The sequence below is a fragment of the Pyrus communis genome, chromosome 4 (assembly GCF_041283825.1).
Source record: "Pyrus communis isolate YQ-2024b chromosome 4, ASM4128382v1, whole genome shotgun sequence".
NCBI classification, from domain to species: domain Eukaryota; kingdom Viridiplantae; phylum Streptophyta; class Magnoliopsida; order Rosales; family Rosaceae; genus Pyrus; species Pyrus communis.
Window position 1 is genome coordinate 18,413,446 of NC_142568.1, and position 71,092 is coordinate 18,484,537.

General features: G+C 36.5%; 6 protein-coding genes and 2 pseudogenes across 7 annotated transcripts; 2 read left to right on the forward strand and 6 right to left on the reverse strand.

The window, feature by feature from the left end:
* Positions 1–1,264: 1,264 nt before the first annotated feature.
* LOC137723283 (uncharacterized) lies at positions 1,265–3,223 on the reverse strand. The gene is made up of 2 exons (XM_068462439.2): positions 2,045–3,223; positions 1,265–1,818 (listed from the first exon to the last, which is right to left on the reverse strand). The coding sequence occupies exons 1-2, from the start codon at positions 2,940–2,942 to the stop codon at positions 1,460–1,462; spliced, it is 1,257 nt and encodes a 418-aa protein (XP_068318540.1). The 5' UTR covers positions 2,943–3,223; the 3' UTR covers positions 1,265–1,459.
* A 15,878-nt stretch (positions 3,224–19,101) lies between these two features.
* LOC137722372 (omega-3 fatty acid desaturase, chloroplastic) lies at positions 19,102–22,132 on the reverse strand. The gene is made up of 8 exons (XM_068461357.2): positions 21,025–22,132; positions 20,748–20,837; positions 20,568–20,634; positions 20,372–20,464; positions 20,093–20,278; positions 19,929–20,009; positions 19,638–19,775; positions 19,102–19,520 (listed from the first exon to the last, which is right to left on the reverse strand). Exons 1-8 carry the CDS (start codon positions 21,543–21,545, stop codon positions 19,335–19,337), a joined length of 1,362 nt encoding a protein of 453 aa, XP_068317458.1. The 5' UTR covers positions 21,546–22,132; the 3' UTR covers positions 19,102–19,334.
* Positions 22,133–26,015: 3,883 nt separating this feature from the next.
* LOC137722083 (selT-like protein) lies at positions 26,016–27,098 on the forward strand (annotated as a pseudogene).
* A 28-nt stretch (positions 27,099–27,126) lies between these two features.
* On the reverse strand, positions 27,127–35,960 carry LOC137722628 (uncharacterized). The gene is made up of 24 exons (XM_068461675.2): positions 35,596–35,960; positions 35,155–35,285; positions 34,772–34,856; positions 34,461–34,514; positions 33,951–34,042; positions 33,745–33,848; positions 33,140–33,215; positions 32,010–32,469; positions 31,369–31,689; positions 30,991–31,197; positions 30,810–30,908; positions 30,657–30,729; positions 30,357–30,484; positions 29,934–30,228; positions 29,594–29,835; positions 29,392–29,516; positions 29,082–29,196; positions 28,926–28,981; positions 28,722–28,815; positions 28,455–28,641; positions 28,298–28,372; positions 28,105–28,208; positions 27,955–28,017; positions 27,127–27,551 (listed from the first exon to the last, which is right to left on the reverse strand). Exons 1-24 carry the CDS (start codon positions 35,638–35,640, stop codon positions 27,444–27,446), a joined length of 3,339 nt encoding a protein of 1,112 aa, XP_068317776.1. The 5' UTR covers positions 35,641–35,960; the 3' UTR covers positions 27,127–27,443.
* Positions 35,961–37,926: 1,966 nt separating this feature from the next.
* On the forward strand, positions 37,927–43,049 carry LOC137722553 (acyl-coenzyme A oxidase 4, peroxisomal). The gene is made up of 13 exons (XM_068461583.2): positions 37,927–38,165; positions 38,566–38,670; positions 39,004–39,110; positions 39,221–39,298; positions 39,396–39,519; positions 39,646–39,719; positions 39,803–39,862; positions 40,889–40,998; positions 41,236–41,395; positions 41,859–41,935; positions 42,069–42,240; positions 42,330–42,422; positions 42,595–43,049. The coding sequence occupies exons 1-13, from the start codon at positions 38,144–38,146 to the stop codon at positions 42,724–42,726; spliced, it is 1,314 nt and encodes a 437-aa protein (XP_068317684.1). The 5' UTR covers positions 37,927–38,143; the 3' UTR covers positions 42,727–43,049.
* Positions 43,050–43,542: 493 nt separating this feature from the next.
* LOC137722084 (protein ZW2 pseudogene) lies at positions 43,543–44,998 on the reverse strand (annotated as a pseudogene).
* Positions 44,999–47,666: 2,668 nt separating this feature from the next.
* Positions 47,667–49,572, reverse strand: LOC137722448 (PHD finger-like domain-containing protein 5A). The gene is made up of 2 exons (XM_068461453.2): positions 49,437–49,572; positions 47,667–48,329 (listed from the first exon to the last, which is right to left on the reverse strand). Exon 2 carries the CDS (start codon positions 48,323–48,325, stop codon positions 47,993–47,995), a length of 333 nt encoding a protein of 110 aa, XP_068317554.1. The 5' UTR covers positions 48,326–48,329; positions 49,437–49,572; the 3' UTR covers positions 47,667–47,992.
* Positions 49,573–53,067: 3,495 nt separating this feature from the next.
* On the reverse strand, positions 53,068–70,902 carry LOC137746069 (LRR receptor-like serine/threonine-protein kinase EFR). 2 transcript variants are annotated; one of them, XM_088692737.1, is made up of 3 exons: positions 70,762–70,902; positions 54,058–56,780; positions 53,068–53,847 (listed from the first exon to the last, which is right to left on the reverse strand). In XM_088692737.1, exons 2-3 carry the CDS (start codon positions 56,774–56,776, stop codon positions 53,435–53,437), a joined length of 3,132 nt encoding a protein of 1,043 aa, XP_088548863.1. In that variant the 5' UTR covers positions 56,777–56,780; positions 70,762–70,902; the 3' UTR covers positions 53,068–53,434. The 2 variants fall into 2 exon arrangements, with proteins under 2 accessions (XP_088548863.1, XP_088548864.1); XM_088692738.1 differs by lacking the exon at positions 70,762–70,902 and adding an exon at positions 66,649–67,048.
* Positions 70,903–71,092: the final 190 nt, after the last annotated feature.

Sequence of the window (71,092 nt, forward strand, 5' to 3'; positions counted from 1 at the left end):
AAGGTTGGTGAATATTAGGAGCCTAAGGGGCTTTCCATTTCAATGAATGTTCTTTTTCTTGGTTGTTTATTTTCTTTTCCATTTCTCTTTCATGTTCGTGGCTGTGTTCTTGGGTTTATTGGAAAGTGGAAGCGCTCTGTTCTATAAGATAAAAAATGTCAAAAGAGTTAACATTTATGATCCATATGATTCTCTTCATAGTTTATACAGTTCTCATTTCTTATTTACAATCGAGCACTTGTCATGCATGATTTGATGTCAATTTGCCGAACACATGTGGAGACACGCTCGTCGTGTCTAGATGAATGCTGCATGTGTTTTTGAGGGGAAAAATTTGAGTCTGTCAGCTTAATCCGTTGCATGGTTAAATATTTTTATAAGACAATAATTTATATTGTATTGGATATTATCAGTCTTATGTAGGAGAGATTCTTTATCGTAACTAGAACATAGTTTTAGTGGCACCACCTGCCACATAAATGTTTGACATGTGTTTAAAAAAATAAATCATTTGTCTAATGACCATTTGCCACTTGATGAGAAGAGAGTATCGCTCCTTGTATAAGTACAACTTCCAGTACTCACAGTCCTACACGTTTGTGAGAGTGGCTAGTCAAGCTACTATATGGATAGTTTTCTTGTTATTAGAATTACCAAAGTGCTAATGTGGCTTACGGGTAGGACTTCAGCTTCCGGTAATCCTTTCACGTTATGTGAGAAATAGAGAGAATTATCACATATCTCTAGTAAATAACTGCTACCATTGATCGTTTACAATTATAACTCACAATCTTACATACCGTAAAACCGATGCTATCATAATTCGATTCTCATTATAATTATGAGTGACGACTTATATCGATCGGACGTTAGCTTTCATAATCTCATGATGGAATTTGCAATAAGTGTACAGATTAATCACATGCAAGATGGCCAAGGTTTCTCTAGGATTGTTGACTTCTTGGACCTATGAAATACGACTACAAAAGTCATCAAAATTTCCACAAAAGATTCTTATGCATAAAGCTTTGTTTGTACTAGGGTGATTGTAATAGTTTGCTGTGATTTACTAGTGTAGACGTGACATAATATTGTAGCATTAACATTCTTTATCGTCAACATTATTTTTTGGGACCGGTTAGAAGTTTCGTCACGACAATCTACTCTTTTAAAGTTACCTACAATCTTATTACAGTGTGTTCATAGGTATATTTTAATTGACTTCGACTAAATTGGATGATCAACATTTCACAAGACAAGCATATAAAATTATTGAAATTAAATTAAATTTTCGTTGCTGATATACTTGCAGGCAATGCCTCAGTTGTCGCTAAAAGTCTCAAACTCTTTTCACACCAAAATAGAAGAGTTGAAGCTTCAACCAAAAGTCTAGGGTTTCAAAGTTCTGGACGGAGAAACTTGAAGAATATTTACAACATTTCAGAAGTTTCTTAGTTCTTCAACTAGCAGCATTGCAAGTCCACAGATTTCCCCACATATTTTCATAAGAAATCTCAATAAATTCATCAATGGCCTGGTGCAATAGCGTGTCAAGGATCCGCCCTTCAAATTCCTCGCAGATTTCATCGAAACCTTCGAACCCGACCACATTCTTGGCCACCCAGTTTGATTCTTTCAAATCCTCCTCCGTCCAATTTTGGATTTTGGAAGCCAGCAGCTTTGCGTAGTCTCTGGTTTCCTCTTCGTTAATCGGCTCAAAATCTTTCCTTTTTGCTGCCTTCACTTCTGAGCTGTCACTAAAAGGAGCTTTTGGTGACGGTTTCACAGTGGAGTTCAAATCCATGGGAATTGAATATCCTATAAGAAAAATTAACACACAAAAATGAATTTAGAATGAATTGATTAGACAATGTGCTAAATGAAATTACTTAGCATTTTGCAATGAAAACTGAGGAAACAAAAGCAGACATGCGCTTACTCAAGTTGATCAGCAACCAGTATCGAATCCATTTTTAGCAATTTCGATTAGAGTGATTAGAATATTTGTAATCAGAAATAAAAATTTGTTGGAAACAGAACAAACCTGATAACCAAGCTTCATGCTCGATCAACATGTCATCAATGTCAAGAACTGAAACAGGGCTTGCATCGTTCTCTGAGGAGCCATGAAATTCAGCAGCCTCTTTTCCCTTCTCAGCTTCATTTTTATGGTTTCTCTTCTTGATTTTTGGTTCCACCACAACTTTCTTCTTCTCGGTTGCTTTCTTCAATGCAAGATTTCCGCTCTCCCCCTTCAAATTCGCACCAGCATTTTTGTAACCCTTTGAAGATTTTGCACCAATTTCCCTTCTGGGCTCATCTTTTAACCTAGAAATCTTCTTGCTTTGCTTTATCATTACAGTTTTTTCCTTCTTCTCCTTCATAATCTCATCATTCTTCACCTTGTTCTTCTTACTACTCTGTTCCTTCTTCCCCTGCCCCAGTTCCCCAAACCCCACCTCAGATTTCTTCACCATCGACCCAACTCCCTTCGATTTCTCACCCACATTGTCCAAACACACAACCAGAAAATCATGGCTGTTCTTCTGACGATGCATAACCTCCGGAACTTCACGAAAAGAAACCGAGGTTCGAACCCTACGATGCGGATGATCCTGCTGATCATTCGAGTCAAAACCCATCAAGTAATCTGCAAAACTCAACGACCTACTTCGACTGACCAACTCCGGGGCTCTTGAAACCCAATTTGTTTCCGGGAACGAGTCCAAACCCATCAGCCTTGCCACGATTCCAGGCGTGACAGAAGCTGAAGATTGAATTTTGGGATCAGGGTTTTGTTTTCTGGAGGATTTTGCGAGTTGGGTAGTGTTAGATTCTGGAATTTGATCTGATGGGTGTGTTGGAACGCTTCCATTGCACAAAAGCCGGCGCAGGATGCCATTGAAACAGCCAGAGGTCTGATGAGCTGAGTTACCACTCATGACTGTAACTTTTTAGAGAGAGAGAGAGAGACTGAGAGATTTGAAGTCGTGTTTTTGGAGTGAGAGAGGGGTTTTTTTTGGGTGATTCGAATATGGTGGTGTTGTTAGTGGTTTATCAAGGAAGGATTGAAGACTTTGGTTTATCAAGGAAGGATTGAAGACTTTGGTCGTTGAGTTCACATTAGGGAAGTAGAAATTTATAAAAATATGGGAAAATTGGTGATCAGACGCGCACTTTGGTCGCGTAAAGAATGTATAGTTAAACACAAAATGGTCTGTCACCGTGTTGCTGTTGTCAGTCATGTTAAATAATATTTATAATTCATAATTTTTTAGTCACTGTACCTTGTCATTGTATGTATTCTTCTGTAATTTTCAAGTCTCGCTAACTTGGTATCGATGGGCTTTTAATAAAAACTGTTTTTGTTGTGCTTTTTATAAAAACTGTTTCTGTTGTAATGTAGAAATAAACAATTGTAAAATAAAAATAAATTTGTTAAGTATTTGGTAAACTATTTTTTTTAAAGTGTTTTTAATAAATAAAAAAATGTGTTCCAGTGTTTGGTAAATTTTTATATAAATTGTTTTGAATATGTTAAATGACTAAAAATGATATAGTATTTAATGTGATATAATAATTGTCAAAAACAATAATGCAGGGGAAAAATTATAATTTTGTAAAACATGTGGGGATATACTTGTTATTTGAAAAATTCATTAAATGAGCATTGATTACTATGCTTTGAAAAAAACATGGTAGACCATGCTTCTGCCTTTCTATACTTTTCCAGTTTTTTTTTTTTTTTTGCTTTACCAAACAAATTTAGGGCTGGTTTGGTATTGTTGTGCTTTGAAAAAAAAAAAAAGTGTTTCTACTGTGCTGTGAGAATAAGCAGCTGTGAAATAAAACAGCAGAGTGTTTGGTAAACTTTTTTGTAAAAGTGCTTTTGGAAAAAAAGCAGCATTATAGTGTTTGGTAAACTTTTATATAAAACAGTTGTGCCTATGTGAAATAACCAAAAAAGGTATAATACTAGATGTGTGACATCCCACATCGCCCAGGGGTGTGATCCTTATATGTATATTCTCATCCCTACCTAACACGAGGCCTTTTGGGAGCTCACTGGCTTCGTGTTCCATCGGAACTCCGAAGTTAAACGAGAAGGGGGCTAGAGCAATCCCATGATGGGTGACCTACTGGGAAGTTGCTCATGAGTTCCCAAAAACAAAACCGTGAGGGAATGAAAAGCCCAAAACGGACAATATCGTGCTACGGTGAAATCGGGCCCTGGAAGTGGTCCCGCCTGGACCGAGATGTGACAAGATGTGCCATTAATTTAATTTTCTTAAGAAATAAAGGTGAATTACTAAATATACTTTATTTTTAAAAGAAAAATATTTATAAACTTTATCTTAAACGTATAATCCAACGTTTAACAAGAAATCATAATCCAACATTCAACATATAATCCAAAATTTATGCAACTTCACGTTTTCAGTTTTCTTTTACCAAAAACTGTGAAAATAAGCTGTTTTAAGTGTTTACCAAACACTTTTTTGAGCTCAGTTTTTTTTTATACCCATTTTTTTTTATAAAAACACCTCAGTACCAAACTAGTACTTAATGTTCTAGATTTTTTAATAAACAGTTTTTTTATAAGCACCACAATCCCAAACCAACCCAAAAAGACATTGTACGTCTTTACATTGTAGTAAAAAGATTGTACTCTTTACACAAATGAAATCTTGGAAAGCCAATTCTACAGGGTACCAGCCTTCTTAAATCCTTGGGTTTCAATTTTCTTACCTGTGATCGTGTTCTTCTTCTTGTTCTTTGTCCTCCTTCTGTTCATCATGGCCTCTTTCTCTTAGTCCTCTAGTCTAAATCCCAACTTCACAAACTTCGTCAAACTATTTGATTCAAACTATCTCATATGGTTTTGTCAAATTACCTATTTTCTTGATGAACATGAATTTTGGTCTCATATTGATGGCTCGTCTCCCCCACCATCCACAATCATAACCGATCCCAACCCCACGGACACCAACACAACTTCTATTGAAATTGACAACCCATAATACGCCACTTAGGAAGATCAACTTTCATCTCCTACCTCACACAAGCACCATCTCCGGAGCCATTCTCCCGGTCACCATTGCCTGTCCCATCGCATTTGAAATTTGGACCGCTCTGCCACACTCCATTTTCTTATTTATTAATGTGTGTCACACTATAATTTACCTCTTAAATATTATAACCTATTTGATTGGTTTTTTTATTTTTTTTAAACAAACGATAGTATCTACATTAAGGGAGTGGGGAAGTAGACTAAGTCTTACAATGAGCTTGCCATAATAATGTGGTTCAAGTTTGCTTTTGACAAAAATCGAACCTAAAACCTCTCACTTACAAGTGAAGAGGAAGATCACTATATCGTAGTATTAAGTAACATTTGATTGGTTTATTATGTGCCTTATAACAGGAGAAATTTATAGGCAATCATGATGCTAAGGCATCTCAAGCGTATCACGCAATGACATATTTTTTCACATAGCATCACAAAATTGATTTGAAGTATTGTTATCCTTTTTCTTCTCTTTTCTTTTTTTAATAAATGTTAGACAATATTTACACCAATTCATCTAAATTAAGAAGAAATGTGAAGGTTACAAAATGAGTTAAAAAAAAGAAAAAAAAAAGGACGATATCTATCAAAACAATTGACGAAATTATGCTATCTTGAAGTCCAATTGCATGTAGGAGATTGCCTTTAGTATCAACTAGCCAGCAAGCATGAAGAATAATTAAAACATGGAGTTGAAAAATGGAAGAAACGCGTGGGTGGCATTTGGGTCCTTCACCTCAGTTTGTTTTGCCATTTCGGGGATATTCTTTTCTTTTTTCCACGAGGAGAGAAGGAGAACAGATGCCGAAGTTCTTGACCATTTTTCCCTCTGAAATTTGAGACACCGTGGTACGAATTCCCACTCACCGACTTTGCTGACTCTTTAGACCATCTTTGAGGGTTAGATAGATCGTTTTAACCCTCTAGTCTTTTAAGATATTAATATTTTAATAAACAATACAGAGTCTTATTTGCCTCAATCTCCAATCGAGGGCCAAAGGGCTCGTTTTAGCCCTGTCACAAAAGACTATCTCCAACTGAGGGCGAAAATGCTATAGTATGAAATGTGAAGAATTGAAATAAAATAAGGTAAGACAGTATGGAGAGTGAAAAATATGTAAGAAAAAAGTGGGCTATTAAAAAAAAAAAAAAAAAAAAAAAAGTGGGCTGGGACCAAAAAAATTCATAAACCCTAAACCTAAAGTGGCCTGAAAAAAAAAAAAAAAAAAAAAAAAAAAAACTGAGCTAAGTAAGTGGAAAAGAAAAAAAAAACAAAACACTAGCGGGCTGGTTGGCTGGCTGGCTGAAGATGGCCCGCCGGTTAGCCCTTTGGCTCTTTTTTTGTCTCGTGAGGTCCACGAGCCAGTTGGCGTAGCCCTCGGTTAGAGACGGTTTTCGGACTATTTTCGACTCTCTGACCATCTTGACTTTTCGGTTGGAGATGATCTTATGTAGGAGCTTATCGGGCTCAATCGGGTCAAAGCTTTGATGGGTTTATAGAATGAGTCTTAAGAAAACAATTATTTTTTCTTTTCAATATCGTCCTTCGTCTTGGGACAACCAAGCCATCTCCAACAGCGGCACTCTATCCAGTCAACAACAACAACTAAGCAACGTAACCATTAGCCGCCACCACCACCCTCCGGCACAGAAAACTCCATCACCGCCTCCATTATGAACCCCACCGCCAAAACCAATTGCCTATTCATCCTCTAGATCTTCATCAATGTCCTACTTTTTGTTTCTTATTGTTTTTTTTTTTTTGTCAAATGATAGATTTTGTTAGATTAGATGTCAGGTTAGCGACTGACGGAGTTTAGTTACCGACGAATTTTGACCCATGTCTTCATGTAAGGGTTCAACACATTTCCACCATTATGATAAATGACCACTTTACCCTTTTTCTTCCTCATTTAATTGATTGGTTTTCATATATTAGATAATTAAGAGACGGAGTGAAATCTAAATGATAAGCGCAGTTGTAAAATTTCAGTTTGACATAACATAACCTTGTCTCCAACCAATCCATAAGCAGCGCTTTATATTAATACAAGAAAACTAGGTGTTCAGAGAAAAATAAATTCACGAAAAGTAAAGGATATTTTTGGAAGTTTAGTAAATTATTTTGGGTGTCCAAAGACATGTGTGAAAGTAAATCAGGTGTCCACAAAAACAAGGATGTGGAGCCAAAAATAATCACAAGGCGATACGTGGATTTTTGGTAAAAATGACAAAGTCACCCGGGAGAGACACTGGTTGTCCTACGCGCGAGCAATGAACAATTAGCCAAGAGTGTCCAAAATAGGTAACAAATTCCAAATTATCTCATACATCCTCATCTTAGGTAATTACTTCATAACCCACAAATTATTCCATATAGATGGAGATTAATTGGCTAATTAATGGATTAATTCCTAATTAATCCATTAATCACCAATTAAATCATCCATTTTCACTCAAAAAAACCTCTAAGGGCCGGCCACCTCCATTCCCTATATATATGACCCTATTTTCTCTAAAAATCTAGTTCCACACTTTTGCAAAACTTCCAAAAACTCTTAAACACTTTTCTCTCTAAATTCTAACTTTGGCATCGGAGGTTCTTCGGCCAAAGCCGCCCCCCATTAATCGTGGACGTGTGAGGCTCTTGGCCTTGACCTAATGTGTTATTTGTTTTGTAGGTGCAATTTTGTTCAAGATCAAGGAGAAAGAAATTTACATCCACAAATGATGTTTTTATATGAAACTTGGGTGCCAACATGGTTCTAATTATATATTTTGCACACATGCGGATTATGGCATGTAGCAATTTGATCCTTATTATTTTCATAACATTGAAAAATATAATCATTGAAAGCTATTGTTACAATAATAGAGAATAACTTATATGAAACTATCTCACCGTTACATGACATCTTAATCTAATAATACAATATCATGTGTTGCAAAACTTACACATACCATTATTTTATTAGAATAGGAACTTACAATGCATCGTAAACCCATTTTATATAAGTTCCTTCTTACATAATGGGTCATGCGGCAGTTAAGTTGACAAAAAAATTGTTAATTTGATCTGAGTTGGTCCTTCTATTTCTTACACGAATGGTAGATCAGTCACATACAGATTAACAGGTGCCCTATAAACGAAACGTAATAATTTTTTAAAATGAAAATTCTTTTTAATCTTCTTGATACAAACATATGAAAAATAACATGCGTTGCTGCATCCATGTAAGCAAAAGAATAGGTCATTTAAATTAGAGTAGAAAATCAATTAAATTATAGGCTCTAGAGTCGAGATTAGAGAGGTGTGAGATGTCACAATTTGGTCGATGAAAGGTGTAGATATCGACAAAAGCGACAAAGACTTAGATGCGTATTAAGACTCCGACGTTGTTTAAGACAATGACTGGGGCATTTGCCTACAGTTAGGTTTTTGATTTGTCTCCTGCCTCCTAGTCCACAATTTTTGGTGTCCAACGCTACTGAAATCTTTAAACTTTGTGATATTTTAGTGTAGTTTTCTTTTGTTGGGCGCTTAGCTACGGATAGAGTCATGTACGGATCAGAATGGTCCCATGCCTACTATTGGATGAATTGGTTCAAAGCTTGGACGGCTTATACAATGAAGACATTTTTACAAACTCGTAATCGGAATGAAAATAAAAAGTTCAATTCCGATTACAGATCATTTTGTGTTCACTCATATTTGGAGGAATCAACCGTACGTGGGACCTACACAAAAAATAGAATCCAATTCTTGAATTCCGGGAGGATGAGGGAATTGGGAATGGATTTTTTTTACCAATTATGCCCTCACTTGGTTCATATTATTCCAACGATGCCCTTCGTTTCCCTCACCTACGCTGCTCATAGTTTTGCTAGTGTCCTTGCGCTTGTTTGCACAGTCCCTCCTTGTCGAACTAGGATTCAGAAAAATAATGTCCTTCCTTGCCCATTTGTGTATGCAAGTACTGTCCTCCATACAAGTAAGAAGGAAGCCATGGAGCCATGGACGGATTGAGCGGAGCCACGACTCAGGAAGCCTATGTGATGTAACTAGAATCACACGAAAGAAATAAATATAGAATGAAATAAAACCAAAAGAAAATGACACTTTAGTAATCATATTGATTTCTATTCTGATTGAGGTGAATTAGTAAATAGCTTATATGAACTTAGTTTCATTTTTACTTTGATTCTAGATCATTTAAGTAAATAACTTCAACATAAATCCGATTATGACTCTTCCTCATTCCAATTCGAGTGTTTATCAAATATAGCCAAAAATTAACCCTTAATTTAAAAAATGTCACTTTTTATAAAATCTTTCAAATATATCCAAAATTTCATCCAAATAGACACAAATACCCTCAAATTTAACAATCAAATAAATTAAAGGCTTTTTAGCCAAAATGATTTGTGACATTGACATAATTCCTTAATCTGATTCTTAACAATTAATTATAATCAATAGTAGTGTTCTTGAATTTGTCTATTGTGAATCATTTAAGTCTTTTTTTGAATTTGTCCATCGTGATCATTTTAGTTTTTTCGTTAAAAATATGTCAATTGCTTTGTTATTGTGATGATGTGGCGTCATGTGGGTTTCACAAATACAATCATATAACGACGTGTGGATTAACTTTAAAAACTATTTTTATATTTAAAATTAAAAATGATATTAGTATGAAAAAAGGCGTTGAAGGCATGAATGAAATTATGATGCTCCCACTTGCAATAACCGCAGTGGCGCTCAATGTCGGTGATGAGGGGGTCGAAGGGGATATGGTTGTGATGGTAGAGTGTAGAAGCGACGGTGAAGTTGGACCGAAGTTTAAGGCGACAGTAGCTAAAAAGCCTTTAATTTATTTAATTGTTAAATTTGAGGGTATTTGTGTCTATTTATGTGAAATTTTGGATATATTTGAAAGTTTTTTATAAAAAGTGACATTTTTGAAATTAAGAGTTAATTTTTTGGCTATATTTGATAAATATTCTTTCAATTCCTCATCAATTCAATTTTTCCTATTTTAATTACGGTTACTTATGTAAACGAGCCATTATGAGTGTAGCGGTGGCCCCACATCGGGATAAATGTTGGGTTTGATTCCTTAATTATCAATCATAGGTACTCTTACATTCATATGTAAGTTTATCAAAAGGAGCTTAGTAATAATTTTTTAAAATAATTATTATCTCCTCTTTAATATTATAGAAAAGAGAGCTATATTTATAAAGACAAAAACTTTCACTATATTTTAAAGAATTCCACTAGTTTTAAAATATGTCAAGGAGAGACAAAAACATAAAAAGCAAATAAAGGCCAGCCCAAAAATATGGAAACAATGTTTAAAATACCAGCTATACCCCTAAGGCTTTAGGGCGATTAATAGAACACAGCCCTCACAACTCCAATAAAATTAATATGTGTCAAAAGCTCAACCCTTATTTGACTATTTTTATAAAATCAGTTCAACCCTTATTCGACCATTTTTGCAGAATCAGTTCAACCAGTCTTCGACCATTTTTGCAGAATTAGTTCAACCCATGATCAACTGTTTTTGCATAATCAATTCAACAATTCCTCGACCATTTTTGCAGAATCAGTTCAACCCGTCCTCAACCATTTTTGCAAAATCAGTTCAATCAGTCATTGACCATTTTTGCAGAATTAATTCAATTAGACATCGACCATTTTTGCAGAATCTGTTCAATCCATCATCAACCATTTTTGCAGAATTAGTTCAACCCGTCATCGACCATTGGACAGTCATTTTTGCAGAATGAGTTCAACTTGTCCTCAACTATTTTTGAAGAATCAGTTTAAAAATATGCATAATTAATTTTGGTATGCTTTTTAGCTCAACCAATTTGTAAATGCATATATTTACATTTAGTTTCCTATTAATGTAGGATCATCTCATTCTAAGTAACTACAAGTCTATTATGCCCAAGCATGAACCTACGATCCAAAATTAGGGTGGGCTGAACTTTGAAGCCAAATTTCAATAGTGAAACTATTTTATCAAAAAAGAAAAATCACAATTAACAGCCAATAACCAACAATTCAGAATTGCGACATGCCAATCAGCTACATGGCCCAAAAAAAAGAGAAACAAGTGAGTAGAGGTGGCCACCTAGAATTGCCCAGATTGGCTCATTAAGCAATTTCACTGATTAATGATTAAACAATATTATTCATATTATCATACCCAGAATTGCCTAGATTGGCTCATCAAGGCACAAAAGATTAATGTTATATTAAGACGAAAAGCAAGAAAGACTCGGAAGGAAAATGAAGATGAAGAGGGCTAAAGAAGAGTTGTTGTAGCAGCAAGCCAGACAAGGGAAGACTCAAGCATGACTTACTCATATTTATCTTCTTGTACCTTTGTATTCCGTTATTTCCTCTACTTCTGATTTTGTCTGAGCATTGCTCTCTTGAACACAATCACAATCCTGGAATAATTTAACTTGGCATTCATAGAATAGCTAAATTCTGTCTTATTGATGACTTCATATAAGCTTTTGAAAATCACATGTCGTGTTTTTCAATGATTAAATAAAAAAAATAAAAAAAACAACACTTTGAAATGTTGATGATATATGCCGAGACATTGTCAAGAATGCATTATCTGAACATTGTTCATATAAAAAAATATAATCAAAAGGACCCTTCCTTTTTATATATCCATTACTTAATAATAAAAACCCCCAATTCTCGTAAACTTCAATCGCCTATTGTGAATGTTTATGTACATATGGAAATGAGTATGGCTGCATGGGCATGATGTTTGATAAATGTTTATGTTATTTTGTGGGGTGTTGGCTTTTGGGTTGGGTAGAAAATGTAGGTTAGAATATGAATGATTATAATGTTAAAACCTATGTTAATAAAGAGTATTTTTGTAACTTGAAAAATAGTCAATGATGTCATATTTCACATGTTTTAATTTTTGTCTCTCTTTGAAATGTTTAAAAAATGTTATCTCAATATATAATTAAGTATTAAAAGTATACTCTATGTATAATTTTTCCTATAGAAAACTTTATTTTAATCCTTAAAAAAGATGAGTTTTAGACTATAACCTTGCGTAAGAATAAAATCCAATTTTAATCCCTGGTACATTTAATCATCTCATTTATTAATTATATTTTGATGTTTTATTTATCTTTTCTTCCTTTTCAGTGTATTAATTACATTTAAATTTCATTTTCATGAATCATAATATATTTTAGGAAGATTATATTCACATACCCCAAATTACTTTTCTCACAACTTTTTAATTTTTTTAATATTTTTCTATCAAGTGTTAGTTGACACACCCCGATCGAGATCAGGGCATGCTGGCCGTCACGTGGAAGTGACGTAACCATGTGCACAGTGCGGAAGCTAATAAAATGATAATGTAAGTGGTACGAATAAATAAAACTAGCTTACATAAAGTAATAAAAACAAGTGCAAGCGTAAGTGCGACACTAAGTTCAGAGCATAAAGCCTAAAGCAATCCAAAATAAAACGACGCAACAACAGTACACCCGAAGGTGGCCCTACGCTGGTGATCGTCTGTCAGATATGACGGGAAAATCCTCTGGGGAACCACCAAACATGCAAGCCAACTAGAACCTGGAGGGGCGTAAAACAAAAGCGTGAGTGGGCAAAAACAAAGCTTTTCGAAAACCATTTAACAAATAAGTTTTAAACCCTCGCCGTAAAACCTGTATACTTCCCAGAAAATAGACATATATATATATATATATATATATATATATATATATATATCAATCATGCTCGAGAATATGCCGTGCCAAAACCTCAAAGTAAAATGCAAGTGCTCAGGTATAAACATATCACTGTCATATAATCTGGCAGCCGGAGTCACCTAACGTGACCTGTACGGCTGAATCTAGAGCTCAAATCTCAATCTCACTAACTAGACCTGCACACAAGTCGGAACCACCTAGAGTGGTCTGTACGACAAGCCTGGGTGTAACATATATATACGCTCAAGTGCTACGATCACGTGAAGGCTGTGCGAATAATCGCGGGTCACCTACGAGTCGGAACCACCTAAAGTGGTCTGTACGACAGGGCTATGCACCTAACTTGGATCCAAGATGAGCGTGTGGTGCGGGAGGTGAACATCACGTGAAGGACTATGCCCAACTCTGGGCGGGAGCACTAACACCGGGGGTGCAGGTTATGAGCTCTCTATGCATCTCAAATCACTACTGAATGTAAACATGAATTACACTTACCTGGCACTTACCTGTGCGTCCACAGCACCAATACATACATATATATAAATGCAACTAATCATGCATAACAACAGGCAATATAAAAATGGCATATAACTAATAAACATTTAAATCAATTTCTGGGAAAATATAAGTATATAGGTATATACGGAAAACCAAAAGCCCACTCACTGGTATGTGGAAGGGTCGTAACCCCCCTGTCTCGAGTGACCACGCTCGTCCTCGGGATAGGTATCACCTATATGCGAAACAATTACAAAAATGTTAATTTTAAAGCACATAACCAACTTTTAGAAATAACTTCTCATACAATGCTCAAATGGGGTGTATGAATACACCAACGTGATCTACTCAACCTCAGGAACATCCCCATATTTTTAAAATAATTTTTCACCGTCGCACGCGCCGGCCACTCGCAGGCACATGCCTGGCACGCTGATGGCGTTAACTGACGCCGTCAGGAATATTCTGTTATCCCTAACGGTTTCCGTTAACGACGTCAAGAATATTCCGTCAGATTTGACGGAATATTCCGTCGTCTTCTCCGGCAAGGCTCCGGCGCCGTCGCCGGTGCCGGAAAATCGGGAATTTTTCAAACCTTTGTAACTTCTTCGTTTTTCACTCAAATTTCACAAAATTGGTACCAAAATGAAGCTTAGAACTAGAGAACCACGATCATACTACTTTCAAGTGCTACAATCCACAAAATCTCACCTGAAAAATCACCTCAACTGCAGCCAACCTCGAAACTCGTGATACCGACGTCCAAAACCTTCAAACGAACCACCCCGAGCCTCCTAGGGACCTCACCAAGCTTCCTACAAGCTTGAAATTCCCAAAAACGTGAGAAATTACGTGTGCATGAACAGTACCAAAATCGGCCATCGTGAGTTCGACGTGAAAACGAGGGTATTCTCACCTGAAAAAAGTATGGTTGGACTCCTACGAGCCTCACGAGCATGAATATGTGCTTGGTTCCTTCGATTTGTGGAAGTTCGATGGGTTAGTGTGTGTGTCCGTACGTTTCAAGGAAAATGGGAAAGGAATACGGCTCGGGACATGGTGCAGGAATAGGGAGAAAAGGGTGTGGAGTGTGGGGGAGTGTGTGTGGCCCAAAACATGCCAACAAAACTCAAAAACATAACACAAAACGTAAAGAAATCGAACTAGGGGTAAAATCATCTTTTCACGCGTACGTTTTTAAAATTTCCGGGACGGGCTGTCACATTAGTGGTGTGTAGAAAATATTAAAAAATTAAAAGAGTGTGGAAGAAGTGATTTGGGGTGTGTGAATATAATGTCTCTATATTTTAATGTCTACATTTAGGCAAACTAATTTTTTTTATAATATATATTCTGATAACAATTTTGTATGTTCTTCATTTAGGTACATTAATACATTTGAATATTTCGGTATATCCATCGATACAAACATATAGATACTCTAATTCAATATAATGCATTTCAGTACGTACATTTTGGTATACACTTTTGGGTATTGACTTTCAGGTACATTGATTCAATATACTATATTTCGGTACATATATATTTTTGGTACATACATTTTGGTATTTACATTTGGGTACATTAATTCAATATAATCCATTTTTGTACATACATTTAGGTTCATTATAATATATTTTGGTACAAACATTTCGGTGCAAAGAAGTCAATTTTATATATTTCAGTATAGTCATTTTTATACACTTATGTATTTACATATTTTTATATCACAAATTTCTTTTAATATTTTCTCATTTATGTTTATTTATAATTACAAAACTAAATATGTGCATATTAATAAAATTAAAATTTAATATGGCGAGATTAAATAAAAATACACATTAAATAACAAAAATTGAATATAAATTTTAATAAAAGTACAAAGTACATTTCAAGTGATTAAATTGAATATGTAATCTAGTACCAAATTTTTTTAAAATTTTAATCTTTTACAATGATTAATGTTCAAAAACCCCTTAATATTATTCTTCACCATTGACGCTCTATCTAGTCAACAAACAACTACTAAGCAACATAACCATTAGCCGCCACCTGTTGAAATGTCCCACATCAACCGTATCAATAAGAAAAGAAGAGTTTAAATATCTTAACCCCATTCCAACTAATACCGAGGCCTTTTGTGATAAAACCCGACACCTGACGGATTGTGCAAGTGGTAATTACCAAGTTGAAGACAATATCGGTGTTGTTGGAAGTGGGCCATATGGCCTGTCTCTCTAATAATTCTACATGGTATCAGAGCCAGGGAGTGGGCCCGTACTGTATTGCCATGTGATGGGTGGGTCCCCGTGGCCTCACATGTTGGGTGAGTCCCCTTGACTCCACATAGTTGTCGATGTGTGGATCTCCCACGAGTGACCCACTAATTAGGTCTCACGTGAGGGGGCGTGTTAAAATGTCCTACATCGACCATATCAATGAGAAAAGAAGAGTTTAAATATCCTAATCCCATTCCAACTAATACCGATGCCTTTTGTGATAAAACCTCACACCTGACGGATTGTGCATGTGGTAATTACCAAGTTGGGGACAATATCGGTGTTGTTAGAAGTGGGCCGTATGGCCCGTTTCTCTGATAATTCTACAAACCCTCCCTTCATCTAAACAAAGCCTTTTCTACAACCAAAACCGCCCATTTTTTCACAGCCGACACAGAAAACACCATCACCGCCTCCATTACGAACACCATCGCCAAAGCCGATTGCCTATTCATCATCTGGATCTTCTACCATTGCCCCACTTTTTGTTTCCTATCTTTTGTTTCTTTTTTAATCTATTGGTTTTCATATAATAGATAATTAAGAGACATAGTGAAATCCAAATGCTAAGCCCAGTTGTAAAATTTCAGTTTGATATAAACATCCTTGTCTCCAACCAATCCATAACAAGTGTTTTAAATTAATACAAATAAAATGGGTGTCCAAAGAAAATAAAAAAGAAAGTTGTCCGTAGAAAAATAAATTCACAAAAAAAATAAAAGAAGAGTATTCTTGAAAGTTTAATAAATTATATTTTATTTGTCCAAAAAAAAGTGAAAATAAATTGGGTGTCCAAAGACAAAATTTGGGAGTTCACATAACCACTCTAATTATAATTCGCACACCTGCGAACTGTGGCAATGTAACAATTTGATCCTTATTATTTTACTAACATTTTAAAAATATAATCTTTAAAAGTTATTGTTACTATAATAATGAACAACAATAATGAACGAACTCACTGTCATGTCACTTTCCAATATATATCCTTGCAAGCAAAAGAATAGGTTCATAGTGCCGTGTAAATTAGAAAATCAATTAAATTATAGGCTCTAGAGTCATGACTAGAGAGGTGTAAGATGTGGTTGAGATTAGTCACACCTTGGTCGATAAAAGGTGTCGATATCGACAAAAGCGACGAAGACTTGGATGCGTACAAGAATCCGACGTTGTTTGAGACAATGACTCGGGCATTTGCCCACGGTTACGATTTGATTTGTCTCCTGCCTCCTAGTCCACATTTTTTGTGCGTCTGAAATCTGTAGATGTTGTGATATTTTCTTTTAATTTTTGTTGGGCGTTTGGCCATGGGTGGAGCTAGATAGGAACCAAAATAGTCTCAGGCATATCGTGATATTTTCTTCACATAGAAAAAAACTTGAGTTATTTATTTATTTTTTTTCAAAAAATTTTCATGGTATTAGATCCCCAACCAAAGTCTTTTCCTTAGTTCTTTCACTGGGTTCAATTTAAGACCGGTGGCTGTTATGTAGTTAACTAGCTTAAGTCGGAATTTGAGAGACTTAGGTGACGAGAAGAGGGAGAGAGTGGAAGTAGGCGATAGAGTTGGTTATTATTTTTATTTTTGCTTATCCTTTTATTTTATTCCTTGAAGTCTTTTAATACTATTACTTTTGCCTTCTCTTTTTTCTTATTTTTTATCCCTCTCTACCTCCGTTCCTTCTTCCGCTTAAAAAGACTTTTATTTTGAATATGAGTCGTGATACTGAAAATGGGATTGAGTTGAGAAAGAAGATAACAAGAATGTCATGCCAAACTCAAATGAAGGTGGTTGGTAGCTTAGAAAACGTAAAATCCTTATTTTTTTTTAAATAAGAAGATTGCTTTAGAGTGAGACTTTTGGACCATTTTGAAGCTAAAATCTGACTCTGCCCCTGCTGTTTACCAACAATTTTCGTTTAGTCGTTTTAACTAAATATATGGAGAATGATTTAAACCTACCAAGAAAGGTAGTGACGGGCAAAATTTGTTTTCAAAATGAAAAAAACTACGTGGTCCATTAACACAAAAAGAATGATCATGCCCCACTGAATCCACTAATTTGAATCAGAAGCAAATGATTGTTATTTTCACCTACCATTTATCTCGAAAAATGATAACTATACATTATTTTTTTCTCTTAGAGCAATTCCAGCGTGGGAACCCTCCCCTCCCAAGCAATACACTATACTATTCACCTAGTAAACAGTAATTACCTTTAATGAATAATAATAGTCTTTTGCATTTCTACCGTTGCATTTCAATAACTCTGGCAACAGGCAATAAAATATTAGTATTTTTTTAATTTATAAAATAATACAAAATAATTGTGATGGCTTTAATGTGCAAGTTGCATTAAACATATGTTTTAATGGGTTTTAAAACCCACACTCTTGTGACATCAATTCCATCAGACATCATCACTCTTTCCTTCTCCCCTCGCTCAACCGGCTTTCTCTCTCTCTCTCTTTCTCTCTCTTTTACACAGACCACATCCCATCGCTCTCCCTCACATCTCTCCCATTCTCTCTCTACCCATTAAACTCTCTCTCTCTCTTTCTCTCTCTCTCTCTCTCTCTCTCTTTCTCTCTCTTCACTCAGCTTTCTCTCCCGTAGCTCTCCTCACTATCTTCCCCTCGGTGCAAGCCAAATAACCACCACAGCATCTCCAAACGCCGCCAAAACTCCCCAAAATTCACTCAAAATTTTCTAAGGGTCTCACTCTTAACCCTTGACCGTGGGAAAACCCAATGGAAAACAAAAACTCGGTTGTGTAGCTCGACGAATGTTGGCGAAACTTTCACTCCTTCAACCACGGTAAGCCTAGATTTCTCACTCTCAAACTTTCCCTCGAGTTTTTGGTAAATATTCTTAGCATGCATGCACTTTTCAGTGCATTTGAAGGACAAATTTCCTTACTCTATTTTCCCATCAAAGTTTGTAGGATTCCTAAGCCAAACCCAGCCAAACCCCGTTGGTTTGGTTGAGTTGAAGGCATATGACGATTTCGCACGACCCCTAGACCACGAGTTTGAGCTTGCATGCTTGAATCCACTTTGAAATCGACGAAAACAAAGAACTTCAACTCAGGCTGTCACTTTCAGGGGGTTTTCCGACAAGCTCTGGCCATTTTTGGTCTTAAAAAAATATAAAATTGGGCTGACGCCAAGATGACGTCAGCCTTGGCGTCACATCCACTCAGGCTGGCAATTCCTCACAGGCCCGAAGCTCGGGCCTTCACTCTCCCTCGGGCTGCCTACGCTGGAGCTTCAAGGCCGGGCTATCTGGCCCTATTTCGTCCCCCGTCCCCCGAGCACCAGCCCACGTTGGAGTTGCTCTTACCTCTCTTCTTTTTTTGTCTGATTTGAAAGGGTTCCTGTTGAGTTCTTTGCTTTCATGTCTACAACTCAGTTCATCTGATTATTACAAGAATGAACCTAATCTGAAATATGAACCATAAAAAAAAAAAAAAAAACTCTACACGCATCTGTTTAATCTTATTTATTATACTGTTTGATTTATTCAATTTGATAACCATAAATAAAGTGGTCATAATTTCCTTTTATTTTCTCACAATTTGCAGAAAGAGAGCTCTTTTCTCTCTCCATAAAGAATAAAATACTTTTTTTTGTTGTGTCAAGAACCAGTTGAAAACGCAGACACCGATGCAGAGAGATTGAAAAGTTTTCTTGTGGTCCAAGAAACTAAGAAGCGAAGCTTTAATTCGATGCAGGAAAGCCACCAAGGTTAGGGTCGGTTTGGTAGTACACAACATCGCCAGTGTCACTCACATAGTGGTCTTTTTTCAAGCTTCTTATAAAACTTCCGAGCAAGTGAAATGGTAGGGGTCCTGATTTCTTTGGCTCTCTGTAGTATTTCCCGAATACTGGCTTTGCTGCCTCGGTCTGCAAGTTGAAGAACATTAAAACATCGTCACGACTCATGAGCGCTATTGGTTATCTGAAAATGGTTTAGAAGTATTCCCAAACAAGCCCTTCTATAGGTATTAAGTTGGTACTTACTGCTTCAACTAAATGGTAGTGGGGGATCTGAGGAAAAAGATGATGAACCACATGGGTTCCAATGTCGTGGTGGATGTTATTGATCAATCCATAGTCACGATCTAGTGTCGTAAGCCCTCCTCTCAGATAACTCCATTCCTGTCAAAGTTTTGAGGAAGAAAGTTACAAGATTTTGCAAGAACTTCAGCCACAAACTTAAACGAGACATGATAAGATGATGATATCCATGGAATTCTCTTTGTCGTGGCTTCATAAGGAAATAATGCCTAACTTGATTCGAAATCCACCCACCTTTCCTCGATACCAGGGTAGTTTGTCTTCATGACCATGGTGATGCAAGTACGTTACCAAATCCAGCCACATGACAAAAACCTAACAATGAAAGCAGAGTCAAATGTGGATTCTTGTTCGATTTAGATGCAAACCTATTGGAAAATTAAAGATGCAAAATTTACCCAATAGGGAATGCCGTAGAGCTTAAGAGTTTGAACAGGACCCATTACAAAAGACAATCCCACAAGTAGTACGGCCATTGCTGTCCAACATAAACTGGAAGTGATCACATCCTTCCTCTCATTCTTGACAAACAGATCGCTGTCCGGGTGAAAGTGGGAACCAGTCTTTCCTGGACTTCTATTCCACTACAGGAGACAAATCACAATAAGTAATTGGTTTCATAGTTTCATGCATTATGCAGTTAAAATCATCAATCAATCAAGGAACTACAAACTTACAAGGTAGAAAGGGTATGCAAGCATGGGAAAAGGCATGGTGAAGCGCAAAATTCGTGTCATGTTATCCAAGTTCTTGTAGATTTTCTCAGACAACTGCAAGCATACAATTTATCACCCTCAAACATTAGAAAAATCCGGACGCGTCAAGAGAATGAAGAACACAGAAGTGATACAGAGGAAGGAAAAAAAGACTAACTGGGTGCCACGACTCGTCATTCTCAACATGGCCATGGTTCTGATGATGAGTCCTATGGCTAATTCTCCTGCAGAGTTCAATCACCATTTTAACCATACTTTTGAATGTTCGATTACATACGAAAACCAATACTCAAATCAAAATGCATTATATTGTACTAATCTATCATCAAGAACATACCATCCATGATAGGGTACAAGAATTGACGAATGCAAGAGATGCCCCACCACACTGTTTAGCTTCGGATTATTCGAAAAGCTTCCATGGCCACTGCACAATCACAAACCAGACAAACAATTCACACCAGAAAACACAAATTGACATATAGCATGCAAACGAGTTCAAATTCTCTCCCCGGAGTTTAGAGTAAGTCTAGATTAGTCTAAAGTAGAATATCGCTGGTATAAGAAACACACAAAAATATAAGAAAGGAACATAGGGAATCATTAGTATTTACCAATCATGGCCAAGGACAAATAGAGCCCAAAACATTGTCCCCTGAGCAGCCCAATACAGAGGCCAAACAAACCACTTGTTTACATAAACCGCGGCCGCAGCTAACCCAAAAACCACCGCCACATCCCTCACCACATAGCTCATTGACCTCCAGGGGTCCTTAACCCAACAATGCTTCGGAATGGCAGCTTTAACGTCAGCCAATTTAAACGGCGGCGGCGCACCCGGATCAAATCCCACCTCCTCTTCTCCATCTCCTCCACCATTAACGCCGTTAACCGTCTCCTCCTCCTCTTCAAATGAGGCAATTCTCAACGGAGCGCTCACGTTTAGTCCCCATCTTCTCTCTCTTAACAGCCCACCTGGGATTTTGGTCGAATCCAATCTCAGATCCGTCGAGCTCTGGTTGGACCAAAAAATTCGAACTTTTGACCGGTGGCTACAGCAAATTGCGGTTCCGGGTCCGCGCCGAACTTGGGGGAGAGGTTTTAGTCCGCATTCTGAGAGGACCCGACTCGCCATTGGAGACCCAGATGGAGCAGAAACACCAGCACCAGGGCTTTAGTTCCGGGTCTCCCTCAGGCTAGAGAGAGAACGCGAGGAGAGAGAATTTGAAGCTGGAGCAAAAACCAAAAGAAGAAAGTTCTAATGCAAAAAAATTTGGATTTCAAAATTGAGATATATATATATATATATATATATATATATATTTATAGGATAACAGATTGGTGTTTGATTTCTTTTCCTTAAACCACAACCACACAAATACAATCTATATTGTCTCAGAGTTTTAGGCACTGTTTCTTTCTTGTTGGGTTTCTGGGTTAAAAAGCTAAAAGAAATCTGTATTATTTTATAGTTTTTGTTTCTCTTTCTCTCTCTCTCTCTCTCTCTCTCTCTCTCTCTCTCTCTCTCTCTCTCTCTCAAAGTTTGAACATTGAATGTTTCCGATCCCTTGTGATGAGGAGGAAGATAGGCATACGAGTGGGTTAAATATAGGACCGAAGACACTGAGAAAGTCTGAAGCTTCCGCCATGGCAACTTGGTCAGTGGGCTTCTACTTTTTCTGTTTGTTTTGGGGAGACTTCCACTCTGTTTTACGCGTGTCCAACACGCCGAATTTTTTTTTCATATTTAGATTATGGGAGAACTAATAAAAAAATGTTTTATGCGTGTCCCTCACAAAACATGTTTTTTATTAAAAAAATATTTAGACATTTTATTATTTTTTTAAGGACATATTTTTATTTGAAAGAGAAAAAACTAAACAAAAAGTCACACTTGAGAGTTTTAATTTAATGTGTTATTATTAACAATAACGAAAGTATCCTTAATAATATAAAAAGCTACGGGAGCTTCTAATAATAAAGAAAGTTGTCCAAGAATTTTCGGATAAAAAAAGTTTTATTTATTTATTTATTTTTTTTTTTCTAGCAACGGTGATTCAAGCTAGAATTACAGCGAATTTATTTATAGACATATAGCTATAGGACATGCACCTTGCAATGGAAAATACAATTATGATTTTAATGGTGTTCAAATTTATTTATTGCACGTACTGTCATGTGACTTATGACCAACAATGGAATGATATATTGGAGTAATATTATTGTTACCATAATTTTTAGGAAGTTTTAACGAAACACTCGCGGTATTGTTCACTTTAACGAAAAATCATATTTTTACACTAAAAAATCAAACCTGGTACTATTCACTTTACCATTTGTTTTGTCCTTATCGTTAAAACTCAAAGCTTTCAAGTTTTTTTTCATTAGTTTTCCTTAATTTTTATACCATATTTATACTATCTTTTTAATAGAGGTACGCCCATCAAAACATGAAAGTTTTATTTTTATTAGAAAAGTAGGACAAATGCATGATTTTTTGTTTACGAAACTAAGAATTTTGCTCCTTTGATGGTAGTGGTTTTGTTGGTTTGACCTAAGGAGGGAATTTTATTGGTGGGATCACGATATCATGCCACACATGATTTATTTATTTATTTTATTTTTTATTTTTGTAAACTCATGACACACGATATAATTTATGTTTTCGTTAATCATCATTGGAAGGTTGACAAGAAAAAGGCTGTAGATAAGAAAGAAAGGTAGACTGCATGAAAAGCAGGCCATGATCATTCTTCGTGTTATCGTCATGCAGTTAATTATTAATTCTCCAATGCCGCCGTCCAAGTAATTTTGTGACTCACCTTGCTTCTACAAGTTGACAACAAATTTTTTAGTGTGCCAAAATTACAATTTGGTAAATTAAATGTTATAATACATTGATTGGAAATTTGAAGAATAAAAATATTCAATTAATTATATTATGATAATTGATGTATTCGATCGTGTTTTTAACACATTGAAAATTTTCTCAAGTTGACATTTATCACAAAATTTGGTAATTGTCTCAATCTTTCTGACCAAAATGTTTAAAAATAAAATAAAAAAAGCTTGAATATCAAAACGGTCTCTGTGTTTCATAAATTTGGTTAATTTGGCCCCCTTAGTTTCAATTTGACCAAATTGATCACCGCGTTTGCCTTCGTCGGTCAATTCTAGACAAAAGGACTGTTAAAATTGACATGTGTCTTGTATGTGAAAAGACAAAAATGTAATGCCATGAAACCCGTCTACTCCCTCTTCAGTAATCTTTCTAATCCTTTGTTTATTTTCCAGGAGAATTGTAATCCTAAAAAATTATTGTGTAGTTGATTTGCACTCCAAATAGATGTCCACAAGATTATCCTACACGAAAATATTTTGAGCCATTGTCATTGATCATGTGATTTCGCATGCATGTAATAAGTTTACAATGGAATTACATTTTTTTTTTTGGTCTTAATTTTAATGGTCAGTCTAAAATTGATTAACAAAGATAAATATAGAGATCAAATTGATTGATAGAGTAAAACACAGTAAACATTTTAACACTTAAGCCTAAAATATCATCTTTTGTGGCTTGACTTTCAATCTTCTTATTGAAAAATTAAAAAAGGTTTTGAGTTTGAATTTTCTTTGGTCATAAAAGAATATTCATATCATTTCGAACCATCACTCATCTTTAACATTCACGTATTCCACATAATACAAATAATATTGGGAGACTTATATTTTTCTTTATAAATATAAAAAGTGTAGAATGCAAAATGAAAATTTTAGAATGCCAATGCTAATTTTTTAACATTTATCCTAAGTTAAGTTTTATAGTACAAATAACACTCTGTTTATTGTGCCTATTGCCTTACGATTCGGCCTAACCAGTGGAAATCTTTTCAATGTGTACAGAATACGAGGATGTACACCACATGTAATTATGCAATTTGAGGAATATTTGAAAGGTTTTTTAGCCAAAATGGTTCCTGAGATTTGCATAACACATCATTTTGGTCTCTGAGATTGAAAATCAATAGAAATGGTCCCTGAGATTGTCCACCATCCATTCTTTTGGTCATTTTGTTAAAAACTCCGTTAAGTGTCCCGGAGCTCTTGGTCGGAAGTTTGGGCAATTTTCAAAACTTTGTAACTCAATCGTTTCTTAACCAAATTCGACTCATAATATATCAAAATGAAGATAGGAAAGTGTAGAACACGATTATATTGGAAGGCCCAATGTTTGCCAGAGATGGCCGGAAAATATTCTGAAAGGTGACTGGTCAGCAGGAAAACTGGAAAACTCGTCGAAAACTGGTAAACTTTAAACGTTCACAACTTCTTCAACACTCAATGAAATCGAGTGATTTAAAAACGAAAATCATACTTCTCGACGAGCCGAAGAGAATGGTACCTTTATCGATGGCTAATTAGCTGTGGTTTGGACGGAAAACGGCTCAAAAATGGCTAACTTGAGACCAAGACAACCACTTTTGAGCCGTTTTCTGGCAAAACCACGGTGAGTAAGCAATCTAAAAAGGTACCATTCTCTTTGTCTTGCTGAGAAGTATGATTTTCATTTTTGAATCACTCGATTTCGTTGAGTATTGAAGAAGTTATAAACATTTAAGGTTTACACAGTTTCCAGAGAGTTTTCCAGTTTTTCCTGCGGACCAGTCTCATTTCAGGATATTTTCCGGCCATCTCCGGCAACCATTGGGCTTCCAAATAGCTATAATCTTGTTCAACACTTTCCTATCTTCAGTTTGATATATTATGGGTTGCATTTGGTTAAGAAACGATTGAGTTATGAAGCTTTGAAAATTGTCCAAACTTCTGGCCAAGAGCTCTGGAACACTTAACAGAGTTTTTAACAGAATGATCAAAATAATTGATGGTGGACAATCTCAATGACCATTTCTATTGAGCTTCAATCTCAGGGACCAAAGTGATGCGTAATGTAAATCTCAAGAACCACTTTGGCTAAAAAGCCTATTTTAAAAGAAAATTTCCAACCACTCAGCGTTCTAGCGACACCGATAAAATCTCACCTAACCAGCCCAATAAACTATTAAATTCATAAGTCTGCCTTTTTTCTTTGACTGATCATCTTCCTTTTATTATACTAAATTAATATTAATTATAGCGACACTGAAAAATCCGAACTTAAATGTAAAAAGAGAAGTACATTTCTATAACCAACTTAAACTAAAGAAAAACAAAATCATGTTACTGTTATTTTCACTCATGCATTTGATTGGCCAAAATCCTATTTGGTCTTAGCCAGCAGAGAAATTTTTTAATATGACGGGAACGTAAGTAGTATACCATGTGTTTTTATATAAGTGTGAGGAAATTGTATTTTATAAGTTATTAACTTTTTAACACACATATTTCACTATTGATACAGTAACAAGTGGTGTATCACCACATGTTCCAGTCACAAAAAAATCTCTGCGGCATGAAGAAGAAGATCCTACAGATCTGCATGCTTCTAATAAAAGGCACATGTCAATCCGAATGAACCTAGGCCTTGGAACTAATTAGTTTCACATTTTTGTAAATCATAAAAATCAATTAATTATCCCCCATTGAAACATGATCACTTTCTTTTCCAATGGATCGATCGAGCTCAGTTAGTTCTGGTAGGGTTACCGATCTTTTCACGCCAAAACCTTCCAAAACTACCGCTCATTATCCTCTTCATGACGCCGATGATCCTCACCATCCAGACCCCCAGCAAGAAGAGCCTCTCCAAGAGCCCCTCAAATTCCCTACCCCGCAGGTCTGACAATTCATTTCCATTGTTTATATGCATACATTGCACAGAAACTCTCTGTGGAAGACGTCTATTCTTTTACGCACAGATATATTGTATTGATAACATAAAGAACGAACGCCTGTTTGATAGTTGGAGTGTTCATTACATCAGTGATAGATGATCGTCATATGCTGAAATTCTCATTTGTTTGTTCAACTGCAGAAATCTAGTGGCAGTGGGGGAGTTGGCAATGGATGCACCATCAATATTGATTTTTGTACATCTTGTTCTTACAGGTTTCTATATATGTATATTATGTTTGGATGATCTTAAACTATGTCTGGCAGAGGAACTGCAATAACAATGTAAAACATGCTGGTAACGTCATTTCCCCGGATCGATGTAATCATTCCCTTCCAACTTCCAAGGCGCCTGCTGAGCAAACTGGTACCGGTTGTTCAGGTAGGAATCATCGGGACGATAATGGTCGCAAACATGTGTTCTCGAGGCTGAGAACAACGACGCCACCTCCTTGGTACCAGGCCTTGTAAGCAAATAGGTTTGGAAGTATGGCAAGCACTTGGCTTTTTGGAAACTTCATCCAATCCTTCCTTTAAAGCACAGGAGCTTTTGAAGTTTATTGTAATGGTGAACTGGTATAACTCTATCCTCTTCTTCTCGATTGAGTTAAATGCCGAAATTTCTCCATTTTTGTCTCCGCTAGCTGCTCATTGTTATGAATCTTGTCGGACGTAGCTCTTCTCGAAGCTGGAGCAGAGGCTCCCTAAAGAAATTGAGTTGAGTGATCTCGTCGGAAAGAGCTTGGAGGAGGGGTATGGTCTTAGTTGCGCTGGAGGAGGAGATGTTTTTACCTCTACACGATCGACATATACCTGATCTTTTGTTGATATGAACGCAAGATTGCCTTGCGGTTTATATGCTTTAACATGCATGAATTGCCACGCGATTGAATAACCACAGTTGTTCATAACATTTTCTTTTTCTTCTTAATTTGTACAATCATCAATGTAAAGAAAGGTGTGGCCGGCAATGTTTCTGAAGCCTAGCAACATAAATTACTTTGTATCAAGGATTACAACGACACACGGTGACAATTATATACACTGTAGAAGAACAAGAACGACCTCTTGGATATCTTCCGGATCACAAGCTGCAGGTGGAGTTCTTAATTGAATGACATTGCCCTTCGGGTAACTGCAGAAGGATTCTTACTCCTGGACATGGAAATTCATATCTAATGCATAAAGCTGAACCTTTTTTATTTTAAATATGCCACCATTTTCGACCTTCCAATCTCTTGACAAGCTCGTTTGCCATTGATGAGAAGTCTTCAGCCCCGTTCTGCAGATCTTCAGTACGCCGGCTGATTTTCTGATAAATGTTTGATTTTGGGATTAGACAGAGAAAAGGAAACTAGTAAGTTTAAGAAATTTAAACATTTGCTAGTTGAAGATATGCAACCTAGAAGAACAAACTGAGATTAGAAATGAAATATTGTTCACAATATTTGCTTTGATCATGATAGCAATCTTTTTATCACTAAACATATGAACTCTTTTTCGGACCCAAAAAAAGAAACGCAAATAAAGAAAGAAGAATTAGTTTGTGAGGTTCTGCTACAATCTTATATGCAAGCAAATAGTACATCCGGACGTAATAGTTTGTGAACCCGCCCGAATACATTTTCACAACATTCTCCAACAAAAGATAAAATGAGAAGCAGTTAGTCTAAGGAAGAAAATTCCTTTGTGAACCAACATAGTAGAAATCCTACCTCAAGTTTTTCCTGCCTCTCCATGAGCTTATTTCGTGCTTCAGAAGCCGCAGAAGAAGCACCCTGAAATGAGTTCTTACCAGATCAGAGAAGGCATTTCATTTCTAGAGTAACTTATGTATCATCTGAACCGTCACCATTTGATATTACCTCAGTCTTTCTATATTTAGCTCTAATTTCTTCGGCCGTTCTAACTCTGGGCTTTGTATCACCAGTCCCACCTTGAAATAACTTTTCCCTTTCTGATTGCCCTTCTGCATACAACAATTAAATGACACTATTATTACATTTACTAATATTTACAGAAAAGAAGAAAGCAGGTCGAATATTACAAAAGGTTTACCTCTCTTTTCATCTTTGACATCATGTGGTGATAAAGTAGATGCCACTGATAGAGGTTCATCTATTTCAATGTCATCTATATCAAAGGAGAACTGAGTTAACAAGAAGGAGAAAGACGTAGAAAAGATTGAATACAAGGAAACAGGATAGCACAAAACCTATATTAAGCTCCAAAACTTCTTGATGATCTACAGGCGGAGATGGTTCTGACAGTTGAGACTTCCAAAACATGCCCTCTAAATGATTGAAAGTTGATTTAGGAGTTGCAGTATGATCTCCACTCTGGACCATTTTCCCCCCTTTAAAGCCTTTAACAATACCACCTAATATTCCGGGTACAGTACCCTGTAGTCAAAAGATACGTTATTACTGGAAAACAATTCTCCCTTCATCACAATGAAATAACAGTTTGTTTTTGTCTAAACCTGTTTTTTCTTCTGATTCAAAGAGACACTGAGTGCAGCTTCTGCAGCAGCTGCAACAACTTTATCATGGAGACAGGGCAAAGATTCTGGAATCCTACAAACAGATAAAAAAAATTCTGAAATTATCTAACAGAAAGTTCATGACCAAACCGTAATGCAACTATCACATTGCCCTCACAGTGTGTAAATGAACATAAACAATACCTGAAATCATTCTCAACAGCTAATATAGAGATGAATGCCGATTCATACCCATTTACCTATAAAATCCACATCATAGAGTCTAATGAATTCACGTGCTATTTTTAAAGAGATTTAAGTGCAAATCCAACATTCTTGAAAAATTAAAGGCAATGATACCAGTGTAATATGTGCATCATCGGCACTCATTGTCTTATCCATGTTTGCCTTACAATTCCACCTTAGAATTGACATCAAGGAGCTTTCTTTCACCAATTCTAAATCAGGAATGGATCTGCCCACGAACAGGTATGAAAAACTCATCAGACAATCAATAATGCACATATATCTACAGCGTCAGTCAATAAACAAGTAGCGGTAGCTTGATATGCTATCATTACATGTTTTATCCCCACTAGAAATATTGATAAGGTACTTGGTGCTACATAATCTGTATCATTTCCTTGACTATTGGGGAAAAGAATGGTACCTGATCTCAATTTCTCCAGTCTGAAACAGCAAAACCAATCCCGAAACCTTTTCAACTCTCTTAAAAGTTGCTGTCCAAATGCAAGGTCTTGCATGTTTCACTTTTCGGATGGGTTTATTGTTTCCCTGATAAGATGACACTGTCTCAGCATGCTTTCCGAATAAATGAAATAGCAGACAAAAATAAAGAAGGCAAGAGGCACCTGAATCACAGATTTTGTTGAGTATAACCGCAGTGAATCCACACAACAAAGCAAAATGAATGAATTCAACAATCTCTCTTCAGAGTATGTACTTTCTGAGCTGGATTCATGCTCAGTTTCATGTGAATTTGTAACAATTGGAGTATCACTTGGCATAGGCTCATTCTTTGTTGAAGAATCCTTGGAGGCCTCTTGGGGTGGATTATCATCAGACACATTTTCAGACGTAGATACTCTGCCATCTGGAGTACCAACAGAAAAATTATTAGAGTTCTCTAATTATGAAGTGAAAAAGAAACTAAAAGTATTTTATTCCCTGGTAGATGATATCTGTACTTGCCTATAACATACATTGAAAGTGCAATTGACTCCTTTTTCAAGTGCCATGGCTGAGGGATGATCAGGTTACCAGCATTTCCATCAATTACATGTATATTTGCATCCTTGGTTAAGACAAACATTACCTCCTCTGCTGGGTTAGCTGTTGATTTTGTTTCGGAAACCTTTGGGCTCTTCAGGAGGTGTTGAGAATTTGTAAGTTCTTTCCAAGTCATTGAAATGACTGGAGAGCTGGAGAAAGATGCATCTTTTATAAAGAACAATACAGAAAAGGAACTTGTGTCCAGCACCGCAACCTGAAATGGATGCATTAAATTCAAAAGTCTTTCTAACTATAGCAACTTAAATTTTATGGGCCAATATTCAATCTATTGAAAACAACGAAGCTGCGTTATAAATTCAGAAGCAGAAAAAGAATACTTACATGACCACACTTAAATCCCACAGCAAGTTTAGCACCATGCTTTACAAACTGAAGTGCTTGAACTGAGGAATTTGTAAGACTAAATACAGCTCTGCATTGCAATCCTTTTGCTTGAGGCGAATCGTGAACTATTAAACAGAGTGATAAAATTGTTAGCTTCATAAGCAAATGTTCCATAAAAACTACTTCAAGATAAGTTTAACACTAAGATCTGATGAGCTTGCACCTGATGGACTGTGTAAGGAAAAATGAAAGCAACATTTTTATGAAGTCAAAGACATTGACAATTAAAAAACCTACCTTCACATTTGGTTTCTGTGACATATATGAATTTTACCCCATCGGAACAGCCTTTCAGATTATAAATTCGAACCTATACACGCTAGTAGAAAGACAATCAGCACAGTAAAGGTAAAAAGTAAAAAATGGTATCAATAGAGAAAGATATCTGACCAGACCACATTCACTGCCAACAGCCAGATTTAAAGTGAAGGCGCAGAAATCCATTTGTGATACGGGAGCACTTGAACCAGCAACTTTTATACCTTGCACCTGCCAGTTATAAGGTATCACACCATGCACATGCCTTCTTTATAAAGACAAAGTTTATAAGATTTAAGTGATGAACTCTAACCTTGCTTTCTACGAGGCAGATAAAAGAGAAGAGTGGATATGTTGCATTCCATATCCGAACAGATCCATCTGAATATCCTGTTAGGTACAGTCTCTCAATACCATTATTCTCAGAAATAGACAGTTGACTGGGAACACCCCCAGTCAAGGGCCATTTTGTACCAGCTGATGGGGTTTGTGCTGAGCCAAGGTTGACAACTGAGGATATCTAAGATATACAAAAAGTAAATAATTATGTGATGTAGAAGCATTAAAACGAAGATGTATGAGCCACTCATCTATAAAAGATATATCCAATACTCCTATAGAACCTTAATGGAATATAGAAACGGGAAAAATATAAAAGACAATCCACTCATACATGGATGAAGTACAATACCTCTTTCTCCCCAGTGGGTACCCTAACAAGTTTGGCAACAGTCATGCTTGGATCAGTTGTAGGTATCACCACCGGAAACTCCAAAGCAGAGACAGATGGACTCCTTTCTTTCTGGGACGTTAAGGCAGAGAGGCAAGCATCATCATAAAGATGCAGTTGCCCAGGGTTGGTTAAAACAAAAACATCAGCTTTATGATTATCCCCGGTTGTCCCAGAACTTGGTAACAAAATCAAGTCTGCAAAAGAGCCAGTAAGGGTGAGGTCCGTACGACCAACACATCTTAAATTCCCCATTCCAGGTGACCATTCAAGAGTTAGAACCTGAAACATGGAGAATCTTGTCAGCTCCTATCTTTTTGTGGCAGTAAATAAACAAGAAAAGCACCAATTCAATTGTTGTACAGAAATTGCTTTGTTTCTAGCCATGTTAAACTGTTTTCGAAAAGTGAAGCCTTTATCTCTTTAAACTGAAGTCTTTACTATTTATAGGCATGTTATACTGTTTTCAAAAAATGCACTGTTTTGGTATAATATTAACCATTTTTCCGAAACAGCCATGGAACTTTTCAGTAACTACTAACTACAGCTATCCAACTAAAAGTATAAATGAAACGTCAAACAACTACAAATGGACAACACACCGTCAAAACTTCTTCTGATCCGATTTCATCGCCACCATAGATAAATAGTTGGCCATCACAACCATTATGGGATTTATAATCTGTGGACCACTGTAAAACTATGACAGGAAGTCTCCTTTCAGCAGATGATAATTGTAACTTCACAACATTATTAGATGGCGATAAAGCTTTTTGACCCTTGACGGAAGCAGGAGATGACATGTTCCAGAATAAAATGTCTCCATCTATGTATCCCACAGCCAGAATGGAGCCATTCGCAGATGCCCAACAAAGAGCACTTATCTCTTTGTCTCCCAATTGCTGTTCCAATGTATCTTCTGGAGAATCAACATTGACTTCATGTGTAGATTTAACAACTCCATCCCTTAGTTGGAGATCCTTACCACCTCCAATAAAAGCTATTTTAGCTTCAGATACATCCCAAAGAATAACCAACCCATTTTGATATGCAATCAATACTCTGCCAATAGAAAAACCTCATCATTCAGTGAAGTGAACATATAAACTATACTGTTCCTAATCAATAATACTTAGTCTTGAATAAGACAACGTAACCTCAATAAAAAGTCGCATGCTATCAGGAAATCATAAATACAACAAACTGAATTGAAATTGGATTCGTTAACGGGATAGCATAGCAATGAACTTTATTTAGAGACTCAAGAACGGCAGGGAGCTAAAGTGATATACCCCTCATATATAGTGCCATCAGTCCAAGTTCCTAACTGTAACTGTCTCATCTAATCTTCCACCATGTCCATGTTTTTTGACATCTTTCATGACTATAGGACAAGTTAGATTTGTGTTCTCCTTATGGTAAAAATATAGCACTCTACTCTTTATTGGTATGAGTAGTTGTGGGTGTGAAATAACTTTATTACTTCATTGTTAAGCCACTCTAAGAGAAAAAGAAACGAAAGAATATCAAAACAAAAGTAACCAAGGTTTAGCCATGATTAAACATGACTACTTATTAACTTTTAACTGATATACTACCTTAATTTAACAAGAAATTCCTGCAAAGTTATAAACACACGAAGGAGACAAGAAAACAATTATAAATTAGGCCCATTCTTGTTCCACACTAAAAGCAGATATGGAAAGTGAGAAACTTCAAGTTTATAACTTGCCTATTTCCAGACGAACAGGGTTGGGGAAGAATTCCAACTATAGATTGGTCAATTGGAAATGGAAACGCAGCAGCTTCTGCAGAACATAGAAAAAGAACGATTGCATTACATTACTACAAAAGCAAATAAAATTCACACATTCCATAATTAAATTTTATTGATGTTGACTTCACAATGAAAAGAAGACATTTAATCATACAATTCTTCATGGAGGATATAAATATCACAACTATCTTTCAAATTGCACCCTACAACTTCTAAAACCAAAGTCCAAGTCTTCTCAGAACAGATTTAACTGAAAAGGGAGAGAAACAATTTCGTGGCACAAATCCATATATAGAAATAGCATCATCTTGAACAATATTTAGGATCCTTCAGTAAAATGAGGTTCACATGAAATATATTTCTGATCAAATAAATTTTGGGTTTTAAAAAAAAACCCTCCTCTTTGGATGAAGCCCTTGCAACTTTATATTTAGCTTCTTCTGTGACAAGAATTGCAACATTAACTAGAAAAATCATAAACTATAGGAGCAAAGAAATGATAAAATTGTAAGCTACAGTTATTAACCACCAAACTGAAGAAACTATTCTTCATATATTACCATATAAAGAATTTGCAGAAATATGATATGGCAATCGCAAAAGTTTTCCCTCCTCTGCATCATACTTCACCACAGCCACTAGAGCATACTCATCACCAACATACCTGCAAGTTTTAATACAGCAAACAAGTTATGAACTAAGCCACTCCAGCCAATTAGTAGCTGACTCAAAATAGTTGTAACAATTTTTTCGATCAGTAGTGTACATTAAATTGGAGCCATGGATTACAGAAAATGCGGTTATATTTGTTTCCCACTCTAGACAATAAACTAGGGACCTGCTCTCGAGATTCCAAACCTGCCAAAATTGAGAAGTTATTGATCACTTGTTTAAATAAAAGATAGTTTCATGCTTAATCACTTCAACGAATTTAAATTCTGGCACTCGATTATCCACTTCAATTTCCAAGTCAACAGCCTTGCTACCAACTGTCATCTGCTTCTATCTATGCGTATTCCCTCCTTATGATATTCAACCTTATTCAGGTGTTCGTACGGTACATTTTTGTTATAATGGTAAACTTATTGAATCCAAAAGGACCACTAATGCATATGCTGAATATTTAAAATGATAAAGACACTGAAGTTTGTAATCGCCAATAACTTAATGAAGATGCATACGATGCAGAAGTTATATGGAGTTCTCATGTTTCGCACGGACAGAGTTGAGTTTTACACGAGAAACAAAAACTGCAAAGTGGTTAAAGAATCAATACCTGAATATCATTATCATTTAAGATGCTCACCAAATAACCCTGGTTTTGTAGAAACTGCCAGATACAGTAAGAAGATTAGTTGCTAACTCGCTTAATGATAGAAAAGACCGGAGAACAGTATTCAAGGACGTTTTGGAGTGTTTTACCGCAAAAGTTTTATAAATATAACATTCAAACATATGATACTTTTGTTTTAATAAGTTGTTGCATGAAGAAAGAAGATGCATTTCATATTTTATTCTTTTAACTAAACAAGAGGAGTAAAAAATAATTCACTGAGAAGCTTAGGAATCAGTGGTGCACATAGATACCTCAATGTATTTGTAAGGCAGTTGCTTCGGGGATATAAAAAGTCCTTCAATACCATCATCACCGATTACTTTAATCCTCCCATCCCTACCCAAAAAACAAAACAACAAAGTGAAATTGTCATATAACTTGTGTGGAGCGGCAATCTCATATGTCATGATAGATGTCTGGCAGTAGTGCCAATATTCTTTCAAAAATTTTGGTATCACCGCCTCATAGAAATGAATAGCGATTCCGATAAATGTGGAACCTCAATGCTTAGTACCAATCTATCTTACTAATCACGTGACCGAGCACCATGCTAAGTAGATTGGCTGGCATTCTATCAATTCCCACACCGAAAACAGCAAATACTAAATAAGAAAGTAGGTGCATTTTAACTCACAATGTTCCAATGGCCAAAAGGCGCTGAATCGGGTCGAAAGCAAGAATGGACGCCGTGGATGGGATGCCATAGTGAACTGCAACTCGCAGGTCCAAGTCTTCCGCCGTCAAACCCCCGTGTGGCAAATTATGCTGAAACCAACAATTTCCCCAACACAAATTCCAAATTTAAAAAATGGCAAGTATCAATCCAAACGCCGATACTTAAAGGTATCTAAAATTAAATTAATCCTGGCATTTCAGCAAAAAATATACAGAAATGAATCACAAAATTATGAAAAATAAGCCATGAATGCAATTTCCAATTTCCCACGATACTAACAAGCTAAAGCATCTAAATTTAATCCAACCCAACAAAAAGGAAAGTAATTTTGTAAGTAAAAACGAAACGAAAATTACAAGCAAACAGTGGCGGCGATCGATTGCTTGGGAATACGAGTACCTGAGAATCGTTTATGGATTTCTGCAAAAGCCGCTTGGCGAGCATCGCGAATCCGAATTTGCAGCTGAAAGATTTGAGCTTCTGAGAATTTTTGAAGTTAGAGAGTTGGAAGTTTTCGTCGGCTGCTTGATTCGACTGACTATCGGAGGAGACTTTCTGGATTTGTTTCAGTGATCATACCAATGGCGTTCCTAGTCTTTTGAGCCGTAAGTTTTTCGAATCAGTCAATGTCAGAAATTAAACATTAAAAGAACCAAAAAAAAAAAAAGATAAAGTTTACGGGGCTTGGATCGTAGGCGGTCGGACTAGTTTAGATTTGGTACGCAATCGGCAATCCCTCCGTTGGAAACTGACAAAACGCAGTCGTTTGCGTATGTTGTTTGTCAAACAGTAATATTAGTCGGTTAAATTATTAAGGGTTTTTTTTAGTTAAAATGATTTCTGATATTTTTATAGCACATAACTTTGATCCATGAGATTTAAAATCAATAGAAGTGGTATCTAAAATTATCCACCATCCTTTATTTTGGTCGTTCCATTAAAAAACTTTGCTAAGGGGTCCAGAGTTTTTTAATGAAATGACCAAAATGATAGATGATGGACAATCTCAGAGACCAAAGTTATGTGTTATACAAATCTCGATCAAAATTATGTGTTATGCAAATCTCAAGGACCAAAGTCCTGTGTTATACCCTCAACTTAACGGAGTTTTTTAACGGAAAGACTAAAATAATGGATGATGGACAATCTCAAAGACCACTTCTATTGATTTTAAATCTCATGAATCAAAGTTATATGTTATACAAATCTCATAAATCATTTTGACTAAAAAATCAATTATGAAATGTTGGGAGAGGGAGATTAATGGTGATTAAACCTACACTAAAGTAACAGAGTATAAATATTATTATTTTTTACCATTGTGGTAAAACCGTTGTCTGCCGGTGGTTTGGGCATGTTAGCTGACTTCTTTTTGCATCCTTTGGTTGACACAGTGCCATTTGCCAATGGAGTAGATGAAAGCAGACGTCACGTGAAGGAAAGCAAAGGAAAACATTATCAATATTATAAGAAAAGTGTTTTTTTGCAGCGAAAAAAAAAAAAAAAAAAAAAAAAAAGGAAAAGTGTTATTTACACACTTATTTTTACTGATAAAGATTGTCTGTCCCCCCACTTTCGAGACACATCAACATTTTATATTACTATTCATTTTTGTCTTATTATATTTATAAAAAAATAATATAAAATGTTGACATGACTTAACCGTGACCACACAAAACAGAAATGTACGAAAAGGCACTGGAAGTGGGAGGGCATACAATCCTTGTCCTATTTTTACCTTATATAACTTTTTGTCATTAATCTTCTTCAATTTATTTTACACAAGATAGCAATACCCTATTATAAAATAATAATAAAACCTTTTTTTTTCTTCTTTTCATATGGTCTTTTTTTTTTTTTTTTTGAATTTTACATTAATTTGATTTGCAAGGAAGCACTCGATTGCACATGAAGAGCAAATCTATCGGATTCGAAGTGGCTATGGCCATGTTTACAAAACTCAATTGCATATAAGAAGCACATCTACCAATCCAACATGATTATGCCCGTTTCTACACAACATAACTCGTCATGTATTTCATCAGAGTACAATTTATATACAAAATCAAATCAAACCGAACCAAATCAATCACAGGATATTTGGAAATATAGCCATTTTTGAAATCATTGGTTGAAATAAAACCTACATTTTCTCATTTTATGAAACTAACCAAAATTAGAATTAAAAAGACTTAATTACCCTTAACCTTCTCTTAACACTCCTATGCTGTCTCTAGACCCCTCATCTCCATTGAAACACCACCACCAAACTTCTCGTTACCCAAATGTAATTGAACCAAGTGATCACGCCAAGCAGTGACTGCAATACTAGATGAAGAAATAGTCAAAACCAACAAAAATGTTCTGAAAACTTATTCGTGGTGTCGCTATGAACCCAGTCGAGCATCCTCGCGGAGGGGCTAATCATCGCATATTGGACCGGCTACAAGAGTACGGCGTAACGCTTCTCCTGGGAAGAAAGTTGGTTTCCTTGCTGCTTGGGGGACTGGTGTGGGAGCAGGGGAAGGTTTTAAACTAAGGGCAATAAGTCTTTTTAACTTCAATTTTGGTTAGTTTTATAAAAAATGAAAAATGTAGGTTATATTTCAACAGGTGATCTCTAAAATGGCTATATTTCCCAGTTTCCCATCAATCACCTGATTTGACCCCAAACACCAGCTGTCCACTTATAGTATAAAATATAAAAAAATCTAAGCAGCTGATAGGTTATTTTGTCCACTTATAGTATAAAATATAAAAAAAAAAATGGAGTTGCGTGCCAAGTCGTCTCCCTCATCGCTGATCCGCAAATATCCCTACGTTTTGTCTCTCCAACTTAATCACTATCCTAAATATTTCCCTCCTCTTCCAACGGAAAAAGGAAAAGAAATTTGCCCCGAACGCGAACGGTTCGAGCTCCGAGCTCCCAATTTTCCTCCTAGCCGCCATGACAGTTCCTCCGAATCAAGGTAAAATATTCAGCACAATCGTATTTCCAGCTATTTGATTAATTTTTGTTGGCTTTTAGTTAGATTTCTTTTTTATTTTTATTTTTATGGATTTTTAACGATCAGAAATGATGGATTAAACAATTCTGTATTTACAAATTACAATCATATGGGGTCTCCTAGAAGTGTTAAAGATCACAACTTTGATGGAAATTATTCCGAAATTTCGATTTTTTATTTTCTGGGTTAATTTTTGATTTAAGCATTAGGAGACCCTACAAATTGTGAGTTATTGGATTGAACTTGAAGCTTCTGGTGTTGATTTGGTTTATTCTGCAATTGTTATAAGCTGACCATGTGGCTGTGATTTCGAATTTTCGATTCGGTTTGACCGTCGCTATTGCTTTGCTGATTTCTGCAGATGATGTTAAGAAGAATGAAAGGACGAATTACTTCAATTCCCCTGCATTGGATGTCTCACTTGCTTTTCCACAAGCAACGCCGGCATCCACCTTTCCTCCCTGCGGTAAGAACGTTAACCATCCTTATATATACATATAGTATACATAAACTCGTATATGTGTGTATGGAGAAGTTCTCTTTTGTAAAACAGTTTAGGATTTCCGCGTGTTATGTGAATCCAGACTATTGATTTGATGGAATTGTTCGGATTTGTGTATTCATCATGTCTTATTTTTTGCATTTTAGTTGGTTTTTACTTTGTTTATTTGTGAATATTTTGTACATTTCTCGTGCACCGCTTTAGTTGATTGTGAGTTGGATTTGTAATTTGAAGTGAACTAGGTAGCTTTAGTTATTAACTTCCATATTCTTATCTCTTGGCCTTAAAAATTCACAGCCTCGGATTATTACCGGTTTGATGATCTATTGACTCCTGAGGAGCAGGCTATGAGATTGAGAGTAAGAAAGTGTATGGAGAAAGACGTCGCTCCAATTATGGCAGAGGTATCCCTCTTGCTCTATCCATTTGTGCATTTCATATTAATGCTAAAACAGTAAGTATGTAATGATCTAACTATAAACAATGAGATTGATATGCGAATTCGTTTTTTCAGTACTGGGAGAAGGCACAGTTTCCATTTCAAATTATTCCAAAGCTTGCTGCATTGCGCATTGCTGGTGGCACAATCAAGGTGCTTAATACATATATTAATACGTTATTTTTAAATCTTGCGTTCGAAAATTTGGTGGATGGGTTGGTAAACTCGCTTTTGGCCTTCTTGCTATCAGGGTTATGGGTGTCCTGGTCTTTCTATTACGGCAAGTGCTTTTGCTACAGCTGAACTTGCTAGAGTTGATGCAAGCTGTTCTACTTTCGTCTTGGTTCATTCCTCACTAGCAATGCTTACTATTGGTTAGAATTTGGATAATTTTACTTTTGACATTTTGATTTTAAATAACCAAACCTTCACTGAAAAATGATGCTGTTGACAAGTTAAGACTCACAACTAGTGTAACTTTTCTGGACTGTCAAGAATAGCATTATGTGGTTCGGAAGCTCAAAAGCAGAAATATCTACCTTCTTTGGCTGAATTTAAGACTGTAGCCTGCTGGGTAAGCTGCTTTTTTATGATATGTGTCTGATATCTTTATTGCTAATGTCAAGATACTGAAATCTGTTCATCTGCATGTTAAAGGGTTTGACCGAACCTGACTACGGAAGTGATGCGAGTGCCTTGAGAACGACAGCAACAAAGGTCAAGGATTTCAACCTTCCCATTTGCTTCTTTATTTCTGTTATTGGCCTAGTGTGGGCAGGGTGACTGTCCGGGGCCCAAAAAAATTAGGGGCACCAAAATTATTAGTGTGGCATATTTATATACGTTTTCATAAAAGTATAAATTTATAAAATTTGGTTTAATGACAAAGAAATTTAACTAGAACCAGTGATTTTGTTGTTTGAAATTAATGAGGAGGTCTTGGGTTCAAAACACCATGTGTGCTTATTTAAATTTCAATTTTTACAAATTTCTTTTCATAATAGTATACATTTATAAAATTTGGCTAAATGATTAGAAGTTTAACTAGAAGTAATGGTTTTTGTATTTAAAATTAACGAGAGGTCCTAAGTTTGAAATGCTATGTGCATGTTCATTTTTTTCAATTTTTACGAATTTTTGTTTGGTTGTTAATTTATTTTTAATTACTAGCCAGTAACTATGTGGGTTGCTATTTTTAAACATTTGTTCCAATTCAAGTCTAATCTTTAACAAAGGGTAATGCGTAGACTAAATTTTTAGACCAAATTTGCAAATCATATGACGTGTCATCAAAAGGTTTAATTTAGTGCCCATTCATTACTTATACATATCATTAAAAATTCGAAAATATCATTATTTTTTTAGTCTTATATTGACGAGGTTAGTCAATAAGAAAAAACACCTCACGATTTATACAAAAACATTTTAAAAGTTCAGATGGAAGACAAAACTCATAATCTATCGACTTGTAAGCCTGAAGTTTTTTGGTTTCCTTCTCTCGATACAAAATACATTAGTTTTTCCATGTTTCTAAATTACTGAGTTTGAAGTGCTTTTCTAATTATAATTTATCAATGTCTTTATGTGTAAAAACAAATAATTTTTAATATGAAGTGAGGGCACATTTTTTGGCGTCATCCCGGGCTTCAAAAATCTCTGGACCGGCCAAACTGTTAAATGGTATTTGTCATGGCTGTGATCTCATGCTATATAACGTATTCTTTGTGCTGTTGGGATCATCAGGTGGAAGGAGGTTGGATACTTGAGGGCCAAAAGCGATGGATAGGAAACAGTACATTTGCTGATGTCTTGGTTATTTTTGCTAGGAATACAACAACAAATCAGATTAATGGGTATGTAAAACAGAAACATGCGAACCCTCTTAGTATGTAACTTATGCAAAATTTTATGAATATTTCTTTAGCTTCAAAGTTATGCAAAATTCTATGAATATTTCTTTCTGATTATCTTTCCCCTTATATTCACATCACGTTGGTGTTTAGATGCTCTAGAGTAATCCAAAAGTTGGCATGATGGTTTTCTGTAGCAGCACTCTCATGTTGAATGCCTTTTTTCTCCTTCTATTTCAGATTTATAATAAAGAAGAATGCCCCTGGACTGGCAGCTACAAAAATAGAAAATAAAATTGGTCTACGCATTGTCCAAAATGGAGATATTCTCTTAAATAAAGTATTTGTTCCTGATGAGGAAAGGCTGCCTGGTGTTAATTCTTTTCAGGATACTAGCAAGGTAAGCTGCAAAGCCGTGTTGGTGGAATTTGTTTAATCTTCTCTCTTTAGAGTAATTTAGGCATAAATTCTACTTCTTATTCGACCATATGTTTAATAAACAAGACATGAGAGGTATTACTTTCTGTACTGTGATTTTGAGATCATGTTCAAGCTTGACTAGAGATTCATCTTTGTTCTTGCTTAGCTCTTTCTTCACCTTTTGAGAGATAAGGCTTGATACTGCGATGATATTATACCAAAGTTATAACTCTGAATCTTCTTTCTATGTAGCATAGAGCAAATTTTTTCGTTCTGTTGCCCTAACATAAAGCAGATGTGAATCAATTGATTCATTTGTTAAGGAATTTTCAAATAGTTTACATTGTTATGGTCTCTCATTTCTCACACATTAGAATGACACGTATAATGCTGCCTTTGTGAGTATTTATTGATTTGATGTTGATTTAAACTACTTAAAACAGGTTCTTGCTGTTTCGCGTGTCATGGTCGCCTGGCAACCTATTGGTTTATCTATGGGAGTCTATGATATGTGTCACAGGTATTAAAAAGTTCCTAAGCGCCTCTCTCTCTCTCTCTCTCTCTCTCTCTCTCTCTCTCTCTCTCTCACATCTTCAATTCAGTGTATTTTCAAGTTTCCTTGGTACCGAGTCTGAATTATAAGGAATTGGAAGGTATCTGAAGGAGAGGAAACAATTTGGAGCCCCCCTTGCAGCTTTCCAAATCAACCAAGAGAAACTTGTTCGTATGCTTGGTAATGTTCAAGCTATGGTTCTTATAGGTTGGCGCCTCTGCAAGCTGTATGAGGCAGGTAAAATGACTCCAGGTCATGCTAGCATGGGGAAGGTAAGAAAAAATGACGTCCTGATGCATTTGGTTATCCTATTGCTTATCCATTCAAAATATTCAGAATAATAAATGTGTGCAATTTTCAGGCATGGATCACTCTGAGAGCAAGGGAAACGGTTGCTCTGGGAAGGGAATTGCTAGGTGGCAACGGAATCTTATCTGATTTTCTTGTTGCAAAGGTAATTTGCTTATTTGTGGATTTAAAATTTTTCTTTTTAGAATCTATAGAAGGATTGGAACGTTTTTTATTAGATGAATTTTCAAGCTAGGACTTGACACGGGCGTTTGTTATATACGTCCACCTTTTAGTTTCACCTTTTGAGCCCTTTTCATTTTGGGGTCACCTTGCAGGCTTTCGGTGATCTGGAACCCATCTACACATTCGAAGGCACGTATGACATCAACTCCTTGGTCACCGGCAGGGAAGTCACTGGCATTGCCAGCTTCAAGCCACCTGCTTCAAGCCAACGGAGCCGCCTGTAGCAGTGTAACTTATCCGAATCTCAACTCCCTCCGCAAGTTTGTTTCGTTAACAAGGTTGTCTGATGTCAAATGGGATGAAGTAAACTTATCCATTGACAACCAAAATTAAGGACGCCTTATAAATTCTGGTTTTTGAACATTGTATCGTCATAGTTCTGAAAGACAAATAAACGATCTCAGCAGATCGCCGCATTCGACTTTTCAGTGAGTAGTAAACTGAGTTATTCGCCAGAAAAGCGCCATACCTGTGCAGGCGCCGGCGGCATAACTGGAGTGACGAAAAGAAATGAACTTTTTGAAACTTATGACCAGAGATTGCTAAACTTGGTGGTTGGGTCAACAGAAGCTGCCAATGCGTCTGTATTGAGCACGTTATCTTAAAAAAATATGCATCATCCAAGCTCCATTGCAGAATACAATCATAATCAATAGGGAACTTTAACGTAAAAACCTTCAGTACTGTTTACTTTAACGAAATATCATATTTTTACTCTAAAAAATGAATCCTAGTACTATTCGTTTACAACATTTTTTTATCATTTTCGTTAAAACTCAAAGTTTTAAAATCTTTTTCATTAGTTTTTCTTATTAAATATAAGATAATATACATCTCAAAATTAGCATACCATAATCAAAATTATTAGCCTAACCTACCATACATTTTCGTCAAAAATAAAAACTCATAATTAACAATAGAAAACTTTAACAAAAAGTTTTCGGTATTATTTACTTTAACGAAAAATCACATATTTTTATACTAAAAAATCAATCCTAATACTATTCACTTTCCTTTTTATTTTGTCTAAAAACTTAAAATTTTCAAATTTTTTTATTAATTTTCCTTTACCAAGATAAACCACAAAATTCTCGAAAATTCTACCACCTACTAGTACTACCAATTGGACTCCCACCGCCGCCGCTCCTTCCGCTCAATTCCCTCCGCTTCTCGGCGTCCCTCTCCAACCCCAAACTCCTAATCTTCAACTGAAACTGCGCCACCGCCGTCAAAAACCTCACCGCCTGCCTCGAGCTAAGTATCTCCACCAGCTTCGTCACCATCGTCGTCCTCAGCAAGTTGGCATTCACCAGCACGGACTCCAATGCCGGCTTCAGCGATTCGATCACCGCGATGTCCTCCACGATCCCCCCGTCCCTGGCCCTCCCGTACCGCCGCAGCACGTCGACGAACGGCGGCGCCGCCACGCTCTCGTGAATCTTGGCAAGCTTGTCGTTAAGCACGCGCTCCTCGACCCGGGTCTCCTCCCTCAGCCGGGCTATATTGACCCGCTGCCGGTCGCTCAAATCGGGCACCGACTCCGTCACTATCCGGAATACGAGACCCGGTTTGTACCCGGCGATCCAAAGGAGGGTCCTTTCGTAGGAACTAAACCACTTCGGGGAGAAAACCACGAAAACATCCCGATGGGCAAGTCGCGATTTCTCGTCGTAGTACTGCTGGTAATGGAGGAGAACCCGGGATATCAAATCTCGAAGGTCTTCATCTCGGGCCTCGTCGATTGTCTGTTGGGTCGATAGGAGCTCGTCGAGGAAGTGTTCTTGCCGGACCAGCCAGCCCTCGAAGAATGCCACGAATGTGTTCGATGTATTGCCGCTGTGAGAACCGGTTGACATAACCAAAACAAAAACAGAGAAGATTTCTGGGATTTCAAAGGGGACGAAGTACAGAGAGATGGGCGTGATTAAATAGGAGATTGGATTTGAAAGGTGGGTTCTTTTGGTATTTTGATTTCGCTTTGTGGGCAAGTAATGCTAATGGGTGGGGATACTTCGAGAGCAAGGTTCATACATTTTGTTTCTTTAGGGAGAGAAAGAGGAGAGGAGAAAACAGAGGAGGTAATGGTCAGACGGAGACGCGTGTGCAGGTGGATGCCATTATATATATATATATATATATATAGAGACACAGAGAGAGAGAGAGAGAGATAGAGAGAGAGAGAGGTGAAATAGTGGGATAATAGTTAAACGGTGGCTCCACCAACTGCTGTCATTAAAAAGACACCGACTGATGAAAGAGAGAGAGAGAGGGGAGGGGGATGATGTATAACTGAAAGGTCTCGGTGGGTTCCGTCGTGTAGTGAAGCCAGAGGAGTATGAAGGTGTTTAAAGTGGTGGAGTGGAAGGAAGAAAGGAGAAAGATTCACTCACAAGAAGGGTTTTTTAATTTGTGATTCTTTTTGGGGTGTGTATTTTTTTCACAATTGTTTTTGTCAGAGCGGGATTTCGATTTGACAAGAAAGGGAAGGGGGTTTTGTGTTAGCTTAACGAGGGATTTTGGGGCTGCCCGGATGACGGGCCAACACGTCTCGAGGCGGCAAAGTGGAGGGATTGTGTGATGCCAAGTCATCGTTTCGGGTTTGGGGAGTGGGGAGGGTTACCGTCTGGGGAGGGTGTCTTTCTCAATAGGCAGTGTTTTGCATTGATTAAAAGGGAGAGTTTTTTTTTATTTAAATGATTAAATGAGACGAACAAATTTGAAATTATTATAATAATGAGTAAATAGAGTTTTAAACTCAAGACGCATCGGAGGTTGTTGGCGGGTGGCGGTTTGGTGGGGGGCGGGGGGGAGGACGTATGCAAGTTGGAGAAATGGCTATGTACAAGATAGAGTGAAGGTCGGTTTGGTTATGTGTCTTATCTCTTTGAGTGGCAATACATAATTAATTTGAGGTAGCATTTCTGTTGCATGAAAGCCTTTTTTATACAACAAAGTTCTACATTTAAGCGGGAGAGGTAATATACTATGAGGAGAGGGAGGCTGAGTTAGGCCATACAATGTGTTAGTCACTGACTAGGTATTAAACTCAATGCAAATTTAATACATTATTGCCATTCATGTAAGTCAAACTTAAAAGATCTTACTTACACATAAAGAGTGTGTTTGTTGCACCGGACTGTCTTAAACTGGACTAGCTTCAAGAACTAAGCTGAACTGGCTTAGACTAGACTAAACTAGACTGGCTTAGACTAGACTAAACTGAACTAATTTAGTGAAGCATTTGACGTAATGTCAAACTAAAAATCAAAATAATAACAAACTTTAATATTACATTATTTAATACATATCTATTAATATTTTAATGCATACTAATTAATATTTTATTATTATGCAACATTTTTCATTTTCTTAAGAACGCTCCCTCTCCCCAGAAACTTCTCTGCATTTCTCCCTCTTTGGCCCCGTCATATTCTCTTCGTTTCTCCATCTTTTTTCTGTATTTTAGATCCTTCAAAACTATTTTTTGCAAAAAAATTTCTGCAAAATTTCACATTCCCTAGAAACAAGCTGATGGATTATTTCTCCATCTGATCAAGTTATTACTGCCTGGCTTTGTTCCTTCAATCGTTGCTGTTGAAATGTTGAGATGTTTCTTTTATTCAATCATTTGCTTTAGTAGCATTTTATCTCCATTTTCAACATATATGAGCTTTAGGAAAGCCTATATCTGCCCTTGATTTGATTTGCTTCGTCAATTTCTCTTTTCATTTTTTCATGTTTGTAAATTCTTCGAAAGGTTGAGATGTTTGGTCTACAGTCGGAGCGTGTGGTTGAGACCGCCGTCCTGATTTTGCAGTGCGAGATCGCCGTCTTGCATTTGCAGTGCGAGACCGCTGTTGCTGTTGCTGTTGATGTGCGAAGGACGAGATCCATGGATCTGAAAGCAGAAAGGGCGAGATCGACGAAGCTCGCAGAGGATTAGAGGAGCGAACGAAGCTGGTCTTAGCAGTCCGGCTGTGTTTGGAGGGTCTTGAGGCTTTAGTGAACGCGAGTCCCTCCTAGTCCCACTAATGCTAATCCCTGAAACTAACAAACACAGAATTAGACTAGATGTTAGTCTAGTCCAATCCAATGAGGGCTAAGGAGGGCAAACAAACACGCTCAAAGAGCAATACTACTAAGTGATTGAAGATTGCAGTGAAGTTGAAGGGTAGGAGACAAATTTTCAATGACTTTTACTGATGACAGAAATTGGTTGCCATGAGATATATTCAGCAACAGGCTGCTGCTGTATAGATATTTTTGTTCAAATTGGTTCATGACGTGTTCCAGTTGCTCGAAGTGATGATCTTATAAGAGATGCTGGTGTTGCCAATTGGCAATTTTGACCAGCCAATGATTGTACTGGGGACTGCTACGTGGCATGGGAGATAAAATTTGGTTGTTCTTATCGAACACAGATCCTCTTCGGATCTGTGCAACCGGAGTTTAGGAATGGATCTGAGTCATTGAAATTTGATTAAACGGCTATAATTATTATAACTTTTAGAAGAACCCTTTATTTGTAACCATTAGATCAAATTTCAATGGTCCGAATCCATTAATCCCTGAGTTCTGGTTGCACAGATCCAGAGAGGCTCTGTGTTTGTTCTTATCACCTCAACAGGTCTCTCTATTTTTTTTTTTTTTGGTACATGAAGCGGGAAACCCAATAAGGTTTGATGTAACGACCGACAATACAACTATTTCTTAATTATTTATCCTCGTTCGTAAATTTACGAGTGCTTCAATTTGTCGTACATGTCAGAATGATTTGTATTTTACCATGGACTAATATACGTATACTTACATATTGAAATATATGGTTTTTCAATAACCTTATAGAGCTTGATCGAAATCTGAATGGTTGTTATCAAAATCTGTATGGTTGGATCATCAACCAAAGGTGTAGATCTGTAGGGCATAAGTTTCAAATCGCATTGTATACAGGTGTTTTTTCTTTTGACTACCCTAATCTACGGGAAGGTGATCGAATTCTGGAGCAAAAGGTCGGACAAGACACGCTATCTGGCCAAAATCACTAAGCGAAATGAATTCAATTGAGATTTTGAAGGATTTTGAAAGACCATTAACCAACAAGCAATCTTTAGCAGAATCCCTTCGCAACTCCAGCAGAAGATAAAAAGTAAATGCCAAGTTGAGATAATGAACATAAAATCGCATATTTAAAATTGGATTAACAAAGCTCCAAGTACACTGAGGAGTTCAAACATCCATAGATGGATGCCACAGATTAACTACAACGATTACGACGGAGAATTACTTAAGTCATAAATTACTTCACTAGACTAGCCAGAGAATGAGAGTAGGTTGGAAATATATCGAACGAGAAAATACAACAGTCAAACATACGAGCAGGAATAAGCAAGCTTCCGAAGAAAAACACCTGATTGTAATATAGTCTAAGCCTCAATGATGAACACAACAAAATGATTTCCGGAAGCTAAACGAAACTTGACCTGCTAAAGATCATCTTTTCTTGAAACCATACTTCTTCCGTTCATAGAACAGATCTGTTTTGGCACTTCCCAGATTCACAATTTTCGGACAGCCATCTCTATCTTTCTCCTGCTGAGTACACTCTTTGCAGTAATAAGCATCAGAAATTCCAACCCCTCCACAGATAACACACCTTCCCTGGAAAGATCCATAATTGCACTCATCGCAAACCCGAACAAGCGTGCAAGGACGCACGTAAGAGTCACAAATTACACACTTACCGTCACACTTCTCACACAACCTTCCAATAGCTATTCCAGGTTGCTTCCGGCACATAATCAGGTCAGGATGATGCTTCGCCATGTTCCTGCAACAACCAGGTAAAGTAAGCTGCTGTCCAACAGATAGAATAAGGCCAAATAGCAGTAGAAACGGTATCCAAACATTAAACAACACAAAAAAGAGATTAAAGAGCAATATAATTAAAGTTGGAAACTTGGAATGAAGATAATTGAGTCCTATAGCAAGAAACACAAGAGGAAGCTCTGATTTCTGAAATTATATTGATAAAACTGAATACATTCATAGCCTATTTATACTACAGGACAGCAGCCTAGAATTCCTAATCCTTGTTTATAAGAAATCCTTATTCTACTAGGAACTACCAAATTAATCCTATTCCGACTAATTAATAAATCCTAATCCTATAAATAAAGACTACACAAAACATAAAAAACTCCCAAATTAACTAGAACCCTAGCCAGCTATCTGACTAGCAGACTCAATTAGCTTTCGAGAGCGCCTTAGATGCTCCTACATCAACTGATAACGCTACAACAAATTCAAAAATTTACGATTAAGCCAAACCGATAATGCTACTACAAATTCAAAAATTTAAGATTAACCCAATTTGCAAATCTGCATAATTTCAACAATTTCATGCCAAATTGCAGGGTGCTTATATTCACAAACCATGAAAGTTATGCTAAATCGATCAGCTACGAATATTTGCAAACCCTTTTACAACTATGCACAAAAACAATAAAAGTGGTTTACTTTTGTTATACCAATTCATCAGAGTATGAACTAACAAAGAATGTAAATTCAAGAAAATGTGCAATTTCATCTTCAATGAAAAGCAGTTCATTGCCCCATAAGTACAAAAATAAAAACCCCACAAAAATCCCATTTTTTTTTCCTTTTTTTTATTTCTAATTACTCTTTCAACTTCTGGGCGCTTGCGATATTGCCTAATTCCCATCACAGAAACCAAATCGTGGAATTTAAAAAGGCTGTGTAAATAGATGAAACGATTAATGAATTGAACAGAAAAGGAACCCTAAAACAGGTAATCGAATGCGCATTCGGCTAGAAATTTGAATTTCAGATGGAACAAAATTCAAAATTAAGCAGCAGTTTCTACATACGCGAAAGCTAGAGAGGAAGAACGAATAGCTAAAGGACCAATGCTTACCGAAGATAGCTGGAGAGGACTCGGATGAAGACTGTATAAGAGATGAGAGCACAAATGGGGGATTGGCGCGATTGGGGAAGTAGGACTCGGCTTACTGAGAGAGAATCGAATGGGGCTAATGTTTTGTTTTCTTTTTCCTTTTAAATTTCAGTTAAAAATGCGTACAACAATTTCGATTTATTTATTTATTTATTAATTGAGTAAATGATTTTCACACAGCTCTTTTAATTTTGTACAGTTATATTAATAAGTCAAACGAAAATAACGGATAAGATTTAACATAGTGTGTGGAAATTAAAAAGAGTTTATGTTTATAACTTTTCTTTTATAAAAATGGCTTTATATAATTTGAAACACTTAATGAACTACTATAAATAATAGGCTTTTTAATCAAAATTTTCATTGAAATTTGCATAACACATTACTCTGGTCATTGAGTTTTGGAATCAATAGAAGTGGTTCCTGAGATTCTCCACTATCAATCATTTGGTATTCCGTGCAAAATTATGTTAAATAAGGATTAAAATGACAAATATATCCTCAATTTTATAAACAATAGGCCAAAACGATTTAACAAAAATTAAAGGTATTTTGGTCATTTTATTCTTATTTAATGGAATTTTTTCACGAAATAACCAAAATGACTGATTATGGACAATCTCAGTGATCAAAGTAAAAAGTAAGAAGTTATGCAAATCTCAGGAACCATTTTGATTAAAAAGTCAAAATAATAAGAACAAAAACAAGAGAGCAATGGTGATAGTACCGTAAATGAGTTTAAGTTTGGATGCAGTAGCAGTATCTTAACTAAGTTAAAGTTTGGTGTATCGGCAATTATTTCTTCATAAATTTAGCAATTGTCCTTATGATTAAAAAAAGTTCATTAAATATTTAAGAAAACTAATGAAAATGACTTGAAAACTTTGAGTTTTAATCAAAATGACAAACAGGTGTTGTAAATGAATAGCACTAGGAGTGACTTTTTAGAGTAAAAATGTTCTTAAAATTAAAAGAGAACAGTATTATGAGTGTTTCGTTAAGACTCTCATATTTATTTGGATAGAAATAAGTTTGTGAGGCCTTTTACCTTAATTTTCTAAATTTTGATTTTTAGGGTGGGAGGGTAAGGAAAAGGATTCTCGCCAGATCCTTTTTCTGGAGATCCTAGGGATCTCGCGATCGTGATCGTTCATTGTATCGTGCAGTCATTTTTCGTTAGGTACTATTTATATTTAATTTTAAATTTTAAATTTTAAAATAATTTATTACCGCACGATGTACGTAAATGATTACGATTACGAAATTCCTAGAATCCCTAAAAAAAAGAATCAGGCGATGATCTTTTTACGAGGGTAAATTAGCACGTTTTGGTAGACTCAAAAACTAAAATGAAAGCGGAAACGAAAAATAGAAAAAAAAGCCCAAAAGTTAAACATAGTTTGTAAAATAAGGAACTGGTATATTATGTGAAAGCACGGAACTGTATAACTTTGTTAAAATAATAACTTGCAAAATTCCGTCATTATTTTTTAGATTTTAATATTTATTTATTCAATAATATGTTCACAAACAGGTCGAATGTGTGAATTTTATATGCATTATTGAAAAATATGTGAAAATAACGTGTTTTAAACATGAAAGTACATACGCACGTGCCATGTATCATACGTTGGAGTTAAAAAAAAAAAAAAAAAGTACGATCTAACTAATCATTAATATGGATACATAAAATGAATTTGAAAAAATTATGTATGTAGTGTATAATACGTAAATTATACACAAATTTACTAATTATGAAGTTAAGTAACAATGCTATATATTTTGAGAGTTGTTAACAGCACTTAAAAAAATTCATTCCGTTCTTTACTAATAAAACATATTATACGAAATTTTAGCAATTTTCGTATTCCCTAAACCCTAAATTTAATGTTTTATTTTATACAAGTGATTTTATAGAGTGGGAAATCGCTCCTAGGACTTCAACTACAACAGAAAAAAATGCTCCTTTGGAGCTATAAGTCCCTTTCACTCCAGACCCCTCGCACTAAACATTAATGTTAAGCTCTCACCATCACTCAAGTTTCAGCTTCTCTCGTCTACAATAAGGTATTGATACTTCAAAAATTTCATCCGCACATTTTCAAGTGAAAATCTGTTTTATGTTTCCATTTATGAATAGTGCAAAATAACTTTTTAGAGCACCGATAACAACAAATATTGAGATTAAAGAAAAATGTAACTAGCAATGTTGTTACTCATCCACCTTCTCTCACACTCCTATCTCACCATTTGCAAATTCTATCAAAGCTGCTAGCGGTTTGTGACTACTTTTGCAGAGTAAACCATTCAACAACGAACACAATTTTTTTTTGTCCAACAAAACCCACCAATAATTAAACTTCTAAATGCACCACATAAATAAAGAATTCGAAAGCTTCAAGTCGTATAATTAACAAACCACAAACATCAATGAGACAAAATTCAAAGCAATAGCAGGAAAAAGAAAGCAAAAACAGAAAGAAAACCTTGGTGTGTACAGAATGGAAAATATTATTGATGAGTGATCATGTCCTTTCTCCTTTGAGAAGCATGCTTTGTCCTTCTCAAGTCTTTTTAAACTTTGAGGTATGAGTTTCTGATTGCGCTTATTTTTCTAACAACCACTTCCATCAGCATCTGCTCCCCTGGTGACATTGCACCGCAAGAGAGTCATATCTGTATCACTGAAACCAAACATTCCTTTAATTTCTTTGCTTTCACCGGATCACGATTGTTACGTCTGGATGGAGTTTATTCTCGCATTATGTCATCGTTGACATCACCATCTGCTTCGAGGTCGAGGACAATTGAAGGGTCAACAACGTCCATGACATGGTCAGGCAAAGCCATCGCTACGAATTGGTAAATGCTAACGCCACCATTGAACGTGTCATTAGTAGGTTTTTTTTCCTGTGAACATTTCCAGCAACAATATCGAATCGCTTTAAACATCTCCAGGTATGGAAACTTGGCCTCCCGTGCCGTACTCTAGCAGGACATACATACAATAAGATGTTGTATGTAGTTGACCATTAGAACAGTATCTTGTTCAGATTTTTATGTAACTTATTTTCCAAGGAAACAGAGGCAGTCGCATATTTTTCATAAATAGGATTAATTAGTTGGTTTGCAATTTTTATCATTCCTCAAAACATTTCTTAAGAACATTTCTTGAAAACAATTTTCTTTAAGAATCAAAAACTTAATTGGTTTGCAATTTAAAAATTTAAAATCTTACGACTTAAACTAAACAAAGAGATCTAAAAAAAAGGGGTCGCAGGAGAGGGAGAAAGAGGAGAGAAGGAAAAAAAGTAAGAGATTTTTCAAGGAAAGAGAAAGAAGAGAGGATCAGACGAGATAAGAGAGGAAGATGAGTGAGAGAAAGAACTTAATGTTAAGCTCTCACCATCACGCAACTTCTTGCTTCTCTCTTTTACAAGTGAAAATTTGTTTTATGTTTTCACTTTTTTTTTTTTTTTTTTTTTTTTTTGTTAATTATTTTATGTTTTCACTTATGAATATGGGAAAATAACATTTTTAGAGCTCCGATAACAACAAATACCAAGATTAAAGAAAAATGTAACTAGCAGCGTTGTTACTATCCACCTTCTCTTTCACACTCCTAACACCGTTTGCAAATTCTATCAAATATGATAGCAGTTTATGACTACATTTTGCGGAGTTTGCCATTCAACAAATATCATAAAAAAAAATTGATCCCCCAAAACCACTAATCATTAAAATTCTATAAAGCACCACACAAATTAAAATTCGAAAGCTTCAAGTCATATAAGTAAAACACACCACAAACATCAACGAGACAAAATTCCAAGCGATAGCAACAGAAAGAAAGTAAAACTAGAAAGAAAATTTTGGTGAGTAGAGAGAGGAAAACATTATTGATGAGTGATCATGTCCTTTCTCCTTTGAGCAGCATGCTTTGTCGTTCTCAAGTCTTCTTAAACCTTGAGGTACGAGTCTCTGATTGCACTCATTTTTCTGACAACCGCGTCCATCAGCATCCGCTCCCTTGGTGACATTGCACAGCAAGAAAGTCCTATCTGCATCACTGAAACCAAGCATTCCTTTAATTTCTTTGCTTTCATCGGGCCACCATTGTTACGTCTGGATGGAGTTCGTTCTCGCACTATGTCATTGTTGACATCACCATCTGTTTCGAGGTCAAGGATAATTGAATGGTCAACAATGTCCATGACATGGTCAGGCAAAGCCATGGCTACAAATTGGTAAATGCTTAGACCGCCTTTAAACATGTCACTGGTAGGTCTTTTTCCTGTGAACATTTCCAGCAATAGTATTCCATAGCTATAAACATCTCCAAGTATGGAAACTTGGCCTCCTGTGCCGTACTCTGCCAGGACATACATACAATATGTCATATGCAATTGACCATTAGAACAATATATTCTTTATATTTATATGTTACTTATTTTCCAACAAAAAAAGAGGCAGTAATGTATTTTTCATAAATAGAGATTAATTAGTTGTTTTTTTTTTTTTTTTTTTTGGTAATAATTTACTGAGAACATAAAAAGGAAGTTAGAATGATAGAAACTCATACCCGGAGGAATGTAACCTATAGAACCCTTTAGCTGAGATGACATTGTTTGACTAAAGGAGGGATCATTTGATGTTTCGAAGAGGAACCTTGCCAAACCAAAATCCCCAACATGGGCTACCATATCTTCATTAAGAAGTACGTTGCTCGGCTTTAGATCACAATGAACAATGGCCGTTTCACAATGGTGGTGAAGATAATCTAACGCATAAGCAACATCAATGGCGATGTTCAATCTTTGCATAAAACTCATTCTTTTACTTGGAGATTCCTCCTCATATCTTGGATACAACATTGAGTCTAGACTTCCATTTTCCATGAACTCGAAAACTAGACTTTTGAAGTCCTTGCCCTGGTTATCAATGCTCGAGCATGCAGTTATGATCTTGAGAAGATTACGGTGCCTTATACTCCTTAAAGCTTTGCATTCATCTATGAAACTCTTGGAAGCTCCTTGTTGTTGAAGGTTTAGTACCTTAACAGCAACTATTGTTCCATCACTAGGAATTACCCCTTTATAAACAGAACCAAAACTTCCCAAACCAATAAGATTATCTGCAGAAAACCCGTTAGTTGATTCAACGAGTTGTGAGTAGGAGACACCTGATTTCCAATCCTTATAAGAACATGAAGTTGCAAGTCTATCTTTTGACCTTTTCAGCATTGAACAAGCACCACAAAAGCATGATAGAGTAATTATGATTCCAAGTACACATGCTATGGGGATGACTACTTTTGGGGAATGTAGTCCACGAGATGAATGGTGTTTTTTTGGGGGGCATGAAGGTAGATGTAATTGTGGGATGCCACCACAAAGCCTATGATTTCCAAGAACAGAAACACCACTAGCATTTGCAAAAATACCATCTTTAGGCAGCTCGCCCTCAAAATCATTATACGAAAGATTGAGATACTTGAGAGCACCAAGTCTGCCTATGAATTTAGGAATTGGCCCAGACAAGTTGTTGCTTGAAATATCAAGTTTTTCCAAGCCTTTCAAATTCTCAAGAGATTGAGGAATTGTTCCTTCAAACTTATTACCTTGCAAACACAAGCGCTCCAAACTAGTACAACTTCCGAGGGTGCTCGGGATTTCACCTAATAAATTGTTTCTTAATAAATTTAGCTCTGTGAGATGCACTAAATCACCCACCTCAAAGGGCATCGGACCAGTCAAATAATTGTCAGACAGGTCTAGAGAACTTGAAAGGGTTGAAAGCTCCATAAGCATTTTAGGTATGGTGCCCGTAAGGTTGTTACTGGAAAGGTTAAGATCTAATAGGTATCGGCAGTTTCCAAGACTTGGAGGTATACTGCCCTCAAACTTGTTTGAGTCCATGTATAAGTATAACAATGAAGTCATGTTCCCAAAAGATGACGGGATTGACCCAGAAAATTGGTTACCATCCAAATACAATTCCTTTAACTTCTCTAGTTTCCCAATTTCATGCGGGACACTGCCACTCAAATGGTTATATTCTAATACTAAAGCAGTCAGGTTTATAAGGTTTCCAGTTCCCTTAGGAAGGTTTCCATGTATAAAATTTTCCCCCAGACTAAGAACAGTAAGTTGGGTCGAAAGGTTGGCTATGAATCCCGGAATTTCTCCTCCAAAATTATTATACAAAAGACTCAAATGCTCCAAACTAGTGCAATTAGCCAAGAAACTAAGAAAATTCAAGTCACCAACTTTTCTATTTCCTAACTGATTGCCATAAATGTTTAGCCAAACTAAGCTACGCAAGTTTCCTAGACTCTCACCAGGGACTGTCCCAGAGAAGCCATTTTGAGAAAGTTCAAGCATCTGAAGTCTTGAAGCATTTGACAATGATGTAGGAATATTTCCTGTGAATTTGTTCACATCACAGTAAAGTTGTACGAGATTAGGAAGCATAGTGCCGAGATTTGGTGGTAGCTCTCCATGCAACTGGTTGACAGCAACACTAAAAGTGGATATGGAAGAAATATTATAGATTGGGGATGGGATCATACCAGATAGATCATTCATCTGCACTACGAACTCCTCCAAGCCTGTTATATGCCCAAGCTCATTGGGTATGCTTCCTTGAAAATTGTTCTTGCCAAGTATTAGACTACTCAACAAAGAAAAGTTTCCTATCCAAGGTGGGATAGTTCCAGTGAGATTGTTGCCATCAAGCCGTAGATATTTCAAATTCAACAATGAACTGAGTTGGTTTGGAATGGACCCCATCATCCGATTGCCTTGTAGATTAAGCAATTGTAGTTGTATGCATTGCGACAAATTAGTTGGAATTTTCCCACCAAAGGAATTATGAGAGAGGTTGAGATATTGTAGGCTTTGTAGACGACCCATTTCTGGAGGAATTTCCCCATGAAACTTGTTGTCTCCCAAATTGATTCCGGTAAGATAAGTAAGATTTCCAACCGAAGGTGAAATGGAGCCTACCAACTTTTTTGATTTCAGGTTCAACATCAAGACTCTTTTGGTGGAACGGTGGCATGAAACTCCAACCCAATTGCAGAAATGAATGGAATGATTCCACGAGCTCGTGACATTGAAAGGATCAACTGTTATTCTTTTCTTCAAGTCTAGAAGAGCCAAGCGATCAGATTCATTTCCAAGCAGAGTAAGGCTGCGAAGTGCTGTAGATTCGAGGCGTGTGCTCATGCATAAAAGAATGAACCCATGCAGGAATTTGAACAAAACCAGCTTACGGTTGGTACGTGAATGCTCCATCATCGTTCTAAGACAGAGAGAAAAACAGGTTAATTAACGAAATTGAATTTGCACAAATGCATAAAGGAGAAGAAATGCGACCACATAGAAGAAAAACTTGATTCAATATTTTTACCAAAAATGAGATGGCAACTGTAACGACAAAAAATAATAGAGCTCCGTCATGCCGTACATCTTACAAGGAATGGAGGAGATTTTTCAAATGGGAGGGGAACCTTGTCAATTCAGCATTAATCTTTTGGCCACACAAGAGTCTGATCGATGCGATCGCTCACAAGTAATATTTAGAAAGAAAAGTTCATAAAGAATATCTTTTGACAGTTGAAGTCTCACTTCCATTGGTTTCTACTTTTGCCCAAATCATGGACTGCTGCTTAATTTGTAGTGCTCGGTAAAAGAAAAAAAAAGAGAAAATCTTGAAAGGGCAATTTAATATATACTAAAGCTGAAATACTTTGAAATTACCCTCCCAGTTTTCTACTGATATTACCCTCCCAGTTTTGCTCTAATTCCTATTATGTCCTGATATAGTTATACCCATCATAAATGTACTGTATTTATTTTATATTTTCTGTTTCTTCGTTCTCCCTTCTCACTCTTCTCCCCGCTCCCCACCCGCTCATCTCCCCACACCCACTATCTGCACCCAACCTCCCCACCTTCGCACCACCTTTTGCACCCAACCTCACACCACTACCAACAACCCCAAAAAAAAAAAAAAAAAAAACTCAGATCCCGTTGAGGTGGAATCGGGAAACCTTCGCCGGGCCGATTCCGAAGGTTGAGAACTTGGGCGTGGAGAAAATGGGAGGGGGGGAATGGGTGTGGACGGAAGAGGGTGGGTGCGGGGGGAGGGGGGACGAACGAACTGAGGTTTTTTTTTTTTTCTTCTCTCTTCCCTCTTCTTCTTCTTCTTCTTCTTCTTCTGCATGTTGGGTGGTGGGGAGGGAGGGGACGAACTGGGTTTCCCATTTTTTTTTTTTTTTTCCTTCTTCTTCTTCTTCTTCTTCCTCCTTCAGTTGGGTTGGGGTTTGTTTTTTTTTTTTTTTTTTCTTCTTCTTCCTCCTTCTTTCTAGGTTGCAGGGGGTTGGGTTTGTGATGGGGGGGGGGAGGGGGGGGACGAACTGGGTTTGGTTTGGGTTTTTTTATTTTATTTTTTTATTTTTTTATTTTTTTATTTTTTTTTTATCTTCTTCTTCTTCTTTCTCCTTCTTTTTCTTTCTGGGTTGCAGGAAGATGGGGAAGAGAGAGAGGAGGATGATAAAATATGAACCTGCTAGGGTTTCGTGGGTTCTAGGGTTTAAGCTATGAGAGAGAAGTGTTGAAGATGGTTTTGTATATTCGCTTAATGAAACAATTACAAGATGAAACATATATATAGGGAAGAAAAAGAACATAAGCCTAATTTTGCCTAACTTACCTATCTTGCTTGACTAACCTAACTTGCCTAACTTTGAACAAGAAAATTGACTAGCCTACCATTATTCCAACATGTTTATTTCATGCATTTTAATTGCTTAATACTCCCCCTCAAGGTGGAATGTGAATGTCAATCACACCCATCTTGCCAAGTAATGAGTGAAACATCCCTTGTCCAAGCGGCTTGGTAAATATATCAGCCAACTGTGCTCCAGTACGAACGTAGGCTGTCGTGATAACCCCTGATTGAATACGTTCACGAACAACATGGCAATCGATTTCTATGTGTTTGGTACGCTCGTGGAACACGGGATTGGCTGCTATATGAAGAGCCGCTTGATTGTCACAATGCAGTTTTGCTGGCACATGATGATCAACTCGTAAGTCAGCCAACAAGTATTTCATCCATGTAAGCTCACACGTCGCAAAGGCCATGGCACGATACTCTGCTTCTACTGAAGATCGAGAAACGGTGGTTTGTTTCTTAGTCTTCCAAGATACCAATGCTCCTCCAAGGAATATGCAATAACCCGTGACAGATCTCCTTGTAATTGAACATCGAGCCCAATCGGCATCACAATATCCAGCCAAGATTAGGTCCCCCTTTGAAGGAAATAGAAGTCCTTGTCCAGGTGCCCCTTTCAAGTATCGCAAGAGACGATGGACTGCATCTAAATGTGGTTTTCTTGGTTGTTGCATGTATTGGCTGAGTACATGAACTGCATATGAAATTTTCGGTCTAGTGATAGTAAGGTAAATAAGTTTACCAACAAGTCTCCTATACTTCGAGGCATCATGAAGAACTTGCCCTTCCGTTGGAGATAACTTCAAATTTTCTTCCATGGGAAATTTTGCAGGTTTGGCACCTAGTAAGCTGGCTTCATCAAGAATGTCAAGCGTGTATTTCCGTTGTGAGATAGAAATACCTTGAGAAGACCTAGCCACCTCTACGCCGAGAAAGTATTTTAATGGTCCCAGATCCTTGATTCGAAACTGAGTGTGAAGAAACTGTTTGAGATCACGAATGGCCTCTTCATCATTGCCTGTGATGATCATGTCATCGACGTAGATTAGTATAGCTGTGAATGAGTGATCACGTACCTTGGTGAACAAGGAATAATTGGCCTTGGATTGTTGATACCCAGCTTGGTGTATAGCAGTGGAAAATTTGTGAAACCAGCTTCGAGAGGCTTGTTTAAGCCCATAAAGTGACTTGTTGAGTCGGCATACATTGTGCTCCCCCTGACGACGAAGACCAGGAGGCAGTTGCATATAGACTTCTTCCTCAAGATCTCCATGGAGGAAGGCATTTTGAACATCCATTTGGTGGAGAGACCAATGACGAACAGAAGCTACGGCCAAAAGACATCGGACGGTAATAAGTTTGGCAACTGGGGCGAAAGTCTCTTTGTAATCGATACCTTCACGTTGTGTAAAACCCTTGGCAACAAGGCGAGCTTTATAACGCTCGACAGACCCATCTGAATGATACTTGACCTTGTAAACCCATTTGCAACCAATAGCTCGATGCCCGGGAGGGAGACGAGTGAGAGTCCAAGTCTGATTTTGTTCCAAGGCTAGGAGTTCAGCTTGCATGGCGGCTTGCCATGCAGGATCACTATTAGCTTGCTCAAAGGTAGTGGGTTCAACAATGTTGGAAATAGCACAAGCAAAAGAACGGTGTGAAGAAGAAAGATGAGCATAAGAAACATAGTGAGATAAAGGGTAACGTGTACCTGACATGGAAGAGGAGGTGGCACTGGGAGCAAGAGAGTGTACATGATATAAATGATAGCCCTGAAGTCGTACGGAGGGTTTTGGAGGACGGTTGGAGTGGCGAATGACAAGGGGAAGAGGGGAGGGAGCAGGCTCGGTGATGAGAGGGTCCGAGGAAGGGTTGGTGGCATGGATAGGGGGTGTGACTTGTGGTGGGTCGTGCGGTAGGTCGTGTGGTGTGTCGTGGGATGGAAGGGGGATGGTAGTGGTGGTAGGGGCAGGTGAGGCGATGGTAGTATCAAGGGGAAGGGGGAGAACAACACTGTCAGGTTGGTGATCTGGGGGTTGGGAAGGAAAGGGAAAGGTGTCCTCATGAAAGATCACATCACGGGAGGTGGAGAATTTGTGGGTAGTGAGATCATAAACACGGTACCCCTTTTGACCAAGAGGATATCCAACAAATATGCATTTCCGAGCACGTTGATCAAACTTGTGTGTGGGAGTGAGATTTGTGGCATAGCATAAGCAACCAAACACACGCAAGTGATGAAAATCTGGAGGTGTACAATGTAAAAGCTCAAATGGGGTTTTGTGATGGAGGAGTGGTGTTGGTAAGCGATTGATTAAATAACATGCCGTTTGAACACTTTCCCCCCAAAAAATTAAAGGTAAATTGGCTTGAAAACGAAGTGCTCGCCCAACATTTAAAAGATGGCGATGTTTTCTTTCAACGACCCCATTTTGTTGGGGAGTAGAAGGACAAGAAGTGTGAAACACAATACCCTTGCTATAAAAAAAAAGAACGTAAAGAAATGAATTCAGCCCCATTATCTGCCCTAATTGTCTTGATCATGCGATTGAATTGTGTTTGAACCCAAGCAATAAAAGAACGTAACAACCCTTGTGTTTCAGATTTTAAACGCATAAGATGGATCCAAGTAAATCATGAATAATCATCAACAATAGTCAAAAAATATCTAGCCCCCGAATGAGAATTGACTCGATGAGGTCCCCAAATATCACAATGTATTAAATCAAAAGGTGCTTGAGATGAAATAAAGCTTGACGGAAAAGACAAACGAGTTTGTTTAGCAAGGGGACAAATGTCACACAAATGGCTAGAATCAAACATAATAGTTGGAACTTGCTTGGTCAAAAGTTGTAAGGGACCGGTGGAGGGATGTCCTAACCGTCGGTGCCAAAGGTTTGAATGACGGTTGACATTGTGAGCTAAATGAGGATTTTGTGTTGACAAGTAATAGAGCCCATTATATCGCTTGCCCAGGCCAATCGTCCTCCTCGTAGCCATGTCCTGTATCACACAAAAGGTAGGAAAGAAAATCACTATGCATTGTAGAGACTCAGTGAGTTTGCTAACGGATAACAAATAAACTTGAAAATTTGGAACATGTAACACATCATCAAGTTTAAGAAGAGGAGTTGCTTGGACGGAACCAACAGATTCTATAATGGCTTTTCCCCCATTCGGCATTTGTACATAATCACACATAGATTTCTTGTGAAGCAAGTGAGGTGAAGGAGATATATGATCCGTTGCCCCACTATCAATGATCCAATATAGGTTTTTCTGTGGTAAGGCTCCTGACATTTTAGACAGAGGTGTAAGAGTACCTGTGGCGTTTGCAAAATGGTGAGGATTACCATCCAAGTTGTTTTTCTTGAGCATGGCCATGATTTGGTTGTACTCTTCAAGAGTGAACTTGGGGCTGTCACCGTTGGTTTTATGATGGTGCTTATCCGTGACTGTGGCGACTTGACTGCCAGTCTTTATTTGATTAGCCGCAGGTTTCTTCTTGTTAGGAGGAATCATCTTTTTGCCATGGTATTTGTGCCCCGGTGGAAAGCCATTGAGATAGAAACACCGATCTACGGTATGATATTTTTTATCACAATATGAGCATTTAATAGAGGAGTTACCTCGTTGTGCATCAGATTCCCTATGGCTTGTCAAATGCATCGCATGCAAACTGTTGTTATGACGAGTGAGAGATACCTCCACTTGTTTCTCTTGTTGTAAAACAAGAGAGTATGCCTTCCGAGTGTCGGGAAGTGGCTGCATCAACAAGATTTGCCCACGTACTGCGGCATAGGACTCGTTTAATCCCATGAGAAACTGCATCACTCTTTCCTTTTCATCACGTTCATTGATCTTCTTCAAACCCCCACAAGTGCATGTTGAGGGCTCATGGTAGGACGTCAATTCATCCCACAATGCCTTTAGTTTGGTGTAGTAGACTGAGATCGATTGTTGCTCCTGTCTGTGCTCAACAATTTCTCTCTTAATTTGGTAAACACGTGAATCGTTCCCTTGAGAGAAACGATCACGCAAGTCAGCCCACACATCTGCTGCTGAAGTGTAGTAGGAAACGCTGCTTGCAATGTCTTCATGTACAGAATTCAGGATCCATGCGAGAACCATGTCATTGCATCGTTGCCACAATGCAAATTGTTTATCTGTTTCAGTAGGTGGGTCAATGGTTCCATCGACCAAACCTAGCTTGTTCTTAGCACTTAGACTGATGCGCATAGCACGGCTCCATGTGTTGTAGTTGTCTCCTTGAAGGGTTTTGGAGACCAAGATGTTCCCAGGTTGATCAGAGGGGTGTAATAAAAACGGGTTCGAGAGATCAGTAGCCATCTCTAATGGTTTTGTGTTGGTTCCTGAATCACTCATGATGACGATGTTGTTGGTTGTGGTGCGGAAGCGTTGAAGATAAGTGGGGTATTCAGAGTCACCAGAAACGGTGCTCTGATACCATGATAAAATATGAACCTGCTAGGGTTTCGTGGGTTCTAGGGTTTAAGCTATGAGAGAGAAGTGTTGAAGATGGTTTTGTATATTTTCTTAATGAAACAATTACAAGATGAAACATATATATAGGGAAGAAAAAGAACATAAGCCTAATTTTGCCTAACTTACCTATCTTGCTTGACTAACCTAACTTGCCTAACTTTGAACAAGAAAATTGACTAGCCTACCATTATTCCAACATGTTTATTTCATGCATTTTAATTGCTTAATAGAGGATGGACGAAGGGAGAGGTTTTTTTATGATTTTTATGTACTTTTTTTTATTATTTTAATATTTAAATAATATTAAATGATTTTTTTTAATAATATTTTATTATTTTTTAATGAAAAATGGGTCCCGGATCAAGTCACGTCAGCATTTAACTGAGAAATAAATGGTCAACCTAACGGAAGGTATAACATTTACACAAATTCTAAAGATGAGGTATGACATTGTCAATTTTAAAAGATAAAGTATGAAAGTGTCGTGACACCAATAGTTGAGGTAGTTTTTTTTGTACTTTACCCTAAATAACATAATGTATATAAGTATGTTGGAATGCATGTTTATGTTCGTTAATTTTCTGACTATGGTTTCTTGTGCTCATACTGTATTATAATATAAATAATATAATGTATATAAGTATATTAAGGGATTATAGTGTAATGCATGTTTATGTTGGTAAAGTAATATTGGAATGATATTTCATGTCTCCTCATTTTCTATGTCAGAAAAGACTTTCCTTAAATATCATTATCATATATGTATGGAGTTTTTTTTTTTTTTTTTTTGGTCGAAAGGAATTTTTATAACAAAGTGAAGGAAAATTACAAGGACTCCACAGGTGAAAACGAGAAATAAAAACAGTCCCAAAAAAGGATCAGTCCACACAATGCATGAGTAAAGGTTTCTATCTATACCTAAAATAAAAATTACATAGGAGTTCAAAAGTTAAGGTGCAATTGTAGAGGCCCAAAAGTCACCACACAAGAAAACCTAATAACCCTAAACATAGCTTCACCAGCCGCGTACACGGCCGAATCGGTGAAGACGGCCAACGGACAAAACAACCAAGAAAAACCACCGCATAAAGCACAGCTCGAACCCATCATAGTAACAATGCCTAGGAAAAAGTGCTAAATCTGTAGATCCAATGAAACCAAACCAATACCGATCGCCACATTTCTATTCCTCAACCGATACCAAGCACACAATGGGCAACTAAATGCCCAGAACCAAGCAGTAACAAAAAAGGTCAAGTGGTGTAAACACCATTCTGAAGAGATATCGGACCTTTGTAAGGGTGACAACATATAGTTTTCTTTGATCGGAGAAAAGCACAAAAGAAGCAGCAAGCAAGTATTGAGGTGAGATCCACCAAATTTGGAATTTGATTCGAAGTTTTGGAGGATCTTGAGCGCAGGGCCCCAAATCATAGCCCAAGGGCTCCAAATCAGATTACCATGATACATGGGCAAACAACCCGATGATAGTACTCCATCCACACCACCCGTAGATGGTGGGTTGCTTCACTGTTCCTTGACGGGAAACGGGGCCACCGCAGGTGCGGGGATAGACAAAAGGCCCAGAGATCGTGCTCCATCCACTCCTTCCGGAGAAGGTGTGTAGATCCCCAAATTCCAGACGGGGAAAGGGGGCCATCGCAGGTGTTGGGAAGGAAAAGAAGGGTAGAGAGAAGGAGGAGGAGGAAAACAAGTTTGAAAAGTTGGCTGCCACTGACCACAAGTAGAAGCTAGAGGTTGGCGGCAGGAATAATGATGAAGTTTAGGGTTTCTTCTGAAGCGCTCTTTAGAGAGAGAGGAATGACTGAGACTTTTGAGAGCACTGAGCTCTCTCGTTTTATGTATGGAGTTAGGGGTGGAGCCAATTACATGATTATAGTTCCTCTTTTTGTTCAGCTCTAAACCCCTCTCCCCTGGTACTTATTAAAGAACAAGACTTGGCTGCTGAATTTTCAGCAGCCAAGTTAATTCCCTTGTTGAATTCCTTATTAATGTTGTTTTGACTTTTAGTTAAATTAGGTCAGGAAAAGTTCTGTACTTGCTAACTTTTGGAATGATAATTATCAGTCTGCTATATAGATATATTGAATTTATTATAAACAGTTATGTAAAATAGTGAAACATCAAAAAGAAAAACAATAGAGACACTGCACAATTAAAATGAATCAGGGGTTATATATTAGTATTTAAGCTATATAACATTTATGGATGTGAACCTCACTTCATTGTGTAAAATAAAATATCGTTTTATAACAAAATGGATCTTATACTCATGTAAAATTTGGATCTACTTCAAATTTGTCATTAAATATAATTGGGTTTTAGTAAATTTTTCATCATTTTGTAGATTTTTGCCTTTAACTTTCTGGGTTTTGGAGAAATTTTTTGCTTTATCTGAACTTAGTAGTTTTTTAGTATGTTTTGTACTCATTTTACATTTTTTTTAAATATTAGAGATAAATTAAAATCATGCATCTTCTAATTCCAACAAATCTACTTAATTTCTTTGAACAAGAAAATTAATATACTAACATATGACCCTAACTCAAGTAACAAATACATTAATGTATATTATACCTATAAGCGAGATGTGAAACCTAACTAAAATGTACAAAAACATAATAACCTACAAGTAAGACATATGAATCTGTGATAGAGGTTGATTACAAAAAAGAATCTATCTCATGTAGATAAATACAATTAGCCTGTAATATAGATTGACTATGAAAATTAAAAATAAAATATATAAATGGGGTTTAGAACAGGAAGAAGAACAAGACATAACAAAAAGAAAAAGAAATATGAAGAAATAATTAAACAGATAATTAAAAAGAAATTTAATTTTATTAATAAAATAATCCTAAACTCAAGGATTAGATTTATTTTAATAAATTGAACTATTCCTAATATTAGCTTAAAAAATTAGATTTATATCAAGAATTCCCTATTTAGTAATATCCATTTGATTTGGGGACTTCATTTTCCTAGAAAAAATTGTATTTTATTGTGTGCGTGGTAGCAAAGATCCCTAAACTTTATTCCATATTTAGTTTTCGTCCCTAAAATCTCATATTAGTTTTTCCTGACCTCCAATGTAACTCTGCGTTGCATGAGTGGTCATTCTGTCAAATTTGTCTTCTTTTTCGTCAAATGTAATGGTATGTGGTATTTTCATACAAAAAAATAATCCTATTTACTAAAAAAAAAAAAAAAAAAGGAGCTTGGCTCCTTAATGTCCTTAATGTTAAGGAGGAGTCTCTTCTCAAAAAAATTTGTGGTCCTTGTGGCCTATCACAGAATTTCATGCTTATTGTCAGAACTATTCATATTATAAATCACTATGTAAATATCATCTCTGTAAAGAATCAATTAAAACTAATATTGTTTAGACAATCCTTAAGGCGTTCTGATTATGACCACGGAGTTCTATAAATAGGTCACGAGATATTTAAGGAGCAATTCTTCCTCAATCCTTCAGGAGTCAAGTCTTTCTTTTTTAAAAAAATAATTTTTTTTTTTTTTTTGGATGAAAGTCTTGTTTTATCTCTCAACTTAACAAAAAAGCTTATAGAGTTAACAAAAAAAAACTACTAGTGCAACAAATGACACAATTTGAGGACATAAGAAATTATTAGTAGAATTCAAGGACGAAAATTAAACTCGTAGTATAATTCAGGAAATTGCTACAATTTAGCCTATTTTATTTAATTACTTACAAAAAAAAATTCATATAAAGTTGAAACTTGATGTTTGAAAAAGAGAGGCAGATTACGTGCTGAATGACATCATGAAAATCGTTCAAACAATATCATGAAAGGGCAATCAATCAACCTATGTTCAGAAGTTCTTCCAAATGATACATACAAAACAAAAATATCAAACAAACAAAACAAGCAGTAATTACCTTTTTGTTTTTGTAAAATTTGGCCGCTACACTGAGTCAGTGACGTTTGCGGGTGCCTACTCCATCACTAATCGCTTTAGTCACCAGGCAGTTTTGAATAAGGGGTTGGTGATATAAATTTTGCCTCCTTGTCACGATTAATTGCAGTTCGTTACATACAGAAAAAAAAAAGATTGAGAAGTTTTGAAGAAGAGAAGGCTGCGAAGGCAAAAGCTAGAAATGGAGGTGTGGACTGTGAACTATCAACTGGAAAGGGAAAGCAAAAGAATACGCGGAGACCGAGAGAGAGAGAGAGAGAGAGAGAGAGAGATAAGGTTGAAATATAAGGGCAGAGTAAGGAGAGGAAGCAAAAGCAAGAGTGGTAATCAATAGTAATTAGTGGAATGAAAAGTGTCACTGTTGTGGTCAAATGCACTCACATTTTCTTTTAATTTCAGTGGTGGAAAACAATAATGTCTATGCATCATGATACGGATTTGATCTCCACCAATCCCCTTCTCCTTCTAATATTTAATATTTAATCCGCTAATGCTATCGTTTATCTAAAAAAAAAAATAAAAAATTTATACAGTATATTTACACACTAAAGGGGAGCAAGTAAATGGTTGCAAACTCGTCACTTCTAAAATTCGAACTCAAGCCCTCTTGGAAAAAAATATCAGTGAACAATATTACTAAGCGACAAACATCTTTTCCTTTACCGGGCGTGTCTTATACTTAAGGAATAATAGAAGAGTCAGACCATCCACAACATATGGGGTGCAGAGTGATAAATGGTGGAGACGAAAATGACATTGATTGGTACTAAATACACCAAATGCACTCACTTTTCTCCGCTACCGTTTCTAGTCCTTTAAACACTTTGGAGTACTTGAGGTTTAGGGAGGGGCAAGTGGAAAACGGGTCGCATTTGAGATTATTCAACACTTTGGAATTTTGAGATTGCTTTATAGATAAATGATCTTGAAACAAAGATTAAGAAATTGAATGGTTTTAATTAAGAAATTTATACAGTAAATATATGTTATAAGCAAATTGGGTAATATGTGCATTCTCCATCGAAAAAAAAAGAAAAAGAAAAAAAAAACCTCTCATTTTCTCTTTTTACGTTTATTTATTTACCTTAACATATTGATTGCGTAAATTAAAAGAAAATAAATGTATAAAGGCGTGACTTAGTACTATGGTAACTTGAAATGCAGATATTTGTGGTTCCATACAAACAATTTTGCAAAACTACAAGGCTTAAAAGTCAAAAGGCTTAAAAGTAACAAGGTTTAAAAATCCCAAGGCTTAAAAGTCACAAGGCTTAAAAATCATTGCAATCAAACTTGTGGAGAAAGCCACAAGGCTTAAAAGTCAGATAGTAATGGTGAAAAATAAGGTGATGTACATTACCACCACTGGAAGGTGGTGAGCAAAAATGCACTAAAAAAGAATTCATGTCTTCATGAATAGCGAATAGAATTAACAATTAAATGCTACGCTAATTTCACCTTTCCTTCTTGGTTAATATATATAATATAGCCGGTAAAGTTCGTATATGATAAACTATACGAAATTTCTATCACATGAACGAATATTAGAATTATTTTGATTCGTGACTTCTCCTTCCCAGTTACTGTTGTCAGACTGTGAGTAAGATATTGAAGAGATTAAGGCCGGCTTTACAGAATTCAATTGATGTAGAAAAATCTTATCAAAAGAGGAATGCCGGTCCTTGTTAGATTAAGATTGTATTGAGAATTGATTTCTCACTAGACAAGGAAACATAATCAGTGAAAGCTAGAAATGGAGGGTGTGTGTGGACTGTGGACTATTAATTGGAAAGGGAAAGCAGAGAGAGAGAGAGAGAGAGAGAGAGAGAGAGGATAGAACGGGTGCAAATGAGAGGTCAGAGTAAGGAGAGAGTGACTGTCACATTGTGGAAATTGTTTTGGGTTGGCTGGTTGACGTGTTTGACTTTAAAGTTTTTGCCTTACTTATCGAGAAGGGCTAGTGATTCATACAGTTCTTTTTACCTCTTACACATTTTTGTTAGTTTTTTTAATTGATTTTCTTCAATTTATTTGATATGACAACGGTCAAAAATTAAGAAGTAAAAATAGATATGTGGATATTAAACAATTTGCATATGGAGGGTGTGTGTGGACCGTGGAGTATTAATTGGAAAGGGAAAGCAAAGAAAATACGCAGAGAGAGAGAGAGAGAGAGAGAGAGAGAGAGAGTGATAGATAGGGTGCAAATGAGAGGTCAGAGGAAGGAGAGAGTAACTGTCACATTTTGGAAATTGGAATTGTGAGATTTCTTTGTAGGTTGGCTGGTTGACGTGTTGATCTTAAAGTTTTTGCCCTACTTATCGAGAAAGGGTAGTGATATTCATATACTCTCTTTTACCTTTCACACACTTTCAGTTTTTTCCGTTGATCTTCTTCAATCATTTGATTCCAACGCTCGAAAATTAAGAAGTAAAGATAGATGTGTGAATATTAAACAGTTTTGCAAATGGAGGGTGTGCGTGGACCGTGGACTATTAATTGGAAAGGGAAAGCAAAGAAAACACGCACAGAGAGAGAGTGATAGACCAGGTGCAAATGTGAGGTCAGAGTAAGGAGAGACTAACTGTCACATTGTGGAAATTGGAATTGTGAGAGTTTTTTTTGGGTTGATTAGTGGACGTGTTGACTTTAAAGTTTTTGCCCTACTTATCAAGAAAGGGTAGTGATATTCATACACTTATTTTTACCTCTCACAAACTCTTGTTAGTTTTCTTCATTGATTTTCTTCAATTCCTTTGATCCGATAATTGAAAACTAAGAAGTAAAAATGGATGTGTTGATAACACCATCCATCAAGAAATTTTGTGTCATCACTCCTCACTGGAATGTATGAAGTCAGTTATGAGATCGGGATCTCCTCCTTCTCCTAATCAATTTGATTTTCGATTTTTTAGGTACATAATGAATTACGGATTGCAACGCAAGACCCACATATTTTAAATTTTGAATGTGTTAACAAATGTAGAGCAATCAAGAATGAAAAAAAAATTCCAAAACAAACTCCAACTCATTAAGGAAGTAAACATGCTATTAATAATTTAGTGGCTACATTTAGCAAGCAGAAATAAATACAGTTTTAAGTAAAATTTAAAAGAGTTTAATCTTGGGACTTTGTTGATCACGCGTATATAATGACTCCAATCCAAGATATAAGAGAGAATGCACAATGTTATTTTCGGAACCTACGTATGGGAATTACCCACAGTAATGAGGACCTGAGACCTTAAATATCTCCACCATTTTTATACACATCTAGGATAATGCTTGATTTCCCCTCAGGATGTGTTCATTCCCCAAGCAAATAATTTATTTTCATAGTGAATTTTATAATCGGAACCGTTTAGTCTTTTACTATTCATTTAAAGATGATTTCTACACAAAATTATTTGAATCAGTGATACATTTGGAAGAGTACATTTGTTTGGATGAGAAAATGATGACAAACAAAGGGCAAGTGTAAGTCATCTTTTCCTCTATTTTGTAGATTTTGTCTCTGGGTTTCGCACAAAGCTAGCATCTTGGTTAATTTTCTGACTATCATATACGTGTGGAGTCAGGGGCAGGGCCAATTAAGGCTTAGAAGGGTTTCTCACCAACATTTTGCTAAGTTTGTTCAGCTCTAAACCCTTCTCGCCTTGTAATTATTGAATTCCTTACTAATGTTTTTTTGGCTTTTAGTTAAATTAGGTCAAGAAAAGTTCTATACTTAATGACTTTTGGAACGATGATTATCAGTCTACTACATAGATATATTGAGTTTATTATAAACAGTTATGAAAAATTGTGAAACACCAAAAGAAAAACAACAGAGATAATGCACAAGTAAAATGAATAAGGGATTATACTTTAGTATTTAAGCTATATAATGTTTATGGATGTGTACCTTACCTTATTGTGTAAAATAAAATATTGTTGTATAACAAAATGGATCTTATGCTCATGTAAAATTTGAATCTACTTCAAATTTGTCATTAAATATAATTTGGTTTTTGTTAAATTTTTCATCATACATGCAAAACAAAAACATCAAACAAACAAAACAAGCAGTAGTTACCTTTTTGTTTTCGTAACCTTTGGCCGCTGAAGAAAAGATTGAGAAATTTTGAAGGAGAAGAAAAGGCTTTGAAGGCTAAAGCTAGAAATGGACCTGTGTGTGGACTGTGAACTATCAACTGGAAAGGGAAAGCAAAAGAATACGCAGAGAGAAGGAGATGGGGTTTAAATAAGAGGGCAGAGTAAGGAGAGGAAGCAACGAGAGTGGTAATCACATTTTCTCTGAATTAGTGGAGTGAAAAATGTCATTGTTGGGGTCAAATGCACTCACATTTCTCTTAATTTTAGTGGCAGAAAAAAAAATAATGTCTATCATAGTATGGGTTTAATCT

Coding starts and splice junctions, on each gene's coding strand:
- LOC137746069 (XM_088692737.1), bottom strand. CDS start 56,776: ATGATGGAGCATTCACGTACCAACCGTAAGCTGGTTTTGTTCAAATTC. Junction 53,848..54,057: donor TATAGGTTACATTCCTCCGG/GTATGAGTTTCT, acceptor ATGTCCTGGCAG/AGTACGGCACAGGAGGCCAA.
- LOC137722448 (XM_068461453.2), bottom strand. CDS start 48,325: ATGGCGAAGCATCATCCTGACCTGATTATGTGCCGGAAGCAACCTGGA.
- LOC137723283 (XM_068462439.2), bottom strand. CDS start 2,942: ATGAGTGGTAACTCAGCTCATCAGACCTCTGGCTGTTTCAATGGCATC. Junction 1,819..2,044: donor GCATGAAGCTTGGTTATCAG/GTTTGTTCTGTT, acceptor TTTTTCTTATAG/GATATTCAATTCCCATGGAT.
- LOC137722628 (XM_068461675.2), bottom strand. CDS start 35,640: ATGCTCGCCAAGCGGCTTTTGCAGAAATCCATAAACGATTCTCAG. Junction 30,909..30,990: donor TCTGCCTCGTAGAAAGCAAG/GTTAGAGTTCAT, acceptor TATAACTGGCAG/GTGCAAGGTATAAAAGTTGC. Junction 28,018..28,104: donor CTAAATATAGAAAGACTGAG/GTAATATCAAAT, acceptor AACTCATTTCAG/GGTGCTTCTTCTGCGGCTTC.
- LOC137722372 (XM_068461357.2), bottom strand. CDS start 21,545: ATGGCGAGTCGGGTCCTCTCAGAATGCGGACTAAAACCTCTCCCCCAA. Junction 20,279..20,371: donor TTGCATACCCTTTCTACCTT/GTAAGTTTGTAG, acceptor TGTCTCCTGTAG/TGGAATAGAAGTCCAGGAAA. Junction 19,521..19,637: donor ACTACCATTTAGTTGAAGCA/GTAAGTACCAAC, acceptor TTCAACTTGCAG/ACCGAGGCAGCAAAGCCAGT.
- LOC137722553 (XM_068461583.2), top strand. CDS start 38,144: ATGACAGTTCCTCCGAATCAAG. Junction 39,720..39,802: donor TTAAGACTGTAGCCTGCTGG/GTAAGCTGCTTT, acceptor TGCATGTTAAAG/GGTTTGACCGAACCTGACTA. Junction 41,936..42,068: donor GTCTATGATATGTGTCACAG/GTATTAAAAAGT, acceptor AGGAATTGGAAG/GTATCTGAAGGAGAGGAAAC.